Source organism: Gopherus flavomarginatus, chromosome 1 (assembly GCF_025201925.1).
Source record: "Gopherus flavomarginatus isolate rGopFla2 chromosome 1, rGopFla2.mat.asm, whole genome shotgun sequence".
Taxonomy (NCBI): Eukaryota; Metazoa; Chordata; order Testudines; family Testudinidae; genus Gopherus; species Gopherus flavomarginatus.
In genome coordinates, this window is record NC_066617.1 from 165,687,038 (window position 1) to 165,758,806 (window position 71,769).

The 71,769-nt window shown below is 43.4% G+C and overlaps 3 protein-coding genes across 4 annotated transcripts in view; 1 reads left to right on the top strand and 2 right to left on the bottom strand.

Moving 5' to 3' along the window:
* Window positions 1-6,738: 6,738 nt before the first annotated feature.
* On the bottom strand, window positions 6,739-24,542 carry SFT2D2 (SFT2 domain containing 2). The gene is made up of 8 exons (XM_050962326.1): window positions 24,424-24,542; window positions 21,751-21,837; window positions 20,264-20,349; window positions 18,245-18,326; window positions 16,421-16,456; window positions 16,273-16,331; window positions 14,739-14,768; window positions 6,739-13,173 (listed from the first exon to the last, which is right to left on the bottom strand). The coding sequence occupies exons 1-8, from the start codon at window positions 24,484-24,486 to the stop codon at window positions 13,134-13,136; spliced, it is 483 nt and encodes a 160-aa protein (XP_050818283.1). The 5' UTR covers window positions 24,487-24,542; the 3' UTR covers window positions 6,739-13,133.
* A 6,037-nt stretch (window positions 24,543-30,579) lies between these two features.
* Window positions 30,580-43,491, bottom strand: TIPRL (TOR signaling pathway regulator). Its single transcript, XM_050961516.1, has 7 exons — window positions 43,368-43,491; window positions 41,056-41,235; window positions 40,109-40,208; window positions 37,117-37,248; window positions 35,279-35,374; window positions 33,122-33,184; window positions 30,580-31,192 (listed from the first exon to the last, which is right to left on the bottom strand). The coding sequence occupies exons 1-7, from the start codon at window positions 43,466-43,468 to the stop codon at window positions 31,043-31,045; spliced, it is 822 nt and encodes a 273-aa protein (XP_050817473.1). The 5' UTR covers window positions 43,469-43,491; the 3' UTR covers window positions 30,580-31,042.
* Window positions 43,492-50,464: 6,973 nt separating this feature from the next.
* Window positions 50,465-71,769, top strand: part of GPR161 (G protein-coupled receptor 161) — a 29,599-nt gene continuing 8,294 nt past the window's right edge. The window contains exons 1-4 of one of the 2 annotated variants that reach the window (XM_050958845.1): window positions 50,465-50,480; window positions 61,719-62,130; window positions 65,945-66,669; window positions 69,901-70,005. In XM_050958845.1, coding sequence (XP_050814802.1) covers window positions 61,763-62,130; window positions 65,945-66,669; window positions 69,901-70,005 — 1,198 coding nt within the window. In that variant the 5' untranslated portion in view covers window positions 50,465-50,480; window positions 61,719-61,762. Of the gene's footprint in view, window positions 50,481-58,679; window positions 58,907-61,718; window positions 62,131-65,944; window positions 66,670-69,900; window positions 70,006-71,769 lie in introns of those variants that run through there. The other variant, XM_050958837.1, reaches the window with a different exon arrangement.

The window sequence follows — 71,769 nt, forward strand, 5'->3', positions numbered from 1 at the left end:
CTCTGCCTTCTTAGTCCTCTGTAAAAGTTCGCTGAGGACAGTATCATACTTTGCAAGCAATTCAAACAGTCCCAAAAAGTTGCCATTCAAAGGATCGCCGAGCTTTTCATTACTTCCTCGAAATGCCAAGTTTCTTTCGGACGAGAAAATAACGACATCAACCATGCGTTTGACAACATTTCTCCAGAAATCTCTTTCTTTCAGAAAAGCCTGCAATTCGAGTTGGTCAATAGATGTACGGTTTACTATGCCTGACCGAAGGTCAAACCATTTCACCATACAGTCTTGATGACCTTTGCCTGTTTCATGCTGCTGAAGTCTTGTTGACAGTGCTTTCCAAGCAGATGTTCCACGACGTAGCGGTATGTCGCCAGTGCCAAATAATTTACAACAAAAACAAAAAATGGCATCTTTCTGAACTGAGTACATTAACCATGAACGTCTTATTTTCACGCCATTTGCCATGGTTCGATAGAAATGAGTACTTGTAACCTCCGTCTTTCCTCATTAAATGGAAATTCATAACTTTCATTCTGCTGCGGTGGGCCACGTGCAACAATGTCACACACTTGCCTGTCCGATATTATAGACGGCCAATCTCCCTGATCATCAGTCAGTGGTTCAGATTCAGATACTTCTTTCCCGGCAGCAGCTGGAATATCTGTCACAGTTTGTTTGGTAGAACAACTGGCTTCACCTTCGACCTCACTTGAAGCACTTCTGGATACTTCTGGATACGATTCGTCGCTGCTAGCGCTGTCCGTTTCATGTGCCTGTACCTGTACATTGGATTGCAGCACAAAATACGTTGACAACTTTGGAATTTTCTCAACTTCCTTCTCGCCATCTTTTGCTGCCTTTCGTTTACTAGCTCCGCTCTTATACATTCTCTTAGACATCACAAAGCACGCTTCTGCGTTGGAAACTATAAAAAACTAAACAACTAAATTAATAACATTTATCTGCCGACCGCCATTATGAACGCAAATACACATTCTTGAATGGGTCCAACTAAAATTCGAAACTGACCGACAGACAACTGATGTAGCCAATAGCATTACGATGTATCATAATGACTTCACGGTTTTGTTAGTAAAACCGACATGGATTGTGCAATAGCGTCAATAAATGTCACTTACCTAGTTATACCTTACCTTTTTTTTGCCACTTTTAGGGGCCTCCTTTCTTGCGGGGCCCCCTCCGGTCGGAGGGTACGGAGGGCGCTCGCTACACCTCTGCCTCTGTTTGTCAGAGGGTGGAAATGGATGGCAGGAGAGAGATCACTTGATCATTACCTGTTAGGTTCACTCTCTCTGGGACACCTGGCATTGGCCACTGTTGATAGACAGGATACTGGGCTAGATGGATCTTTGGTCTGACCCAGTACAGCCATTCTTATGTTCTTTTACTTAAAAAAAAATAAAATAAAGAAAAAAAGGTAGAACCGTCGTCATTTTGGATTTCCAGACTGCTGGGGAGTCAGAGGCTGAATGTAGGAATTACTGATTCCCTGACCTGTTCCAAACCTCTGCTGAGTCTTATTTCTAGGGGGGAGTAGCTCAGTGGTTAGAGCACTGGCCTGCTAAAACCAGGGTTGTGAGCTCAACTTTGAGGGGGCCATTTAGGGATTGAGGCAAAAAAAAAAATAGTTGGGGATTGGTCCTGCTTTGAGCAGGGGGTTGGACTAGATGATCTCCTGAGGTCCCTTCCAACTCTGGAAATCTATGAAAATGGCCCCATGCCTGGTATTTGCTTCTATATGAAGCTTCCTTGGTAAGGGAACACAGAACACTGATTATTTGTGTTCATCAAACACATAAAACTGGTCAACTCCATCTTTCTCGTGTAGTCATAGGGAAAGGATGGCTGCAGGAGTGACATTCATACACTTTTTGCATTTATTTCCTGTAAATACTTCAGTGCACAAATTTACCACCAGAGATATTTGGCAAAACAATGACTATGCACAAAAAGCTAATATTTAGCTTATAAATTTGAGTCTGCATTGAAAACCCAATTCTAGGAGTTATATTCATCCAACCAGGGAGCAGAAACAATATTGTGTGACTTGCATCCAATCAAAAACTAACCAATGCAGCTCAAATATCAAATATTGGACAGTCCTAGTGAACAGCTAATGCCAAATCCAAAATTTATTTATATAATTATTTGGTGAATAATTTTAAATGAATAGACCCAAGAAAGTCAGGAAAAACAGCAAAGGGGAAAGAGGCTAAATCCATCAAAAAAAACAAAAAGACATTCACTAGGACTTTTTTTTGCTGAGCTCCAACAATAAGCATGCTCGCCTAGGCATTGCTTGGATTATTTCTTTGACTGTCTGATTAAACTCAAACTCAAACCCTTTTTGGCCAACAGCTGCTGAGACATAGAAGGAAAAAATAATTAACAAGACTTGTTCTCCATCTGACATTCGATAGCTAGTTTTTGTCTTCAGGCCCACGCCTGCAAATAAAAGAGAACCCTTCTTGATAAAATGAAATCCACGAGAACGAGAGTCACTCTTTCCATCTCCCCAGTATCCATTGAACCACCTGAATAAGTAAGCCTCTCTGAACATTCAGTCCCAGCAGCCACGGGAAATTGAACACCTCATTTGCCATGACACTAGCAGGAAATCAACACCCACCAAGTATGGAGTTATAATTAAAAAAAGAACAAGACAGCTGCTTTCAGCAGTGTTTTTAATCATGAATCTAGCACCCTAGGAGATTATTGGACTACAAGAGATTTAGGAAAGATTAGTCTTTTCATTATTGTTGGGGAGGGGTTAGTTCCCATGCAATGCCAAACAAATGTGTTTCTAGTATATATGTAGACAACTTGTGCTGTTGGGACTTGATTGTCTGGAATTGCAGTGGAGATCATAGGCAACAGGAAAATGGAACTACTAATTTCTATTTTGAGAGGGAAAAAGAAAATTGAAAACAGAACTGATTTGACTAGACTGATTAAAAATATTTTGTAAGGTAATTATTGTACTTTCCCTCCCTTCTTTAGCTTTGAGGATCCCCAAGCTCTAAAACAATCATGAATTTGTCTCCACAACCTCGCTTCTGTGGTGGATTTATATTATTGCCCCACTTTTACAATGGGAAAGCTGAGGAACAGAGGTTAAAAATTACTTTTTTTAAGGATTTTTTTTAACCCTTAGATTTCAGAGCCTTCTTAGAAGTGAAAGTAGGTGGGATCTTTTACGCTGGGAAAGAAGAGTTGGGATTTTGGCCTGGATACAGTTAAGGCACTAAATCCATACGTGGGGCACCTAAATTGAAGTGGACTGATTTTGCAGAAGGATTGAGTCCCCCAAATCCTATTCAAAGCAAACAGGAGCTGCAGGAGAGCATCATCTTTGAAAAATAATCATTTTTACTTCTTGCCCCTATCCCATATACGGCAGACTCAGAAGCTTTGGAAAATGCCCTCCTCATAAGAGTCAGATCCTGTTCAGGCAGGATGTGGAGAATTAACAGGTGCTGACGGTGGTTTAGAAGCAGTGGAAGAGAATCCACCTCATAATGCCTCCTATAGGAGAGGGACCCACACCCTGGCTAGGCAAGGTGGACAATATTGTATTAGATGCAGTCTGAGGAGATAGGGGGATGCGTGTAGGAGCCCTTGTACATTTAAACCCAAATGCAATCTCAGGTGCACTTCCTGCACCTTTGTTTTACCCTGCACCAAAGACTAAGCCAGAGATGACTATGCAAAATAGGCCCAGCAGCATCCATCATGGTGAACTCACAAAGTTGAGAGGTCAGTTTTCAATAAATGGTGTATAGTAGGTACCTTAAGCTCCAACCTTGCACTAAAAAGCATGAAAGAAAGCCAGAGCTTTTGTCCCCCTACAATCCTGTCATCCGGAGAGGTAGCTAAGACAAAGCCACGGGGACAGTCTTGAAACAGCTGCTCCAGCCTACAACTCTTATGCACTTTATTTCTGCCATGTCATCATTGTCCAATGCTTGCTACCACAAAAATCAAAAGCTCAAGCCCTCAAAGCTACCCCTTCATCCACCTGCCTGAGAGAGCACCTCCAGCAGGCTGCCGAAAGAACTAAAATATCCCCATTCCAAATCTTCCCCTCAATCATACCTACAGCAAGTGCTCCAGTTCTCAGTATATTCACTCCCTCTCTCACATGATAAAGTCTCCCGGGAGTAGAAAGAAAAAAGGAGCAGAACCCTATTTCTTAAGCATCTCCTGTACTTGTTGGATGGACAATCACCATGATACACTAAACCTCGGGCTGCTGCTACACAGACTGGAACAATGAAGAAGGCACACACAGAAATTAAACCCTCTCAGATCCTAACCTCTCCCTGACACTGAATTTCTCACACCACACAGAACTCCCCTTGAGTAAATCAAAATCTTAACAAAAAAAAAACAAGGGGGAGGGCGCAGAGGGAGTTGGGGAAAGAGGCAAATCACTCTTCTGAGTCTCTCATCCTCACCAGGAAATATGCTACCAGCCCACCATCCATAAAAAGGAGACACAGTCTCTGCCCCAGAACTTAAGAAAGGCATAACAAGATTCCAGTGACTGGAAGCTGAAGCTAGATAATTTGCTCATGTCTAGCCTTCAATTTAACAGTGAGGGTAATTAACCATTGAAACAAACTGACCTAGGGATGCGTTTGAGTCTCCATAGCTCAAAGTCTTGACATCAAGACTAGATACATTTTCAGAAAACATGCTCCTGCTCAACCAGACATCATAGGTTTGATGCAGGAATTGCTTGGTGATGTTCTCCAGACTGTGTTATGTAGGAAATCAGACTAGATGATCATATTGGACCCTTCTGTACTTAATCTAGGGACTTGACACACAGTAAATTCTTTAGGCCTGGGTCTTCATGTGTGTTGAGATAACACTTAAAGACAGAGTTGTTTGGGCCCTAGCTGTCTGATTTTCCAACAAGGAAAATTCACTTTCTGGACAAATCAACATTTTCTGCAGAAAAATGTCAATGCTGTTGGAAATCTCTGATTTTCCACTGGAAAAATTGTTCTCAGCTCTGCAGCTCCCCTGCTGCTTGGCAGCCTGCCTAGAGGGATGCTGGGGAGCTCGGATTTGCAGGCTCTTTGGCTCCAGGGCAGTCTTCCAGGCTGATTGTCCCAGACTGGGGACTGCCAGGGCTTCCAACTCCTCAACCTACCTCCCAGGGCTCCTGGCAGCACAAGGACCCTCAGAAACATTTTGAAAATGTTGAAACCAAATAACAGAGTTTGTGTACTGCAGGAAATTTCCATTTTTTGTTCATTTTGGAAAAAAAATATTTTTTGAAATTTCAGAATTTCCCACAGCACGGGAATTCTAGTTCCCAGGGTTCAAGGGCTCACCAAAAAGACTGTGGAATGAATTCCTCCAGGAACTAAGGACCATCACAAACCTCACCACCTTCTGCTGTAAGTGCAAGGTGCATTTCTTTGACATTGCCTTCTCTAACATAGCCACATGTGTATATATTAAAAATCCTAAATGTGGATCAATTGTAGTCACTTGCTTGAGCACATGGTGGTTTGTTGTGAAATATACTCAGGAGACCCAATAATCAATGTCAATGTCAATCAGGTTTATTAAAACAGTACAGGAAAAAGGTTCTATACACCAGTCTCTGAACAGCAATCCTGTGAAATTGTTACATTCACCTTATACAGGTGTGCTCCAAGAAGTTACGTTTCTAAAGCCATCATTTTATACACTACTTGTTTATCAGTAAAAAAGGTACTATATTTGTCTCCTGAAACTGAATTTAATCAATCACTGTTTACCTTGTTTGTTTCTGGCACCATGATGTACCAGTTTATCTTTTGTTCTGAGCCCACGCATTCCAGGTCATTATGCACCCCTATCTTTCTTCTGAGCACATGCATTCCAAGTACTAAGAGGCACGAAGACACCTTCTAGGTTTCTGTGGGTAATGGCTTTCCTGTTGCCGTGAGGAAATAATTGTATGTACTGATACCGACAGTTTTCTTATCTACTCGAGCCCAAGCTCACTTCAAGGTGTTATGGGATACTTAGCATGTGTGTACAGGACTATAACAAAAAGGTACAGGCCAATTTGGCCTCTATAACTTCTGTACTAATGCTTAATAATATATACTTAAATGCTTGGAATATATGTTGCAGATAGTATTATCAGATTAATACACAGGTATGCTAACCAGCGTATATTAGTCAATATAAAACAAAACACTTTACTGCATACAATTCTCCCCCTGGGGAGAGATGAGAGAACACATATGACATATTAGCCATCTTGCTTAATGTACTACTGAAATGCACTCATATTACAGTATGCAGTACAAGAACCTATACAGAATAGAGCCTAGCACATTGTGGGTGCAACCAGACATGTAACTGTTTCTTTTATTCTAAAGAATTGTATACAATTCTTTAAGAGTGTGAGTAACTACAAGCAGACCAAAAAATGAGGGCATATCAGCATTTTCAAAAATGGTCTTTGCTTTTTGATCAAGGGATTTGACCAAGATCAGAGAAAGAAAGTGTCAGAGGATTGGACCAAGTGTTCCTGGCTCCCAGGTCTATATTCACTCTATAGCACCTCACCCGATCTTCCCCTATTTCTCTCTCTCACACACACACACAAGCTGACTTTAAAATAAAAGAAGCCCTTTTGTACTATTCTGTTTTCTAGTTTCACCTGAAAACTCTGCATCATTTAAATTAAAAATTAAAAGCAACAGATCATTTACTGCAGTGTCAACTTTACTGAAAAACAATTATGTTCACACATCTTAGGATCTAGCTTCATTACAGAAATTTTTTGCAATAAGTTAAAAACATTTACTGAACAATTACGAAGTCAGACAAAGCAACCAGGATATATATAAAATGTCCAGAAGCAGCATATAATACAAAACAGTTATTGTAGTGGAGAATTTCACAAAAATGTTTGTTTGTTTTACAAAACTCCCTCAGTTGATAAAGCTATTTTTTAAAAAAATCACATTTACATTTCAAAGCTCGGCACGAGATTTTAAAAATGGAATACCCCCATATTTAGCGGCTTTGCTTCCCTTCACAATCTGGTTAAGATTTACGATGGTCTTAACATGGACATATTTGCCTTTAGGACAAAAACATGAGTTTTTTACTGAATAGTTTTTAGACCCTATAACAAGAATATTACAGATACCAATGGTGTTGATCTTGAAAAGAAGGTATTAACATGATGAAAATAAGGCAACTGAACTGATTGCAAACTATTTTTAGAAATTAAACTAGTTAAAATGACAGATTGCAATCACATACAAGGAAGTGTCATCTCTTAGTACATGAAGATTAGCCAAATGCGTTCCTCCGCTAGAGTTCTACAATACAGTTTATGGCCATGATTTTTAATAGAAAAATGTGGACCATAGTAAACTGCATGCTGGGAACAGTGGGTCATACATCTGCATTAAAGATAAAATAAACGCAATCTGCTCCCAATTTGCACAAATTTGGCACAGAGCTTCAATTCCCTGAATGAAACCTGCCCCAGGATGCAGCGCAGAATTCTGGTAGCTTTGCAGTATTCTCCAGGAATATCTATACCGACATCATGTGAAATTTGAAAAGTAATTTTCACAAGATACTTTCTGTATCTAAGACCTGGTACAGAGTACAAAACACACCTCCTTGGGTTTCAAGATTGCCCATCCAACTTGTCTTTAATATTCAATAATAATAAAATTACTAACAAGACTGGATATTTTGTTTCTTTTTCTAAAATGCTGTTATCACTAAAAAAGCCTCAGGCAGTGTCAGTATTCAAAAGTGCACTTCATTATGTGTCATTAAAGTCAGGTTCCACTCAGAAGAGTGATTAAAAATTGCATATAGCCTTATCTATTTAATGTGCCCCAGACACTCCAGAACTAATGTGCTTTCTTTCCAGGCGAAAAGGTTTTTCTAATTTCTGTTCCTACTGAATCTGACAAGTCAGGCATTTTTTTTTTGAAGTTATTTTCCAGGCTAGAATTGCATTTTAAGGCCTTTTTTGGTTAAAGTAGCATTGCATTAACATGTACGGCAGCTTCAGCAAATGAAAGACAAGCTGGTTTGAGACTTTCAAGCCTGCCTAAGGGAGCTAGAATCCCATTGAGTTTGGTACCTATGTCCCTTAAGCTTCTTTGAAAATCTCAGCCCTCATGGTTGTGTGTTCTGTAAAGTTAGGAAGGAGCTTGGCAAGGGGAAGAAGCTTTGAGATCCAATACATGATTTTTTTTTAAATGAATGAAAGACTATTTTCTATGTGTTCTTGATGTACTACACACTCAGCAGAAAGGTGCAGAATGTGGGGAATTGTATACAGGAATCTGGTGGCTTTAAGACACCTACCTACCTACCCACCCATCAATAAATAACCACCCACCAGAACAGAAAACACAAGGAAGCTTGTTTCACAACAAAAATAACTGCCTTTTCAGTGCAAATGAGTTCACATTGAATGTATTCTACTGTCCAGTTTCATTATTTCCACATTAACTACACTATTATGTTGTTTGATACCATAGTGGATGAGGTGTGTATGCAAGGCAGGTAGAATACAGTGACTACTGTAATATGCAGGCATACAAAGAGGACAGGTGAATTACAGGCACAAATATGGGAATGCGACATATTTCAGTAACAAGGCAAGTGTTCAGTTGCAATCAAACATAGCAGCAATCTGAACAGAGGTGTTAACGAGCAAGTAGAAGTCACAAGCCTTTGTTTCAGTAGAATGAAGTGGTTTTATTAGGCAAAGTCATTTGGAGGTGAACCCACAAACCTGAGTGTTTCTCATATTGGAGACAGTCTGGGTGGAGTCTTTCCTACCCAGTTAGCCCCCCAACCACAAGAGTATGATTCATTCATGGAAAATTTTTGCAATGCCGGAGGATAATATGAACACTATTGTCACTAAAGTAGTTATTATGCCTCCATTCCCTCTGCCCTCCCCTTTCTTTCAAAGTTCTGAGTCCCCCTCCCGTACCTCCCTCCATTAAGGACATTCAACAACCCTACATGAAATACAGTTTACTAAACTTATTGACCCGAGAGCTGTAGGGCTGAAACTGGTTATTTAAAATAAATAGCTTGTGGATCTGAAATTTAAGACACCCAGACAATCTGTGTGCTGGCAACAAATTACTGTACAGCTCCAAACCCTAAATTCCCTATTTATAAAATTAACCATTCTGCCAAAAAATTAGCACGAAGGTTCTAAGTAGCTAATATGCAGATACAAAAGTTCTATCCAGTGTATAAAGCTGAGGTTTGATTCTAGTGCTTCAGATTGGGTTAGAAAGCTGTGTGCTCTGGTGCAACATTCCAGTGCAAGTGCTAGCCCTTTATGAAGACAGTGACAGTCAAGAAATGAGTGATCTGAAGTACAGGAACAAGCAATCCAGAATGGCAGGATTTAATTGCTTACGCTCCTACAATGATGGACTTGGTTAACAGCACTTTTGGGGGGAAAGGAAGCATATGCTACTTACATAGAGCTTTCCAAGAATTCCCACAGAGATGCTAGTGCTAATATAAACTTGGGCTTGAGCAAGGCATTAAGGGATAGATTTTCTAATTGCCTCTTACAGAGGCATTTTGTAAACATTGCAAAGACTCTTACAAAAAACCCGGATAGGATCCTTTAGCAGGATATAGACTGGGAGGTGGCTCAGTCCCCAGTTAACCTATGTGCCTCAGTGTAAGTGACTTGTCCTAGCCAGGAAAAAAAACAAAACAAAAAAAACCTCCCAGCTTTCTGCTTTAACCACTATACCATGCAGCCTTAAGGAGGCATAATAAACCAGAGAGCCATATTAAAAAAATGCAGCTCCCTGGAAATCAGAGCTCAGAAGCAGCTGAAATAACAAAGCCACCAAAGGAAGCCAAACTGCTCAAACCAAAATGTGATGCATTTGTGAGAGACGGACAAGGCTTTGTATGTGTGTAAACAGAGTTAGGCTTTGTTGCAGCCTGAAAGCAATTGAGAATCATCTCCCCAGAGAAAACTCAACTGCTGGACAATGACTGGTGTCCACCTGTCTGCAAATCATGTGAAAAGTGGGATTTCATCACCTCCAAAGGGGGGGAACTTGGCATTCTAACAGAGTTACAAAACGACCAGTCAAGCAGCAGCTTCAAGAACACCAACAGGAGACAATGTGAATGGGGCAACTGTCCCTAGTTTTCCCCAAGCTCTCCACTTGCACATGATTTGTGAGGGGGGACCCTAACTGAACAGAGCCTGGAAGATTACACTTGCCACCCCCGATGGATATTTAATGAGTGTCTGCTGCTGCATCTCTCAGTGTCTACCGGAATCTGCTTCAACCCTGAGAGGCTGCCTGCTCAGCAACACACTGCCCAGTAACTAGAGACTACAGCCAGAGGTTACAGTTATGTATAGATTCTGGATCAAATCAGGAGGCTACTGCGGTTCGAAAAGTCAGCAGTCGCACTTCTACACCCCTCTAGTCCCTAGGATCTAGACTTCAGGTGGTGGAACAGAGGCTTCAGGACCTTAGTAGCATAGAGCTGAAGCCAGAATTGCTTTCATAGTGGAAGTGGAATAGTTTAGTAATATCTTGTGGCCAGGACCCCTGGAGAGCTGGTGTGCATACAGAGGACAGCAGCAAGGTGGTTGTTAGAGGAATGTTCCACAGTCTCCACCCAACAGGACTGCAACACAGAGTAAGACAACAGATCAGGGCATCTGCCCAGGCTGCAGAGCCTCTTCCTGGGGAAGGAGAGAGATGAACGCTATTTGTTAAAACCTAGGTGGCCCAGGGAGGCTACTGCTTTAAGGTATCATGAAATCGGATTTTAAAAACCATGGGGGTACAAACAGGAAAGTGTCTCTTGGGTCCTTCACTGCTCCTTCCTTTCAAGGAATAAGCGTGGAAAAAATAATGGTGTCAGCATATTAATTTCAATGTTAATTCCCCCATTCCCTTTCATTCACAAACACAGATTATTTTATGGAGGAATCTGTTCTCTATAGCTCTCCCACACTTTCAAGCATACCTGGAGCATATTTTTAAGGTCTGTTCTGTTCCTAATGAATTTCTAAGGAAGTAACTTTAGCTACAAGAAGCCCATAGATATCCTGTTAAACTGGATGATGGGCTTTGAAAAGAATCCCGTGACAATGGAATGCACTAAGCTATCTAGAACGACTGAAGGACAAAAAAGGTTTGTTTTTTGTTTTTTAAATAACTCATGGCATCCAGAAAGTTTATTAGAATCTGAAAAGGAAACTGTGCAACTGATGCACTGTTTTGTTGCTGGCCTAGTTTGGTTATGAGCCATGGGTAATGTCCCAGCTATGCTACAAATCGGAACCACGTTTGCCCCTAGGTTACAAGTTGTGACCGGGCTCCCTGATGTGGTAGTCTTTGGGAGGCAGGTAGGGCCTTAAAGAACAAAGGATGAACCTGCAAAAAACACCAAGATTTTGCAAAGGTTCGTCTACAAAGCCTCACTGATTATCATCTTACCAGACTTTGGTCCTAGCCTATAATGGGAAAGATAACCATTTGTACTAGCAAGGTAAGGATGCATTAAAAAGAGAAGCGGTAAAGCAGTATCTCACACAGCATAAGAGTGTGCAAGGGCTGAACTTATACCAAGTTTGCCAATAAGCCACTGTACAACTTGGAGCTGGATGACTCTGTATTGAGCTCACACAAGAACTTGGCTAAGGATTCAGAGAAAGAGGATGCTAAGGTGGTCTTGGAATTTGTGGGCGTCATAAAAATCCCAGCCACTAGGTAGAATTTGTTCAAAGTTGGCAGCTTAATCCTGCATACATTTCCTTAGCAATAGCAAGTACAGCTTACTATCACTCTTCTCAGAATATAGACACTTAAAGATCATACGCTTGTGAATTTCTTCTGGTCCACAGACTGATATTTGAACAGCAGGGGGATTTAACGATCTCTCACCTCTGCAGAGAAGTGAGAAATGTTATGAACCGATGAGAGCAGTAAGTCAGAAGAATAGTGTCTCTTCCTTTTTGAACACTAATTCTGCCACCCTCTGTAGAGGATTTTTCATTTTAAAGTGTGTATAGAAATGCTTTCCTACTTTAAAGAAAGACACATGGACCATTTAGAAAGAATCTCTGATAGAATCTGTGCCCAGAAAACTAACTGAAGCTTAGTTTTTCCTTTGCTTACCTATCAAGCCCTGGGTTCTGTGTTTCTCCCATACTAGAGCTGGGAACAGGATGGGCACCTAACCTGATGTGAGAAATGCAGCTTCCTGCCCTGTGATACTGCTAGCTGCTGCAGGCAAGTTGCAGAAATCAGGTCTATAGACAGTAAAGGGCCCCTTAATTTACCTTGGTTGCACTGAATTCCTAGCACTTTTCCCCGTGGTGATCAATACTCTTTTTGAGTTATTATTTTACAGAGACACTGTCAGTAGTTTAAACCCAAACGTTAGTAGTTGAGTAAAGAAATGAAATTTTTAAAAATATTCAACCAAAACAGTTTTCCCATTTAGACTGAAACCTTCCCTGGTAGGGTTATAAATCCCACCATGCAGCACTGAGCTCTTGCAAGAGAGCCTGGAAGTAAGAATGGATCAGGAGAGTTTCATTGTCCAGTGAAAAAATTAAACAAATCTAAATGGTGAGGCATTAGGGCTTTAAAAGTTATTTCAAAGCTAGGAGGAGGTCAGAAAGTGCAGGCTTGGTGTCTTACTATGCAACAGATCCTCAGCTGGTGTAAATTGACATAATTCCATTGAAGACAATCGAACTGTGCTGTTTTGCACCAGTGTAGGATCTACTCTAATATTTTTAGGCTAACAGTGTCTCTTTAAATGTTATTTTTGTTTCACTCTGCATGACTTCTGTAATTTATCTACAACAAAAAAACTGAATTCTAGATGTCAGTCCAGCTGGGCTAAATGTTACAGAAAGCACCACTTCATTATTCTGCTATTATTGTTTACAAGTAACCACATATGCTGGATTTTAATACAAGCCAACCACTACAAGTTGCAAGGCATATTTTTGAGACACAAGTAGGAAGGTACATACAAAACAGTTAGCGTAATTCCACTGTACTTCCTAGAGTGTCACAAAACAGCACATATACCTGTTATGACAGACAAACAGTAAAGCATTTCTTCACAGCATCCCTGTGGAGAGAGAGAAATACTGACGTGACTGGGCTGCTTCCCCAAAGATTTCATTGCAGTAACACTGCTTGAAGACTTAGACATTTATTCCTGCACAATGTACATTTCCATATGTAAGGCTGCAGCATTCCCCCTGCATAACATATGTGTATGCAACCTGTGTGATGATATGTACATAGTGGAGACAACTTTAAGTTTTGTTTAAATGAGATGCACCTATGTACTTGTCAGGGAGCGGGGAAGGAGGGAAGGATGTCAGAACTGGACACACGTTTGTATGCATACACACTAAAAAAAGTATTAAAATTAATCTTAAATGCATACAAGAAAATCTAAATTAAGGTTCCCACAGGACAGTTAATTTAGCTCCACTGTTCATCTGCAATAATTTGGATTATTGCTTATGTTTTCAAAAGGCAATTCTTAGGATTTCATTGCAGATTATGTACCACATAGCTAAGGACTTGACTACTTGGGAACACTCAGCAAAGTTATGGCAAATCAACTAAAGGTGTGAAGTAAATGCACAGAAATGAAACCATGCTAAACACCCGTGTGGATGCTCTCATTCAGGGGTAAAGTGGCTTTAGTTCACTGAGATGAAGGCCAGGTCTGCACCACAGACCTATATTGGTATAACTGTCGCTCGGGGGTGTGAAAAATCCACCAACCTAATGCTTTCTACACAAGGGGTTAGGTCAACGGGAGAGCTTCTCCTGCCAACATAGCTAGTGCCTCTCAGGAAGGTGGATTAACTATACCGATGGGAGAGCTCTCCCCTGTTGGCTTAGAGTGTCATCATTAAAGTGCTGCAGCTGTGCCGATGCAGCGTTTTACGTGTAGACATGCACTAAGTACTAGGTAGAACAGATTGGTAAGCATAGGAGCTAGGAAATGTTGCAAGAGATCATTCCAGGTGAAGCAGATATTTAACACCTCTGCAGTTGGAGGACAAAGGACATCTCCCTCAAGTGATGGGCCTACATTTCATTGGGCAGCATGGGATGATTTCTGCAGGTGTGAAGGCCATTGAGTTTGTCACAGGGGACCTGGGTGGATTTGGCAACTGACAGGACAAGCTTGTCATCAATATTCTGGAGGGCAGCAGTGTTTGGGGACATGCGGGAGTTTAATAACTTGTGAGATTTATTTGACAGCATATTCATACATTCCATGCACTTTACATGCCTCAGAATGCAGTGTGCCTTTCAGTGCACGCAACATTTGAAAAAAAAGTAGTGGATGAGTTTCAGCAAAAAAGCCAGCAAACATGCTGGGAACTCTGATGTTTCCTGAAGAATTTACTGGGAGAAGGAGAAAAGAGGAAGGAGGGGGATGGTAAGAACTCTTAACCCCCTGCTGCCATGTCCCACCCCAGAAACAGCTGCATTTCAGTCACAGATAAAAAATTCTTAGGTGTTTAGTTTGTAATCAACTCTAAGGTTATTCAGAAAAAATGGCAGCACATAACCATTTTAAAGTCATACAGTTTATGGGGGAGTTAATTGTAAGATAGAGTTTAATAGATATTCACTAATATAAGAAGAGAAAAAAATCAAGCTTACCTTGCAAACGGTATGAAAGAAATGCTGTACCTAAGAGAGGAAGAGAATATTAAAAAAAATTGAGTTACCATCTACTTCAGATTACATTAGAGTCACACATAAAAGTAACAACTCCTCCCCACACCATACTGAAACAGAGATAGAAGTGTCTCAGGGCAGGCCTTCATAACCCGCTGGATTGGCGGGTAGCGATCGATCTATCAGGGGTTGATTTATCGCTCTACACTAGACACGATAAAATTGATCCCCAATCGTGCCCCCCGTCGACTCCAGAGCTCCAGCTCGTGAGAGGCGGAAGCTGAGTCAACTGGGGAGCGGCAGCGGTTGACTCGCTGCCATCCTCACGGCCAGGTAAGTCGACCTAAGATACGTCAACTTCAGCTACACTATTCGCATAGCTGAAGTTGAGTATCTTAGGTTGACTCCCCCTCTCCCGCTAATGCAGACCTGGGCCAAGTGTACATAAAGACAAAAGACGCCTGAAAACAACTTTGTGGAATCCACGAAGAGCCACAGCAAAGCTATGACTCGCTATAAAAGTGTTTATTAACAATAATCCTCCTCTCTCTGAAACCCTACATGCACCAAGCCCTGGGGCAAGTAGGATTGGTCATCTGGCTAGTCATGTACTGAGTGACTTGGATAAGGACACCCAGTCAACCTTCTATTTCTATAGCATCTGTAGCAATGAACCTGGGAAGTTGTACAAAAGTTATAATAATGAAAAGAAAACTGGCCCTAAGCAATCCTGATCTAAACCACACAAAGTAAAGAGAACAGTCAAGAACAATATAATCCAGAAAGGAAGAGCTAGTGTAAAAGGGAAGGCTGAATGGGCAAAGGCAAACTGATCCAAACAAGGGAACCTTGCTGCTGGTTCCAAAGAGAGCAAGATACACTCTGGGAGGCAGTTCCAGTGAGAGATTCTGCAGTAGAAGTGCTCTTCCCCAGCCCATTCCAAGTAGAACTCTAGAGCAGAGAGCAGGGACAAGCCACCTGATGTCAAATGCCTTGTAGGACAGTCACTCATGAAGATCAGGTTATTAGGATTAATTTGGGTAGATGGTTAGTGTTTGGGTGGCAAGAGGAAAGGGAGAACTCCCCTACCATAATTCATACAACTTCACAGTCCTCTGACAGTCTATCAGCTAAAGCTAGTTTTAATCCAGGTTACTGGGTGGCGGACATGGAGGCAACTTTAGCAGGGGTTCATGGGTTCAGCTGCACTCACAGAAATTATCAAATCAATGGTGCCAAACACGAGTGACGCTGCAGCCCTGTGCGCCAGGTTGAAATGCCTGAAACTGCAGCCAGGCCCCGGAGCTGCTATTGTGGTGCAGGCTTGCACTCTCCTACCCATCTCCACCAGGCCAGGATTACGGTTGCAGTGCCAGGGGAAAGGGTGCTGTTGCAGATGGCTGGTGCCCCCTTGACTATAACTCAAAATCCATCTCCTAGAAGAGTTTAGTATAGCATACCCATTGAATTCAGATGGTGTGGGTGTGAGAGAGAGAGAGAGAGGGAGATTACCTACCATGCCAAGGCAAAAAATTGCAAAATGCAGAAGATGAGAGCAAGCCCCTTGTTGTGCCACTGAAAGAAAACAGACAATAATGCAATCAAATAATGAGCACATATATTTGTTAGTGTGCACTGGCTATATACAAGATCCAAATACTCACCCAGAAAGCAGAACATAACGTTAGAATGAGACACAACTAGAAGAGAACAGAAAATTTCAGTTAGAGAGATTACTCCACAGTTAAAATATATTTATTTTTTGCACATATAAAGGAAGACTGAAGGGAAATGCAATATTTTACCTGATCCAATGTAAAAAATGCTATTTAAAATGCCCTATCTATACTATTTCTGAATATGAAATAAAGCAGCAAGCTGATGAACGTCCCAAAAGGAAGATCGCAGCAGCAATCAAGGAACAGCAGAAGGCTTGCACAGCTTGTGGCAATTTCTGTAGGTTCCTACTTTTTCCCAGGCCAGTTTTATTAGTTAGTGTACTCATTCACGTATACTACTTCACTTTCTTATCTAAATAGAAACATAGAACTTTCCAGCTGCAGCTCTGATTTGTCAGTCTCTAAACATGCCATGAATCTGCTTCCTGCTGAAATCACTAAAACAGCAGCCCTGGGGTATTACACAGCTACCCAGTTCATATCTATTGAGATTATGAAAAATGTTCAATTACTTTTTAGCTACTATTATATTTATTTATTTTAAAATGTTACAAGGCCTGAATGTAGGAATGATCCATCCACTTCAGGTATCTGTAATGCCTACAACCTATATCTACTATAAAATAGGAGCTGCACGGTTATGACACTTCTGGAGGGCCTTTTTGCTAGACTCCTTAAATTTACAGCCGAAGACTGACACTTTCACTTACAGGTCTGTAGTGTAGACCCAGCCAATCGGTACAACTACATTGGCTCAGGGGTGTAAAAAATCCACACCCTTGAGTGATGTAGTTATTCTGACTTAACCCTCCGTGTAGATGATGCTCTGTAGATGGGAGAGCTTCTCCAGTCAACAGCGCTACCGCCTCAGGGAGGCGGATTAATACACCATGGGACAGCATCGTCGCTAAAGCGCTGCAGCTGCACCGCTGTACGTGAAAATAAGCCCTCTGTTGAGGCGCTTCAAAGATGAAAGAGCCTACAGACTAGTAACCACTTAGATCAGTGGTTTTCAATCTGTGTCTAAGGGGTCCACAAAAGGTTGTCATTACCATAGAACAGTGGTTTTCAACCTGTGGTCTGCAGACTCTCTCAGGATCCGCCGACTACACCTAAGATTTCCAAAGGGATCCACACCTCCATTTGAAATCTTTTAGGGGTCCACAAATGAAAAAAGGCTGAACACCACTAACTAGATGCATTAGGTTAAGCTGCAAAGATCCCACAAAAATTCAGTTATACATGAAGCTGTAAGTCAACTGAGGATGACTAGAGTCTCCAAGTACCTTGTTATGAAACATCATCTACAGGCATTTTAAGAAAGAGTGAAACCCGCAGCTAGGGTAAGTAGAAATAAGAGATAAAAATAAGAGAGCTGACACGCTAACGTTACATTTCTGTCTGCCTACATCTCCACTTGTTTCATCCCAAACCCTCTTCTAAATAAATCCCAGTGCCCCTCCTGCCTTCACATTTTCTTTCATGTTGCGTGTGTGCGCGTGTGTGTGTGTGAGATTTCTCCAAAACCACTTCAGCAACATCTATCAATCCCCAGTGATGATGATTTACTTCTTCATGCACTTAAACCACTGCCCCCTGTACTGTATTGCCCTGATTTAGGCTACGCTCTTCAGAACAGGGGATCTGTCTTTTTCAGTTTTCTCTATAACTATATATATCTCCAGTGCTACAAAAACGAGAATAAAAGCAGCACAGTGAAACCTAACTAGATCAAGGCAGTATTGATGACTTTGTACTGGAATTTTGCACTGAATGAGACTAGTTAAAACAAGATCCTTTGATACTTACTAGCATAACAATAGTAGCTATCAAACGAGTAGGCTCAAACATCCTTTTCAATTGTCTCATAGGTCCCATAAGGAAAAAAGTGCTGTAACAAGCAAAACAACACAGACACGTAAAACATCTACATACAGCAACAAAATTAGATTGTAAGATGCCCTAATCAAGCATGCTTACTGTGCTGTCATAAATTGATGTTCTGTCATAGAGGGTCACTACTGTACTAGATACCAGTGCCTATGTTATTATGGTGATTGGTGCTATCTGTATAGCAAAGACAGCCAGGCAGTACTATAAAATAAAAATCAGTATCCTACTGACAATGAGGCAGATACATACCAAGAACTGGGCACCAAACAAGCTAAGAATCTTGAGAAGAAGCAATTGCTGACATTTGTAATCTGGATTTGAACAGAGATGGAGTCTAAACATTCCAAAAGGGGTGTAGGGACAAGCTTGGTGGAGGTCAATGGGTCTCATTCCAGGTCTCCATTCTGATTTGACGAAAGTGATCCCTGAGATACCTGGACTGCATTTACGCAGACAAGTCAATGAGTTAACTTCCTACCAATGTGCTAGACACAGTCTTAAAGTGCTATCAGACTTGGCTGACTTTGTAGAACAGTAAGGCTCAGATTAAATTGATCAAATTTTCATTTATTTATTTTAAATCTTAGCTTGTTTGGTCCAGCTAATTTACACATTTTCTCTCTGGTTCTAAGATGACTCCTCTACTCCCACCTGTTGCTGACAACGGGCTGCCATTGCTTCAGTCAAGAGCAGCCCAAGATACAATATAATGGAGGAGATGTGGTGGTGGAAGAGAGAAGAAAGCAATCCCAAGCCAGCCACAGATGATGAGAGAGGAGTAGTCAAGTAGAGTATTTCTGTGAAGATCAGCCAGATGGCATATACCCAGGACAGCCACACAGTCATTGGCATGCTTAATTCTACTGCATGCCAGGGATGATGAGAGTTTCACTAGTCTCCCCTCCCTCCCAGTCATGTGGCAATGAGTTACAGTCAAATTACACACTGCATGAAAAAGTACTTCCTTTTACTGGCTTTGAATTTCCCAACTTTTAATTTTACTTAAGTGTCCTCTGATTCTTATGTTACGAGACAAGGAGAACAGGCTTTCCCGTGCTAACCTGTCTAGAAAATTCATTACTTAGTACTTGTATCACATTCCCTCTTTCTAAGGTAAAGAATTCCAGTCTTTTCAATCTTCAGTCTTAAGTTTTTCCATGCTTTTGATCATTCTCATAGCTCTTCTTAAATGAAAAAGAAATCTCTACATAATAAATATTGCAAAGTCCAGGTTAAAAAAAATTAAGGACCCACATATCCTTGAACATATCAACTCGTGTCCCACCTTAAAAAACCAAGAGTTCTAGCTCAAATTTGTAATATGCTGTTTGAGATGGGGTGACCACCATGGCACACAGCATCACAGATGAGGCTGCACCTTTGATTTATGTAATGGCATTACAGCAGTCTCCATATTATTTGCCACCCCATTCCTTACATATCTAAAAATCTTGTTTGTTTTTTATGTCAGCTGCACATTGTAAATAGCTCAGTGAAGACCTCTTCCCAATGATGGCCAGGGTCTCTTGTGAGGCCAACGAGACTAGCTACATAGATATGCCTCCAGCATGGACTAATAGCTGACGGTTCAGAGGCAAGTGTAGAAAGCCACAATGTCTTCCTGACCTCTGCAGGAAGCATGAGATTTGATTCTTCTTATTTCAGCAAGTATATCCAGACAATATTTGATTCAAAGAGTAAAGACAAAATACCAGTTGAAACCTCTTCATTTCCCAAGAACTGGACTATTTAGATCAGTCATGTTTGTTCCTCTTCTATTATTTCTCAATTTTAGAGATCCGTACATAGAAGTGAACATTCAGCCTCACGTCCCATCATTTCCACCACTCAGACAAGCATGTATACATTCACACACCCTCATTCTGTTCCCTTTTTCTGCCTTTGTATCAGGTAGCTAATTTACAGAAATGTTACCTTCCAAGGGATGCAATATTCCCCAGAGTGTAAAATACTGCAAAGAGAACTAGTCCTTTCCTTGGCACCCATAGCAGGCAAGTACCCTGAAAAGGAAGATAAGAGAACATAAGAATAACCATACTGGGTCAGACCAAAGATCCATTTAGCCCCGTATCCAGTCTTCTGACAGTGGCCAGTGTCAGGTGTCCCAGAGGGAATGAACAGAACAGGTAATCATCAAGTGATCCATCCCGTCGCTCATTTCCAGCTTCTGGCAAACAGAGGCTAGGGACACAATTCCTGCCCATCCTGGCTAATAGCCATTTATGGACCTACCCTCCATGTACTTATCTAGGGTTGTGTTTTTTTAAAACCCTGTTATGGTCTTGGCCTTCACAACATCCTCTGTCAAGGAGTTCCACAGGTTGACTGTGTATTGTGCAAAGAAATACTTCCTTTTGTTTGTTTTAAACCTGCTGCCTAGTAATTTCATTTGGTGACCCCTAGTTCTTGTGTTATGAGAAGTAGTGAACACTTCCTTATCTACCTTCTCTAGACCAGTCATGATTTTATAGACCTGACTGGATGAAGATCGTTTCATGTGGAAACAAAAATAGCCCCAAAACAGTGTTTTTAGTGGCACTGAAGAAGCACGAAAAAGTTTAAACCCAAATGGCAGTTACAAAAGTTGGTTTGTGTTTGTTCACATTCTTTACAGTGATCAGAGCATTACCTTTTCTGATAGAACCCAGCTTCCTTTTATATAAAAAGGGTTTGGGAATTTTTTGCTTTCATCAGAGATGGAACAATCCCCGAAATTGAAATCAATTTCTGCACAAATAGGCAATTTTGCCATATTTGTGCAAATCTTATTCTTTAAGCAAAAGCAGGAATATCCAATACATGGATATAGTACAAAAGGATGTAGTTCCATCTACAAGGCCAGTTTTACCATGTCAGGGACTATGTTCATAACAAAAGTGCGCCTTCTGACTCTGTTATAACAGTTTGATCTGACCTTCATAGACTGATTAAATCACATTACCACACAATCCCTCAATTTACCTATGTAGATGAATCCTTAGTATTGCCTGGCTCAGTTCTCCTGCCTGGCCTGAATCCTATTCCTTCCTGAACCCCAGCACTAGTTTACCAGTTCCATCCTATGTAGCCAATCTCACATCATTCCTCTTGGTACTTGAGAATCACGTTCCATACAAGTTGCATATTGATCCACACATCACTCACTCCTCCAAAAATCAAAGAGGAAGTGAACTGATCACCTTCTTGATTTTTAGTTTATGTTTAGTTTAATGTTATAGCTGCATTTCAAAGTGTTCCCTTCCCATTCCAGATGCCTAATCAAAATCCCAAGCAATTGGCAGAACTAGGGTCAGTTTGTAGTCATTTTGTTATCCCCTTGGGGGTGCTATAAAAAGTAATTGTAGTGCTCGAATCACAAGCCTCCTCCTAGAGCAGAAGTTGACAAACAAAGAAGAACTTACCAGGACAGAACACAGAACTCCTAGGGCAAAACAAGCGATGAAGCCTTTCACTCTTGTGCCCCAGCTTAATGAAGTTGCATCAACTATCTGGAAGCCAAAAACAAATAAAGACACATATCCTTTAACAAAGTGATTCTCAAACTTTTGTACTGATGACCCCTTTCACACAGAAAGCCTCTAAGTGTGACTCCCCTTATAAATTAAAAATGCATTTTTTTATATTTAACCCTATTATAAATGCTGAAGGCGAAACAGCATTTGGGGTGGAGGCTGACAGCTCGCGACCCCCCAAGTAATAACCTCGCAACCCCCTGAGGGGTCACAACCCCCAGTTTGAGAATCTCTGTTTTAACACATCAACTTATGTCCCAACTTAACAAAACACACTTTATAGCTCTATTTCCATTAGCAGCTTAACCACCATGTGAAAAATATTCCACTAGAACACAAAATAAATAAAAAATGAATCTGTATACAACAGCAATATTGCTAACAGAGAGCTCAGTTTTGAAACTACACTGCAAACAGAATTCCCACTGAAGTAAACAAGAGCTGTATGTTATTACCTACAGAACGAGGCCCCTATCAAGTCCTAGACACCTATGATAAGTGAATAGCTTGCCACAATACTATATAGTCTGTTCGTTCTGCTATATTCATACCTACATACCTAACCTTTCCTGCTCTTCCATTAGCAGACACATATCCGCTCAGCGAGCACAGGTTCTTCACCTCCACATCAAGGCCTGGTCCTACACCTAAAAGTTAGGTCAACCGAACTACCTCACTCAGGTGTGCAAAAATATTCACAACCTGAAAAATGTAGTTAAGCCAACCTAAGCGCTGGTGCAGAAGCTGCTAGGTCGACAGAAGATTCTTCCATAGAATTAGCTGTTGCCTTTTGTGGGGGATGGATTTACTACAGTGGTGGAAAAACCTGTCTCATTACCGTAACAAGTGTCTACACTACAACACAGCAGCAGAGAGGTTGCAGCACCATAGCTGTGACATTACAGCACTTGTAATGTAGCCATCCTCTCGGTTACTATTCATCAATTTCCCCTCTACCGCCCTTAATTTCGATATTCACTGGACGGGAAATCAGGCAGATTGCATTCAAAATTTTCAAAGAAAAAGCAGTTTATAAAAAGCACAATTTGTTTTGTTTTCTGTGTTGCATTCATCTAAAAAACGGACCAGAACTATAATGCTGTTATTTCATCCTTCTTGTTAGAGTTAAGTCCTTGCAACATATTTCCTACCCACCCACAAACATCCATTTGGATACACTGAACAGCAAGAAGTTACTGAACTCTAAAATTTATGAATACATGAGGATGTTAGCCCTTTACACACTAGAGTGTATTTACTTTTAGAGACATGGGATGAAGGTGAGGGAAAGAAGTTGGATGCAACTATGAAGTTGTTTTCATGCATTCAGTTCGAAATCATTTAAATATATGATACCAGACTAGTTTCTAGTGAGTTGAGTCAACTTTCCACATATAAAACACTCTTTAAAAATTAAGCCTCTTTATTTTAAAAGTTGCATGGCATCAAATTTGGCTCAAGATTTAAGCTTTGCAGGAAGTAGCTTTTTATAAAATTCAAGAACAAAAATGTTTACAATATTTTTGTAAAAACAAACCCATTTGTTTAAAAGAAACAAATAACCATTCCCTTGCAGTGTTTGAAACCCAAACAATGTAGCACTCAGAACCTGAAAACAAAACCATAAAACCAAGGAGGAACTGATTTACATTGTCTAAGAGGAAAGAAATGCAGAGAGTCAACAAAGAGCACAAACAGTGAGAGATACACTGGGTGGCTAAAATTCTTTCCCTTTAAACACTCTGACAATGTTTAAAGTTATTGATAGTACAGATAACATTTGTTTACAACATGAGCTCTGATCCTGGTTAGCACAATATCTGTGTGGCAGGAACGGGAGTTAGGTTTGAGTCTGAGCTCAGGGTTACACTGCAGTGAAGGCGTACCCTAGGTCAGTGCTCTCAACCTTTCCAGGCTATATATCCCTTTCAGGCGTCTGATTTGTGTACCCCTAAGATTCACCTCACTTCAAAACCACTTATTTACAAAATCAGACCTAAAAATACAAAACTGTCACAGCGCACTGTCACTGAAACCTTGCTTCCCTTCGCATTTTCACCAAGTAATTATAAATCAATTGGAATATAAATCTTGTAATTACATTTCAGGATACAGAGCAGCATAAACAAGTCATCGTATGAAATTTGAGTTTGTACTGACTTCACTGGCACTTTTTCTGTAGCCTGTTGCAAAACGAGACAACTATCCCGAGGAGCTAATGTACCCCCGGAGGTACCGCTATCCCTGGCTGAGAACCACCGGACTAGGCGGCGAGCGACCCTGTAAAGCTCGCATGTGGGATCCGGGCTCGCTTCCCAGCCCCTCGGACAGTAGCCGGAGCGCGCTGCACTGCCGAGCTCCCCGGGGCAGACCGGGCACCGCTCCCCCTCCAGAGCGTTCCCTGGAACTTAGCGTTCCCGGGGGGCCGCGGGGTTCGCCCGCCCGCCCCCAGTCCCTGACACGAGCCTCCCAACCCCGCGGGGGGCCCCCACCCCGCCCGGGCTCGCAGCAGGGACGAGCCGCGGTGGCCCGGCCAGCAGGAGGGACCGGGGGGCTCGTTACCTCGCTCAGGCCGCCCTGCTCCTCCGCGTCCTGCCCGTTCAGAACCCGCTTGAGCTTGTCCATCCTGCCCGGCCCGCCACCAGCTTCCGTGGCCCGACTACCTTACTGCTGGAGCGCCCCGCCCCCGGGACTACCACTCCCAGCGAACCCCGCGGCTCATCCGGCGCAGTGCATGATGGGAGATGTAGTCCCGACCCGCTCGCGCGGTGCGTGCTGGGAGCTGTAGTCTGTATTGGTCTCTTTGCTCAAAAGTGTTGCTAGACGCGGTCAAGGCAGCTAGTAGCGAGGCATTAGCCTTCAGTTGTGGCATGCTGCTCCTTTTTACACACTCACAGTGCCAATCAGAGCAGCCTCCAACACAGCATTGCCAGCTCATGCTTTTATGGCAAATCTCCCAATATTTGGTGCTTTCCCTAAAGCCCCAGCTCCCGGAATTGTGAGAATCTAAACTTTCATTTAAAAAGTTTCTAGACATTAGCATTGTGGAGAAATGCTGGGGAATGGGACTGAAGTCTAATCCAAAGGCTCAAAAAACAGAACACAAATGAAAAAAGCAGCAAACATTTATTATGTTTAATACCGTATTTTTAAAGTCAATCTCACTGGTTTAGGGCACCTGCATCATGATTTTTGAATGCTTGGATTTGGCAACATTTCTTAAGTCGTTCTCCTGCACAAAAGGGTCCGCTGACATTTCTTCAGCCATATTTAAGGTGATCTATTACTACAAAATAATATAAATAGCATGCCAAGTACATATATAAAGGCAAGTTCTATTTTATTATTTTTCTTAAAATGGAGCATATTCACCTTTTTTAGTTTTCTCCCTGATCCACTATTGTTTAAAAACCACCATTGTACATAATGTCTTATTTCTAACCAACTTTAAAAAACTCCAAAAAACAGTGTTCTGTTAGTCATTTCTTCACTACTTTTTTGGGTACATATTTACTTTCCTCTTTCATTCAGCTAATGCTTAAGAAGGTTGTTTATTGAGCTTCCAGAATATCAATTCTTTATATAGCAAGATCATTGAAGACTTGAAACATTGAGACTATACACAACCATAGTTGCCTTTTTGGCCTGTTCCAGCAAAATTTTTAGTACATGCTTTATGCACTATTCACATGCATATAGATGTGCAGAAGTGTTTGCAGGATCAGGCCCTAGTATGCAAAAGATGGTAACACATAGGGCTAGCTCCTGCACCCAGTGAAGTCAATCATAAAATTTCCATTGATTTCAAGAGCACAAGATGAGGCACTTAGTTACTAAGTATGCTGCTGTAAGCTATTAATACAAGAACAGCAATATACATGCTTTCATGACACTGCTCTCTCTGTTTTGCAAATAATGCATTTGGAAACATTTCTTCAATTTGGAACTGTAAATTCCATTAAGAATATTCCACAATGCTAAACTTTGAAAATGTCAAGTTGCACTATTTTAACACATACATGACTTTAAAATGTCAAAGCATTTAATAACTTCAATTACACCAAATAAATTATTTTATGGTCTGTACTAACAGTTTAAGAACCCACCAAAACACCAGTGCAATAAGCAATTTCTTCATAGCTCTGGACAGAAATAAGTAAGATTACACTCTTGGAAGTGCAGATCCAGTTTCTGCACAGTAAGTATAGGTATATTCTGATGAAAACATTTATTTTTCATTTTTTAAACAATTATACCTTATCTTCCAAGACTTTGGACTCATTCTTCAAACAGCTCATTGGATATTCTACCCGTTCTAAAAATGGTTTGTGGCATTGGGAAATTCAACTAGGGCAACAAAACAGGGCATGTATAAGGGACAACATTGTGCCAGACAAACTAGCTTCAAACATTCATGATCTGCACAGACATGAAAGTACATCCATAGACATGTAAAGCAAGAACTGTATCTTCAGTACTGTGTAGCTTTTTCAGAGCCCTCATGGACTTCCTGTTTTTTTTTTAAATTTAATTACCATCCAGTAATTTTCTTCAGATATGAAGCCAGCAGTAGACAGGCAGTGTTTTGTCTTGTTTTGTTTGGATTTTTTTTTTTTTTTTAAGAGTTGTTAACTAATTGCAGTAGGTAACTCAGGCGATTAATGCAAAACAAATTAACTCAATTAAAAAATTAATCACAATTGCAGTTTTAATCACACTGTTAAACAATAATAGAATACCAGTTTACATTTATTATAAATATTTTTGGATATTTTTACATTTTCAAATGTATTGATTTCAGTTACAACACAGAATACAAAGTGTACAGTGCTCACTTTATATTATTTGTGATTAGAAATATTTGCAAAAATGAAAAACTGTATTTGTCTATTCACCTCATACAAATACTTCAGTGCAATCTCTATTCTGAAACTGCAACTTACAAATGTAGATTTTTTGTAACATAACTGCACTCCAAAACAAAACAATGTAAAACTTTAGAGCCAATAAGCCCACTCAGTTCTACTTTTTGTTGAGCCAATCGCTAAGACACACAAGTTTGTTTACATTTATGGGCGATAATGCTGCCCACTTCTTATTTATTTCACCTGAAAGCGAGAACAGATGTTTGTATGAAACTTTTGTGGCCAGCATTGCAAGGTATTTACGTGCTAGATATTCTGAACATGCCTGTTCTCACTTTCAGGTGACACTGTAAATAAGCGGGCAGCATTATCTCCCGTAGATGTAAACAAACTTGTTTGTCCTAGCAATTGGGTGAACAAGGAAGAGGACAGAGTGGACTTATAGGCTCTAAAGATTTACATTATTTTGTTTTCAAGTGCAGTTATGTAAAAAAAAAAATCTACATTTGTAAATTGCACTTTCACCATAAAGAGATTGCACTACAGTATTTCTATGAGATTAATCGAAAAATACTATTTCTTTTATGTTTTACACTACAAATATTTGTAATAAAGTGAGCACTGTGCACTTTGCATTCTGTTGTAATTGAAGTCAATATATTTGAAAATGTAGAAAAACATCCACATTTAAATAAATCATATTCTACTATTGTTTAACACTGCAATTAATCACATTTTTTTAAATCTCACAATTAATTTCTTTAACCGTTTGACAGCCCTAATTTTTTCAAGATTCACTGAGAGATGCAGTACTGTGATTCTTTAGACTGCTTTAGTTTCAGCGTTATCCCTGAACATTTAGCACTAAAATGAGTTTTAAATTTCAACACGTATACACAATTTGCATCAGTTCTTGGAGAGTGGAAAGAGTCAGATGTGCTAAGAATTCCAGCTCAGACTGATTTCTAAGGAAGCCAGGAGTGTTCATCACCTCTGAAAGTTATGCTCTAATACAGTACTTCCCAAACTTTTGAAACCCGAGCCCATGTACTTGCTTTAGAAAAATTAAACCAATCACATCCTGCCTTCAACCCGCCATGGGCTGTTAGAGGTCTAGCTATCTTAGTTTATACATCTTTCTTGCCCCTCCAACTAGGCCTTTGGGTTCCCCTCCCTACATAGCAGCACTTTGGGAAAAGCTCCCCTATTTGTTTTCATATCTAAAGTGGTGTATCATGAAATACAAGTATCTGAAAAAAGGTCTAATATACATTATCCAAGTATACGGTTATTCTTTTTACATTTATTTTTCTAATAAAACTCAGACTTAGACAGAACTATAAAATGTTGCATACATTTTATTTAGTGATAGACAACTACAAATATAGACCATCATATATTAAACTGACCACAAAATTGCCAGAGAAGCACTTCCTCCATCCCTCTGAGGCATACAACCTGTGCACATCACATAAGACTGGCACTGGCTTCTTTCCTCTGGGAAGCTTGTATCTGAGCAGCATCCAATACACCGATTTCACAGCCTTTTGTGTATTTACACAACATAACATTTAGAGTGACAAGAAAAAACACCCCATACAGCATTTTATTTTGCAGGGAAGTATAACTTTCTAATAGGATCCTGTGATTTCTCCAAGGTGCACGTTCCATTTAAATGCATGGTAGTCAAAAAAGATGGATCTCAGATGTGTACATATTCAGAGATAAGTGCGAACTCCACAGCTCTGTTTTAAACAAATCACAAAAACACTAGAAGCAGTAATGGAAGGGCTATAGCACACAATATATACTAAACATGCAATACACCCCTTCTCAATACTAGACATGGACTATGTGGATTTTTCTCCTCCATCCTGCCTCGGTGTGATGGAGCTGAACATAATCATAGTATTTTGAGCCAGGACACAGGCATGTTTCCAATGTTATCAGTATCCCAACTCTCCTCTCCATCACTACCAACCACAACGCCAAAATGTCTGATTTTTTTAAGCCTCTTAAGAGGCATCTAAAATGGTATACGCCTTAAATAAAAGGATGCAGTAAGATTTACTTACCCGCACAATGGCCCTCCCTCTTTGCTTGCTGTTGTTCCCGTCTTTTGCTTTCTTTTCCCCCCTCACTAAATGAGACCTGAATGTGTTTCCCCAAATTAATTTACTGTGCCTGCTTCCATGTCGAATTCCTTCCTTGCCAGATTCACTCTGTCTATCTAGATATGGGGGGCTTGACTAGGAACCAAGTGCGGGGAGAAGCAGCTTGGAGGTAGCTGGGGCCTGGTGCTGGAGAAAGAATAAATTGGGATTTTTGCATGAGGGTTTACCTGCCTCTCAGTGGTCACATATTCAGTCATCCCACCCTCTAGATGTCTCTGGGTAACATCTACCTGGAAATTAGCTAGCTCTTTGAGTAGTTAGTTATATTTTAAACTCAGCCCTCTTCTCTAGTTGAATCAAACTGATAGTAAACCATTTAATATGTTTGTGTTGCATGCTAGTCTTTTCCAAATGTAAGGCTGCAGGTGATTCAGGAATACTTTGCACTGATATAATACTTTACAAATGAATCCTCACAAATCCAGTGAGGTAGGAATGTATTACCCCCATGTTATAGATGGGAAACAGAGGCACACAAAGGTTAGGTGGCTTACCCATAGTTATACAGTGAATCTGTGGCAGAGCCAGGACTACTTCTTAGGAGTTCCTGTCTTTCAGCCCCATACCCACTCCATTAGACCATACTGCCTCACTGCACTAGTGAAGCCAGTCTTCAGAAAGACACCTGCCATCACTATCATGGCAGAAGCTCTCTCTAAAATTCAGTGTCATCTTAAACCAAAACAGCTTTCATTCTTTCAAGTCTCAATGGTTTTCTTAATTTTTTGTAAAACATTTTATCACTATCCATCAACTCTAAATTGCATATTTTGATGCGGAGAAGAATTAGAATATATACATTTCTTAATAAGATTAAAAGTTTTCTTCCCTCATCTGAACTATTGCCACCATCATGGAATATTAAGTCAGTTTGACAAAAAAATAAATCTTAAGTGTTATCACCTGCACTTAATTCTTGCACTTCATTCAATATGGGCATGAAACCAGATTTGTCACTTTAGGTTCTTGGTTCTCATGCTATAATCACATTGATGTGTTTAGGTTTCATGACTACATAGAGTAAATGTTTAAATCCACAAAGGTGTAAATTGTGTTGGAACAGAAGCATGAATATACACACTAATACACTTTTAATCTATTAGGATTTGTAGGATTTAAGAAATAAAACCTAAATTTCAGGCCTAGCATATTTGACAGCATCCCTTTAAAGTTAGGGAAACTTCAGTCTCAAAAAACCAATACCTCAACCCTTTAGGAATTGAAATACCTGGGACTTAGCAGTTTGATTGTCAGGCCACAACCAACTAAAGGGGGTGCTGGCTGCGAAGTGAATGCAGTACAATGCATTTTAATGACTAGATACTACATTAGCAGCACACCTAATCCAAGTATGAGCCAGATTAGTGTTGTCAGACAGCCCAGCCCCACTAGATATCAGGTGAATTGGTACTTGATAAACTTACCATTGTGTGGGCCTCTGTTAACTTCAAGCCATTTCCCTGCTCTGAGTTAATGGCTCCCAAACAAGGTGATATCTTTATAAATGTGTCTGAAATTGTAATGCTTTTTAAAGCTATTTATGAGGGAAGAATAAATATCCTCCAATAAAATGTCTGGGATTAAAATTCAGAGAAATTACCTAACTTGTATATTAGCTTATACCAAGGGGAGCCAAGCAAAATTTCTAATGTACAACAGAAGGTCAATCATCATATACATTACAGGGAACAAAACCTTTTATTGTAGAAGAATTCTACATAGAGTTGTTAAAAACTGCTCAGTTTTGTGGATTACACTAGCTTCTAGGTACCAAGAGCCAAAATTCTTGATCCAGGGTGCTAGTGGGTTGACGGTTTAGGCAATATAGCTGCCAAATGCTCAAAACAGAACAAAAACAGCTATTCATGGGAGAGATTTATTCTCCAAGGCAATTCTCCTGTTTGTTACCAGTCTATCATTAATTCCAAACACAGGTTTGAAATAATAATAATTAAAAAAAGGACAATATATACATTAGTGAAACCTTTCTGAAATGAGCTTTTTGCCCCCTTAAGGCTACAGAAAAATTAGCCAAACAAATGATCTTTAGCCCATAAATAGTGAAACTACCCCAGTGGTAATGGTCAAGTGATCATATGATCTTCAGAAGAGGGCCCATTTCAAGTCCACATAAAGTCACATTTATTTAGATTCCATGCATGTGCTTTCTGATGAGGCTGTAGGCTCAGGATCCAACTTCTCTGGGAATTCTAGCTTCTCACAAACAGTCTCCTTTACAGGTAAATACTGAGCGATCTCATTAGGCTCCGTGAACAGGGAGGGTGGAACATGCTAAGGAGCAAATATTTTAGTTAGAAATAAATCAAGAGACAAAGGAAGATTTTCAAAGCAACGTTTACAGGGAACCAGTCAACTTAAACTCCCATCTGTATGAAATACTCACCGACTACAGTTAAAACACACAAGATCAGACAGCTATTCATTCAATGTACTTTATGCATTTAACTGCACGTTGTGTACACTCAGTTTTCCTTCTCCCTGTGAGTCTTTCAGAACAAAAACATTTAATAGAAAAATATAATTAAGACCACAAAAACTGGCAGGGACAGTCAGGGGCAAGTGCGGGGTACTCAAAACTACATTTCACTTTTTTAAACTGATTGTATCTTTAAATTGAATTTGTGCTCCAAAAAGTGGCTGAAAATGGTACTGTGGAGTCCTATGTTTAATGTCTCCCAATGACTCCAACATCTTCAATGGAATAGCTCAGGTGTAACAGACTAGCACATCAACAATTCTGTTGATGTCAATGCACTTCCTCTTAGCTCTGAAGAGCCCAATACAGCTACAAGTAAAAGTTTTAGACACTGAAGTCAGCAGATAGAATTCTGAATACACACAGGGAATCAATCAATCTGTTCAGTAGACGGAACTACCAAAAACCCCTGCATTTTCAGAGTAGAAATGCATTAATTCTAAGTGTTAAGAAGTGTTGCATTCAAGCATCTTAAATTAAAACCAGACAATTCAACGAAAGGGGCATTTTACAAACTCTCTCTTCTCAATAGGTGCTTCCCGAAACTACACTGCCTTGTTACTTACAGACATTTGAAGAGTTATTTTGAGAACACTGATTTCAAGCCTTATAAAGTAACTTACAACCGGGAAGATTACTCAGAAGTTGCTAGAATGCAGCCCACGTTGCAACCTGTTCAGGCTTTTATCAAAGCACAGTGCTGTTGAATTTTGAAACTGGATCTTAATGTAACATGCTGGGGTTCGTACTACTTTTTAGATCTGGTGTTCCCAATTTACAAGCCAAAAGCTGATTTTTTCCAAACAGGAATAGCTTTGCAAACTCAACTAGAGAAATCCATATGTGCTCTGTCCCTTTATCACGACCAGCAATAAAGATTCTGTAGCTTAGATGATCATTTTGAAGCATGTGGCAGAACAGTATCCAGCTCATTCCGCTAACTATGTGGACTCTACAACACAAACTAAGATTCTGTCATTAAACAGATTTAATTCCGATATGCAGGGATCACATACTGTATGCTGAATAAAAAAAGGGTCATTCTTATAGCATAATCCCCTACTTTTAAGGATATCCAATGTTTTACAAACAAAGCCCCAGAAATCCCCCCAGAAATTAGTGTGGCATTAGCCTCATTTTACAGATGGGGAAAATGAGGCAGAGACACATTAAGTGATTTGTCCCAGGTGGAGTCAAGAATAGAACTCAGTAGTCCCAACTCTTAGTTCCTACCTCTAAGAACTCAGTCTTGCAGCTCTCTCTGAACGCTTATACTATTGTACAGATGCACTTTAGTAGCATAAGACCATAGGCCTTTCAGTTTTAAAGGCCAATTATAGTAGTTGCATCAGCCAGTCTGCATCAGTCTATGCTAGTAAATAGACCTCAAATATTGCTAGCAGGGTAGGCAATCACTAGCTGGCAGAATTAATTGCCACAGGAGATCAAGGGGTCTTAAATTGTGCATGAATAATCCTATTAATAACCTAATATTTATAACTATTCAAACAAAGATGAAGAGTAATCTAGTACCACATGTCACCTTATGCACTGATTATCAACAAGGGCCAAGAATCAATCTTCCTCCAAATAGTCAGGAGGAGTATTGCCTCTCTTCAGGTCCAGGCTAAACAAGCAGAGCTCTGACCGGATATGGTATTTTCTACACTAGACACAAGACACTGAAGCTAGTATACATGGAAAACATGTTTAAAATGCATTACCGTTAAGCTTGAAATTTTGCTTTCTTTAGATGTGTATTCCCGTAACATGTAGGGCTTGTCAGCCTAATAAGAGAGAAAACAGTTACAAAAAATATATTCTCTACTCTTCCATGAACTGAACTTTGTAAATAAACTGAATTTGAATACATCTGGATTTTGTTGGCTAAAGATTTTTCAGTGTAGAGACTAGGTTTTAAGTTTACTGTGGGGAAAAAAAATGAAATTTAGCCATTTCAATCTATCTCCCAGCAGTCATTTATCTGCAAAACAAGAACTATGATTTAATATATCTGTTAATCTCTGCTCAGTTGAAGCCCAATTATTGGCATCATCAATGGCACTGAAGAGAGGAACAAACAATACCTCATGTTCATCCCAGAAGTGCCCTGATCTCGTTTCATGGGATGCTGCGGGTCAAGTGCAATCTTAGGAGTTTCGTGCACCTTGATCTGGCAACAGCATCACAAACATTGCACTCTCCAGAAGTCAGCCATAGAGCAACAAGGCAACAGGATATTTTTCAACAACAGAGACAGGGAAGAAGCAGCAGAATATGGCAGCCTACTTTTAAATACTGAGGAAGGGGTCAAATTTAGATGCCTCAGGTGCCTCACCATCGCAAGTTTCCTTCTCCTCCAAATGCATGGTTACAGGTCTGAGGAGCTGTATGGCTTGAGAAGCAGAAAATTCAGACTTCAAGGCAATATCTCAATTTGCAGCTACAGTACAGTGGATTTTGACTTCCACAGCAGGCTGTCTTTTATTCCAAAATGATCTGTTTGCCATGGAGCCAGTCACTATGTGCATATGACTCAAATGGCTGCACAAAATAATGCTGAATTATGTCTTGTACTGAGCAGTACACATATAACCAGTATCTTTGCAGCAACAGTTAGCCCAGTGGTTCTCAAACTTTTGTACTGGCGACCCCTTTCACAAAGCAAGCCTCTGAGTGTGACCCCCCTTATACATTAAAAACACTTTTTATATTTAACATCGTTATAAATGCTGGAGGCAAAGTGGGGTTTGGGGTGGAGGCTGACAGCTTGTGACCCCCCATGTAATAACCTCACGACCCCCTGAGGAGTCCTGATCCCCAGTTTGAGAATCCATGAGCTAGCCAGTCCCAGTAGTCATATAGCTTTCGACCTGGTTTAACGAAGTAGTAAAGGAAAAAGAGACCTCTAAAGCACATACTATCCAAGCATCTCAAAGTGCTTTACAGACAGTAATAAAGATTCAATATCATTTATTCGGTAAGTTATCCACATTTTAGAGATGGGAAACTAAAGCAGAAAAAAAACCAACTTCCCCAAAATCACAGCATGAGTCAGACAGAGAACTGGGAATTCTGACTCAGTTCTATACGCAAGTCACTAAAATTTAGTCCCTCCTCAAAACTGGAAAAGTATGTAAGATACACAAAAATAAGAGATAAGTAAATGCTGCTGTGAGCCACAACAAACCACCAGGAGATGCCTGGAAGTGAGGAGCAATTAGCATAGAGAACAAAATCATATTATTCACTTTGTATGTTCTACTTCTTTCCCTTACCCTTTGTCTGTCTTGTCTGTTTAGACTGTAAGCTCTTCAGGTCAAGGACTGTCTGCTACTGTATTTGTACCATGCCTAGCACAATGGGGCTCCACTCCTAGTGGGTCCTTGGGCATTACCATAATAAACATGCATAAAATAATAAATTTGAAATTCAGTTCAGCTAGCCTCTACTTTCCCTAACCCAACATCAGGCAGCATTGCTATGACTTCTGCAATTTTTCCAACAGAAGGTAACACTAGAGAGACAAGGTAGGTGAGGTGATATCTTTCATCATATCAACTTCTGTTGGTGAGAGAGACGCATTTAAGCTCACAAAGAGCTCTTCTGCAAGTCTGGGAAACTTACTCATTTTAGCTGTGCCACTCTGAGTTAGTTTCCCAGTCCTGCAGAAGAGCTCTGTGTAAGCTCAAAAGCTTGCCTCTCACCAAGATAAACTGGTCCAATAAAAGATATAACCTCACCCACTTGGTCTCTCTAATGTCCTGGGACAGACACCACTACAACATCACTGCATACAATGACAGTAACACTGTACAAGCCATATTCTGCCACGTGGAACATGAAACATGAAACAGACCTCAGGGATATTAGGTGTTTACCTCATGGTAAAGTCTTGTATCATTCATCCTGATAAGTACACCATCAACTCGCAAGAAAAACCTCAACAACACAAAGAAGCTGGAAGGCATTACTCTCTGAAAAAAAAACAGATGTTTAACTGAACACATTATGACAATATGCAGCTTTTTAGCCCAGAAATTCAGAACCACTAGTGCTAGGAGCACTCGGACTGTTCCAAGCCATGGTCTTGTGAAAAGTGTAAGTTCCACTGGAGCTGCACAACTGAATAGGAGCCAGTGATTTTTAAATGGTGCAGTCAAGGTCTGTGCCTAATGATTTGCTATAGCTGCCTCAAAAGATTGAGAAAATACCAATGTACATAACGAACATCACTCAGATTGTTACATAACATTTATAATGATCCTGCCCTGCCCAGTGCAGCAACAAGGGGAAAGATTGCTCCTTGTAACCTCTGATACCAATATCCTTTTCTTCTACAAGATTATGTTTTCAGAAAGAAATACAAAAAAACCCTTATATTTTAAATATATTGGCCAGTTGGGGCATTAAATGTCTCTAAACAGACGTAACTCCTCAATATTATGATCCAGGCCATCACGTAAGACAGGCCTCACCCCCAACGGTAATTCAACACTGCAGTTGTGAGCGTGCTTCCCAGCAGTAGAGAGACATGCACTAGCTCGGTTTATATTAGCATGCTAAAAATAGCAGTGTGGCTGCAGTGACATGGACAGCAGTTTGAGCTAGCCACACAAGTACAGTCACACCCAGCCCTCTGGGTACGTGCTCTGGTGGCTAGCCCAAGCTACTGCTCATGCTGCCATTGCCATTCTATTGTTATTAGTGGGCAAGTGTGTCTCTCTCTCTACCTGGGCTAGCAAGCACACCACCAACTGCAGTATAGACACACCCCTTGAACCCAGCAGTAGGGACAGATCCTGTTCTATTCATTTAAGGGGCTCCCAGGATTTTGTAACAAAAGAATGAACACTAGGATGTTGATAGTAATTGATACATGCTTCTACAGCATTCACAAAGTGCTTTACAAATTTCAGCCAATTAATCCTCAACTCCCCTTGTGAAGCAGGTGAGAAACTGCAGAAGCAAGCTGTTATTATAGAGGGACAGAGTCAAGGTAAATCCCCTTTAGAAATGTTCCTTACCTGTAATACTAAAACCACCTTGATTATTTACACTGAAGGAATTTTTAAATGTTAACTTATTGCACTATTACCACTCTGGACCCAAACAGCTTGTGAAAGTTCAGGGACCTGTGGGTTGTTCCCGTTGGGAGAAAACACTCATAATGGAGTCTGGTATTTTTGTTTATTTACAAAGAATGTACAAAGTCCTGTTTCTTCAAAAAACAAAACAAAAAAACCCACAGAAACAAGAAAGGAGACGGCTTCTTTGCTCACAAAACCAAACTTTCAGCCAGTACTCTGACCCAAAACCTCTCCTCTCAGCATGTCGCAGAGCCACACTAATGTGGTTCCAGGCTATGTCTGCTCACCACACTCTCTCTGCTTCTGCGTGTGTGTCTCGCCCTCTCCCCGCATCCACAAAACACTTCTCTCTTACTCCAAAAACAGTACTCAGTTTAAAAAATCCCCCTCCACCAACATTGTTAGAACTCCTGTGTGACCTTGGGTGTGCCTTTGTCTTGGAGGCCACAATTGTCTTACATTTAACCTGAAAGAAGGCCTGCTGCTCAATTCAATTTAATGAGTTTTAACCAAACCTATAACAACACATTAAGTCTGCTTTTTACTTTACCTTAACTTCAACTTAGAGATGATTTGGGGGGGGGGGGGTCCAGGGGGAGATGATGTACATAGGAAGTGATTAAACTCACTATTTTTACACTCAGGCTTGAAACGCCATGATCATGAAGCTCATCTTCAAACAGCAGAACTTCTTCAAAAAACATAATCTGTTCCCGGGCTTTCAATTTCTCTGTATCGATGTGATCAGTTGTAGGAACAACCTAGGAAAATTAAGTTTAAGAACAGTTAGCAAAATTTGGCAGTGTTGTTGTAGCAGTGTCGGTTCCAAGATATTAGCGAGACAAGGTGGGTGAGGTAATTACTTTTACTGGACCAATTTCTCTTGGTGAGAGAGACAAGCTTTCAAGCTTACACAGAGCTCTTCTCACCAACAGAAGTTGTTCAAACAAAAGATATTCTCACCCACCTCATCTCGCTAGCATAATTTGGTATAAGATATCTGCAGACTATGTCTTCTGCTGAAAACCTTGTACTCTTCAACTCCCTGGTTTAATACAGCTTTACTTCTGTGTTGCTCAGCCAAAGGTCTCTGAGCTTCTCATAGAAAAAAAATTGCTAAAAGCTAAATATTCCAAGAGGAAACATGGACAAATAAGACAAGAAACCCAAAGTTTAGGATTTCTCATGAGCTGTCATCTTGCAGATTGGGGCTGGCTGAGCATGGGTCTTGCTAAATTTCATTTGAAAAAAAAAGTATCTGCAAACAGTTTTGACTGGAGTTCTAGATTTCAAACAGTCAGGGAAGTACTGAGTGTATTTGTGATGCTGGCCACCAGGTGCCAGCTCTTGCCAAGACTGCAGGCATTAGCGAAGAACTAACAAACTCATAGCTGGAGACCAGACCAGCTCATTTATGTGTTAGTGTTGCTTAAAATAGGTATGAGTCTTATAAGAATGTATTTAGTGTTTAGATTCTATAGATTGTTTGAAGTTGCTGCATGAATTCATCATATTTGTAACGTCTGCATTCCATGCTATCAGGAAGTATGTAAGTTTTGCTTTATAACTTTGAAAATGTTTGCTCTAATCTTGTGAGCTCAGATGGGAAGAGTGATCCCTCCAGCCTGTCCAGAAGAACCATCAAAATCAGATAGGCCATCAAGGAACATTGCAATACAAAGGATTGGTGAATGGCCCTCTCACATCTTGGAAATGCCATATGCAAAGAAGGTCATTCAATGGACTTGCAGGCCAAACGAAGGAAATAAAATAAAGGCCAGGTAGATACTACAGACCTATAATGGTATAACTTTAGCAATCCAAACCCCTGAGCAATGCAGTGATACCGACCCACTGACACAGCTACTGTCTCTCAGGAAGTAACTATGCCAATAGGCAAAGCTCTCCCGTCAATGCAGTAGTGTCTTCACTAACGCGCTGCAGCTGCGTCACTGTAGCACTATACATGAAGACAAGCCCAAAGACACATGAAAACTTTCCATCTCTTCGCTGTTTGAACTCTCACAGGGTCAGGGACACTAAACTGAAGCCAGAGATCACCAGGGGTTACCTCTAGATCTGCCCTGAAACACATTTTGAACCAGGGCTTTGGAGCTGTGCTCCGGCTCCGCTCCAGCTCCAGGCGAAAACCTGCAGCTCCACTGTTCAGGAGCTGCTCCGCGCTCCAGATCCGTGCTCCGCTCCAAAGCCCTGTTTTGAATTGACAGATCACAACTCTGTCACTCTTGGGATTTTTATTGCAACTTATTTGTGCGTGTATGTTTCCTTGCTTTAACCTGTAACTAACTCATTTTTTTTAAACCTTTAGATAGTTTTTACAGGATTGGCTACACGCCTTGTCTTTGGTGTAAGATCTAGGGCAACAATTGATCTGTGGTAAATGATTGGCCTCTTCGGACTGGAAGCAAACTGAATATTTTGTGATTTTTGGTGTAAATGACCATGTATCACTAAGTCCAGCTTAACTGGATGGCAAGATAGACTGAAGAGTCCAAGGGGACTGTCTGTGACTCCATTGTAAGACTGGTATAGTTATCTAGGAGTTCATACTTGTCACTGGCTTGGTGAAATCTATTTATAGAACATATCACCATTTTGGGATATGTGTCCTGTTTTTGTCAGTCTGCCCTGAGGTTGGCAGTCACAATCATAGCCAGGCCAAATAGTGGGACATGTATTAATCGATATTTCTGAATAGTATTTTGGTTATAAATATTGTAAGCTTCCATAATTTATATGGAACACCAATATCTTTTATAGATAGATAATAAAAAATGCTTCTCCTTCTTAACTGCACAGAAAACTTGGGCATCCTTCTCACTTCCCAGGTCCTCTCATTCTAGGAACACATTCAAAGCTATCATTCTTACCCTCTCTGAAAAGGTACCAGCCAAGTGCCATTTGGCCAACAAGAGAAGTTTTATATTTATATAGCACAATTCATTTCAAAGGGACCTAAGAGTTTGAGGGTTTTTAAATAACTATAGTAATGCTAGGGGATTAACTAGAATTCATCTGCCTAGTAGAGGTAGGGGGTTGAGGGATTTTTTTTTTTAAATTGTTAACATCAAGCAGATGCACTGGATATTTCAGGGCTACTTTAAAATGGTTAGTTATGACTGGGGAGAGGTTGTCACAAATGAGGTATGAACACAGTTATTCTGTATGTAAACACAGCACCGCTGATTAACAGCCAAATCTGGGGTACAACATCACAGTCAACCGGCACGCTGCATGCTTAGGGTACTACAGAATTACATAAGACCTTCGGTCCTCATGTATCTGCAGAGTTCAGGACTTCAGTGGCAACCCAATAAGCATTAAGAACCCACACACACAGCAGTATATTCCAAATACAAGGGACTTTGGGGGCATTTTTATATGTAATTCAGAAATGTAAAAAAGAAAACCTCAACATTACATCACTCAAAGTGAACTGTGATTTGCTTAAAAAAATACTGAAGACTCCATAAACCCCAATTATACTTTGAAAGCAGATCTCTTCAAAATTATGCAATCTTATTTTGGAAGGCATGCTTTGTTTTTCAGTAAATCTAAACACAATGTGATGCAATGAGCATTTCATGAAATAAAACTCACTTTTAACTTTACAGTATCTCCTAATAGTGTTCCTTTGTAGTCTGTCGTATAGGTCCAATCATATGGTTTAACGATTTCTTTCGTGTGTTCAGCCTCAGTCCTCAACAAAGGAAGACAAAACACCACACTTTTAATAAGTGTTTAACATTACAATACTACATACAAGAGACATATATCCTGGTCTCAACATTGAAGTCCTTAAACAGCCAAAACTTCCTGGAAATAGTGGTTTTGCCTGTGCAAAGACTCTAGTGTTAGGCCACATCTATATAGTACTGCTTCTCGTTGACAATATCCATGCTTATCTAGTAATTTTGAAGACCATTCCAAGCATCAACTCTCACAGCATAAGTGCTTCGTTCATATGATTTTAGACAGAAGTCTTTAGTTTAATGTTGTCAAGTGTTGTACAGTTTAAGTTTGCCTACTCAGCCCAAGGATTCTGCTAGCAGAATGTATCTGATATTAAACCGATACTCCACTTCATCTTAGGCATTTGGACCGTTTTGATTCTTCTGTGCCTCGCTTCATATACTGCCAGCATCACTGCTAATCTGCTAAATATACAGTAGAATTCTGTATCAAGCCTAAATGCATTACAAAAAGGAACCTCCAGTAGCAACATTTTGTACTTGCACAGCACCTTTCACCTTAAGATGTCAAAGGGCATGATCTCGCAACATTCAAATCACAACAGGAATTTTTCTGTTGACTATAATGGAAGCAGAATCAAACTCAAGTCCTTTACAAGTGTTAAGTAAACCACTATACTCCTGAGAAGCAGGCAAGTATAACTATCCCACTTTTACAGATGGGGAGACTGAAACACAGAAAACTTAAGTGACTGAGCCTTGGCTGCCAGTCTTCTGCATTAGCCACCATATCACACTCCATCCCCCATCACATTAATGCTCACCCTGGTATTGTGGTAATACTGCAGTGCTCACCTGCTCTCTTGCCATTCCTCTGCACAGGCCACTTTAATCATACCTTGATAGTTATTTACACATTTTAAAGCATCTGTTGCATTGAACTCAATTCCAAAGCCATAATCATGCTGAATTCTTAGGATGTTGTCTCCAAACATCATTTCTGGGAGCGAAGGCATGTGCAATTCATCAGCTAGTCTGCATGTAGACAAAGAGGTTAAATCAATAAGGTTGCAATATACATTTGCAGGACTTTGCAACTGTGCCCAAAAGCATAGTTTAATTTGAGTGATCATTGTCCCTTCACACTACAGAACATTCCAATAGTCTCCTCTCTTCCTCAACACTGTCAGAAGATCTCAAACATGGAGAAGTTCAAATTTTCTACAGTAGACCAGCCATAGCTGTCGACTTCTGATTGGCCTAATCAGGGCTTTGGAGCGGCACCTGGAGCACAGAGCAGCTCTGGAGCAGTGGAACTGCAGGTTTTTGCCTGGAGCTAGAGCAGAGCCAGAGCACAGCTCCAAAGCCCTGGATCTAATTAGATCATCAACCCTGAGCAACGTATTTAAGCTGATCTAAGTCCCCGTGTAGAAAGAGCTAGATCAACGGAAGTATTATTCCACCGACACCACTACTGCCTTTCAGTTTAGGTTACTACAGTGGCTGGAGAACCCCTCCTGTCACCTTAGTAAGTGTCTACATTGAAGCACTCAAGCTGACAAGCTACTACTATCTCTGGTGAATCTGCTCTGCAGACAAAAGGATTAGAAAGACAAGAATTCATCTCTCTCTCTCTTCTGTAACTGTGATCATTGAGCAGAGCTATCAGGTGAAAAATGCAGTAAAAGTTATTTTAGTCACTAAAGCAAGCAGCCATAAGTTAAGACAGATCAGGAGCAGATAGAATGAGCCAGGTGCCATTTTTGCAGTAACTTTTCAAAGTACAGGGGTATTGCATTTGTACAGTGCCCTGCACAATGGGGTCCAGCTTTATGACTAGGGCTCCTAGGTACTATGATAAATAGTGTCCAAACTTTATGATTTCATCTGCCTGTATTTACTACACACTTTGCTACAAAATTTAATTAAATAAAATAGTCCATTCAGGACTTCACAAAAAACAAACATTTTTTCAACATGACAGTCTTACACAAAAGAGCTTTTTAAGAAATAAGTTTATGACAAACAAATGAATCACACAAAAATAAATGCAACACAAACTGAAAGTCACGTATTGGCGAGAGACTGAAAAGAGCTGAAGTAAGTCTGACATTTAATTTACCATAGTTTGATATCTGTGGATCTCAAATCCTATCAAAGACGGCTGCTGCTAAACAAGCTCAGAATTTATCGCATCATGGTACAGACCCATTGTGCAGGGCACTGTACAAATGCAATGCACTTCTACTTTGAAAAGTGACTGCAAAAATGTCACCTTGCTCATTCTATCTGCTCTTGATGTGTCTGAAATATTTATATTTACTTTAAAGTTTGTTTGAAACCCAAATGTTAGGTTTGAAGGAAGCAGCTTCCCCCACCGCTTTATAGAAACAGAAACTGTCGCCACGTGTGAACAGGCGAGCGGTTCATTTATAAGAAAACCTGAGTTGAGGAGTCCACAAGAGCCCTGAATACCTTAGGAAGAGGAAAGCAAAAACATCCCTGCCTCTCAAACCAAAAGATGTTCCACAGTATCACACAAGGGATGCAAAAGAAACTCTTGATCCCAGCTGATGGCCATTTGGGACTTACATTTATTGGAGTTCTTTTTTAATAATAATTCTTTCTGCAGTGCCTCTTTAGGAGATTACCTTAGCAGAAACTCAGCTCTTGCTCAGTAATGATAAGCCTACACTGCATTATAAACCCAGGTTTGTAGGACCCATGCTTGGGGATTCAGGCTTTGTGTACATTAGCACTTTTGTCGGTCAGAAGTATAAAAAAAAAAATCCACACTGATGACGGACATAAGTTTTACCAACAAAAGCGCCAGTGTGGACAGCGCTATGCCCTCGGGAGACGCTCTCCCGCCAACATTGCTACCACCGCTGGTTGAGAGTGGTATAATTATACCAACGGGCGAGCTCTCTCCTTGTGTGTGGGCAGCAGGGGGATTTGGGCTCAAACCACAGCCTGAGCCCAGGTTTACAAGGCAGACCTGTCGGAGGCGCTCCCCGGCCCGACCGGAGCCGCTGACTGAGCACAGGCAGGACCTGGCCCCCATCCAGGGACGGCCCGATTGGTGAAACCCGAGCCGGGTCTGTAACCCCTTCCCGCCCCCATCCGGCCTAGAAACGCAGTCACCGGCCACGACCCCGCGACCCCACCTCTCGGCCTGGGCCGATTTCATGATGTGGGTCCGTGCGGCGTTGAGTCTCCAGGGCCCGAAGGCGAAGTCGCGGCTGGTGCTTTGGAACACGGGGTACATGGCGGGGCCGGGGAAGGGGCCGGGCCGGGCCGGGGAAGCGGCGGGAGGAGGAGGAGAAGGAAAAGGTGGCTGCCGGCCTCCCCGCAGCAACAGCACCACCGGAATCGGAACCCACCCCGTGCACTTCCGCTTCCGGGGTCACTCACCTGGATGCGTGCCAGGAAAACTCGCACCGCGGACGGAGCGAGGGAGATGGGAAGATGAAAAAGAGGCGGGGAGAGGGCGGAGTCACGTGACAAAGGCCCAGGGGAGCCGGGAACTAACGTCTCCCAGCGACCTGGGCGCGCGCTGGGAATCTGTGCTGCTGAGTCGGGCCCTGCCCCAGCCGCGCGCGCTAGGGGCGGTGCGAGGCTCTGCGGTGCCAACCAACCCTCAGAGCAGGGAGAGGGGGCGGTCCTGCGGGGCTGGGTCCTGCTCCGGGTGTTGCGACCTGGCCCAAGTGCCCGCAGCTCCGCCCCGGGTTGGCACATCCCTCCCTCCCTGGGGACTGCAGCGCTTCCTGGGGTCCCCGAGGCTGAGGCACCTCGCTACCACCTGCCCTTAGCGCTGTCTGTACCTGCGAGCAGGGGTCAGCTCTCCATCTCCATGGGCATCACATGTGCTTCAACCCTCCAGCCTCCCCCTGGACTGACCAGCCCCTCTTCCTCTGGACACCCAGAATTCATAGATCTGCTGCACCCAAAGAAGCAGCACATCCCAACTTACCAGTTCCACTTCAGATGCCCGCTCTGTTTCACACATGGCACTTCTCTGTTGTGAAAACAAGTGTAGAGTGGTGGTTCTCAAACGTTTGTTCCAGTGACCCCTTTCTCATAGAAAGCCTCTAAGTGTAACCCCTCCTTATACATAAAAAACACATTTTTTATATATTTAATACCATTATAAATACTAGAGGAAAAGGGGGATTTGGGGTGCAGGCTGACAGCTCACTACCCCCCCCCCGTGTAAGAACCTTGTGACCCCCTGAGGGGTCCCAACCCCCAGTTTGAGAACCCTTGGTGTAGAAGTAGCAAGTCAGAGTATCAGAAATTAATGGTTACATGTAAAATAAACTTATAACCAGGGATCCTAGTTTTCTATGGTAAAAAAAACCCCAAATTTTCTGATAAAAAAATCCATGTTTTTATTTGAGGGAAGAAAGAAACAGTTGTGAGAGGAAGAAGGTGCTGAGTAGCTTGTCAGTGAGGACAAAGTCCGAGACAGATGTTGTGGGAGGAGCTGTATAGCCCCCAAAGGCCTGTTGGGCAAGAGCATGTAAGAAGGGCCAGGACTTTTCCCAGCACTGTTGCTGCAGCCAAAGCCTTTAGGAATGAAAAGAGAGCTGGGATGGTGTTGCTTGGTGGGGCCTGTGTGGTGTAAGCTGCCCATAGCTGGTGTCTTGTGCAACACTATGCCCCCTTCCTTGTTGGTATTGTGGTTAGTATCCTTACATATCACGTAGGAGATTGAGGTTTGATTCCCCAATGGGGAGGGTAATGCCTTCTAAAGGGGCGAGGAAAAAAATACTTTACTCAGCCAGCTCATTACTTCCCTCTATGGCAACTTCCATTCACACCCCGCACTGCTGATTTTCACCTCTAGAGAAACAAGAAGCCCACAACACCCGCACCTGCTTGCCCTAGCGAAAGCCTGTACATCACCTTCTGCCACTGGGCCCAGCTTCAAGACCTGCCCATTTCAGAGTCATAGAGGGAAATACTCTGACTAGGGACATGAGGACAATCACCCAGCCTAATGGGGTGGCAGCTGGTCAAGGGGCAAGAAAGAGAAAAAAGCAGACAGGGATTAGGCTGGCCTCCTGTCTTTTTCCTTTTGCTATGATTTTAACTGTGACTGTAATGAGGAGACTTGAGAAATACTTGTGGCTATAGGTGCGGTAGGTGGCTGCCCCAGAAGTGCAGAGCTGAACAATTTCCACGCAGCTGCTGTGTCACCAGCGGCTGGGAACCCTGTGTTCTCCCCTTGGGGTGTCTGGACCGTGATTTTCATGGTTAGGAACTTCAAAGAACTTTTTGCAACAGTGTAAACTGTTAATTGATCAGGTTTCCTAGGAAATGCATGAGGGGTGAGGGCAGGGCTTAAATTCAGCTGGAGCCCACCGGAGCAGAGCTCCGTTAAATATTTTCAAACCCATTGATGGCATCAGGGTCAGCCCCATGGCGTGTGCCAGGGCTCAGAGCTTCAGCCCCGCAAGAAGCGCCAGGGCTCAGGGCTTTCCCCCTACGGGAGGTGCTGTGGCTCAGGGCTTCAGCATTGGCATGCACTGCGGTTCAGGGCTTCAGCCCCGCAGGAGGCACCATGAGGCTAAAGCCTGGAGTTTTGAATGGGGGAGGGGAGCTCTGGGAAATAATTTTTGAGAATTTAAGCCCTGGGTGAGGGAATGTAAATGACCCATCTCTTAAACTCTGTCTGGCATATTACCTATTCATGGTTTCTTCAAAGGCCCAAACTGGATAAATGAGTGCCTCACAAACTCATGAATGTTTTTGTTCTGGGCAAAAGGATGTTATGAACTTGTAAATCCTGTGTGGGAGTCTGAAGGATTGCTCATCTCCCAGAGCCCATGTTGGAGTTGGCGTAATCTTTGTTAAATTTATTAGCATGCATAAAGTTTCTTTTATTGTTTTAATATTTTTTCCATGTTGTCGGAGAAAAACATAGTTCTCAACTCTGTGGTTGGGTGCAGCAAAGTCAGATACTTTATTTTCAAGCAATTGCATAGAGGGAGAGAGTGCACTAGAACACAGGGTTTCCTCCTTCTAGGCAGGTCTCTCAGGTAAACAATTACAGCAAGCATTTATACCTTTGTTACATACAATAATAAGCAACAGCTGCATTTTGTTTTTACATAGGTTATTTTGATATTTTATTTTTCTTACTTATTTAGACTTTAGTCTACATTTCATATTTATTTACACAAGGTTGCAACAACTTTTTACACAGTTCTTTTCCACTTGCCTCACACACTTCTTGCTTCTACAAATGTACTTCTTTAGAAAGAGCTGTGTGGTAACTTAAACCTGTGGCAAGTACACTGTTACCCACCTCCAAAGACAAGGCAAAAGAAGCCTGCTTAAGCAGCCTGTCTTTTGCTGGGAAAATCACAGGAGAATCACAGGATTGTGCAGCCAGGAAATACTCCAGTCAGAAAGGAGAGGGACTGGTGTCTCCACCTAACAGAGGCAATGGCTGGGGAACCAGAAGCCTAGAGGAGGTGCCCATGCTGTTCTACAGCAGGGAATAAAGGTGCAGTTGCTCTGAGCTGTAACAGCTGCAACCACACAGGCCATGTCACAATGCCCAGGGCGGGGAGGCCCAGGTCCATGGGACAGGAGCCATGGCTGCAGGGTCACCGACTTGATTCAAGTTCACAATTATCACGAACACTATGACCTCTGCACTAAAATCATAGCCTTAACTATAATTATACCAGTATAGATTAAGCAATATACATCCTCTAGACTAGAATGGATGAAGTTGTACCAGTACAAAAGTGCTTATACCGGTATAGCTATTCCCATAGGGAGCTTTAACCAAATTTAACCTTTAACCAGTTTGCACACTCTCTTTTTCTCTGTCTCACTCAAACACACACACAACACACACACCACACACACACACAACACACACACACACACACACACACACACACACACACACACACACACACACCACACACACACACACACACACACACACACACACCTACACTGAATGGATCTCAGCAGCAGAGAATCTGTCCCAAGCTGACATTGTTTTGAAGGTTGAGCAAAATATCTATGATAGTGTAGTGAACCTAAAATATGCAGTGCCAACATATTGATTGATAGGATTGGTAAGATTAGATGAAAATGTTAGATCGTCAACTGAATAAAATGAGATGATTAGATGCTGGATCAGAATGTGGCCACTCTAGGCTGCTCTGTAGCATAAATGGGCCAGAATTGTCCTGGAAATTCTCCAGCACAAGGGAAGCATAGAGTTTGCACAGCCTTGTGTGTCCTTCCATACAAACTATAGTGTAGGGGTGAGACAGGTGAAAGCACATCTTGGGGAGAGGAGCAGTGGCCAAATGCAAAGGGCTCTATCTGTTCTAAACTGTAGATCAGCTAATAGTTTCATGAGGCTGTAGTACAGGGGTGGGCAAACTTTTTGACCTGAGGGCCACAGTGGGGTTGCAAAACTGTATGGAGGGCCGGGTAGCAAAGGCTGTGCCTCCTCAAATAGCTTGGCCCCTGCCCCCATCCGCCCCCTCTCACTTCCCGCCTCCTGACTGCCCCCTCAGGACCCCTGACCCATCCAAGCCCCACTGCTCTTTGTCCCCTAACTGCCCCCTCCCAGGACCCCCCACCTCTAACTGCCCCCCAAAACCCCACCCCCTATCCAACCCCCCTTCTCCTAGTTCCCTGACTACCTACCAACCCCTATCCACACCCCCGCCTCCTCATAGGCCACTTGGGACTCCCATGCTTCTCCAACCTTCCCCCCCCCCAGTTTCTCATCCCCTGACACCCTACCAAACCTCTGCCCCTTATCCAACCCCACGGCCCTGGCCCCCTTACCATGCCGCTCAGAGCAGCATGTCTGGCAGCTGCATCACCCAGCCAGAGCCAGACACGCTGCCGCGATGCTCTGCAGAAGCACGAAACCCTAACATCCAGAATGCTGCCTATGCGGGAGCATGGCTGCAGGAGAGGGGAGACAGCGGGGGAGGGGCCAGAGGCTAGCCTCCCCAGCCGGGAGCTCAGGGGCCGGACAGGATGGTCCTGTGGGCCAAATGTGGCCCGCAGGCTGTAGTTTGCCCATCTCTGCTGTAGTATGTGAGAGCAGCCTGCGGGGGTGCTGTAATTCAGTAGTTCTCAAACTTTTTGTACTGGCAACCCCTTTCATACAGCAAGACTCCTTTATGCTCATATAGATACCCCCTTCCCCCACACACACTTAAAGTTACATATACCAATGTCTACAAGAGTCTAAATTAGGGTACTGGAATCTAAGTTACATATCACCTCTGAATTTGGACCTGTGATTATGAAGGGGGACAGGGAGAAAAGAATCGCAGAGAAGGTGAGAGGGTAGACAGAGGGTCAAAGGAATAGGAGGAAAGGGGTTGTGGCAGATGGGGAGGTGGAAAGAAAAGATACCTGTCAGGAAAGAAAGTGAACAGGGGGATGGCTGATTGGAGAAACATGGGAAGAGAATTGGAAACTGATAGAGGACAGAAGGGAAGGTGGGAAAGAGAAGGGAGGGAAGCAAAAGGAATGGAGGAACGAGGGCGTGGAAAACAGGATGTTGAGGAGAAGATCTGGGAAGGGAGATAGAAGAGGAAGGGGATGGAAAGAGATGGATAGAGGTGGTGGAAAAAGAAGGATGTGGACAGGAGGCTGAATGGAAAAAATGTGAAAGGGAAATGGATGGTGGAGATTAGGAGGAGATATGGAAAGGGGGCTAGAAGGAGAAGGTTACGAGGAGGGATGTGAAAGTTGACATAGAGGTTGGGACTCCTCAGGGGGTCATGAGGTTATTACATGGGGGGTCGTGAGCTGTCAGCCTCCACCCCAAACCCCGCTTTGCCTCCAGCATTTGTAATGGTGTTATTAATTAAAAACACTTTTTAATATGTTTAAGGGGGGGTGTCACACTCAGAGGCTTGCTATGTGAAAGGGGTCACCAGTACAAAAGTTTGAGAATCACTGACATAGAGGGACTAGGCTAGGCAGAGGAGGAATGTGGAAGGAGGAAAGGGTGGATGGAGGGAGGAAGAGGAATGTGTGGAAGGGGCATAGAGGGAGGGGAGAAGGGATGTGAACGGAGAGAGGAGGAAAGGGGGATGGAGGAAGGACGTTAGGTGGAGGAATGTGAAGGAGGATGGAAGGAGGAAAGAGGTTAGGAGGAGGGATTGAGGGGGATGGAGAGAGGAGGTTAGGAGGAGGGATGTGAAAGTTGACATAGAGGTTGGGACTCCTCAGGGGGTCATGAGGTTATTACATGGGGGTTCGTGAGCTGTCAGCCTCCACCCCAAACCCCGCTTTGCCTCCAGCATTTGTAATGGTGTTATTAATTAAAAACACTTTTTAATATGTTTAAGGGGGGGGGTCACACTCAGAGGCTTGCTATGTGAAAGGGGTCACCAGTACAAAAGTTTGAGAATCACTGACATAGAGGGACTAGGCTAGGCAGAGGAGGAATGTGGAAGGAGGAAAGGGTGGATGGAGGGAGGAAGAGGAATGTGTGGAAGGGGCATAGAGGGAGGGGAGAAGGGATGTGAACGGAGAGAGGAGGAAAGGGGGATGGAGGAAGGACGTTAGGTGGAGGAATGTGAAGGAGGATGGAAGGAGGAAAGAGGTTAGGAGGAGGGATTGAGGGGGATGGAGAGAGGAGGTTAGGAGGAGGGATGTGAAAGTTGACATAGAGGTTGGGACTCCTCAGGGGGGTCATGAGGTTATTACATGGGGGGTCGTGAGCTGTCAGCCTCCACCCCAAACCCCGCTTTGCCTCCAGCATTTGTAATGGTGTTATTAATTAAAAACACTTTGTTAATATGTTTAAGGGGGGGGGGTCACACTCAGAGGCTTGCTATGTGAAAGGGGTCACCAGTACAAAAGTTTGAGAATCACTGACATAGATGGGACTAGGCTAGGCAGAGGAGGAATGTGGAAGGAGGAAAGGGTGGATGGAGGGAGGGAAGGGAATGTGTGGAAGGGGCATAGAGGGAGGGGAGAAGGGATGTGAACGGAGAGAGGAGGAAAGGGGGATGGAGGAAGGACGTTAGGTGGAGGAATGTGAAGGAGGATGGAAGGAGGAAAGAGGTTAGGAGGAGGGATTGAGGGGGATTGAGAGAGGAGGTTAGGAGGAGGGATGTGTGGAGGGGGGATGGAGGGAGGAGGGTCGGGCAGTTGCTCCGGGCCTCTCTCTTGGCGGCAGCTGTGGGGGGTCCGGGGCGCTGTAACCCGAAACCTCCCGCCCCTGAGTGCAGCGGAGGAAGGAGGAAGCGGCTCGGCCCGGCCCGGCGGTGAGTGTGTCCCACACCAAGGGGGGAGCGCTCCGGTTTGTTCACTGGCGCTTATGGCAGCTGCAGGGGGTGTGTGTTGTGCCTCCTTTGCGGAGCTCTCCCGGCCCCGGGTGGGCTCTCGCTGCCCCCAGCTCCTGCGGCTTCCCCGGCCCCACCCTTTCCCGAGACTTTGCCTCCCGCACCAGCCTTTGTGTGCGGAGGAGGGACAAGCCCATGCCGGGAGGAAGGCTGGATTTTAGGGCAGAGGAGCAGCAGAGCGCTGCATCCCTGATGGCAGAGCCCAGGGGGGGCCCAGCCAGCTGGGGGGGGGGGGCGTCTCCTGCTTCTCGCGAGCCCTGCGAGCTGGCCAGGTCCCGATCGGGGCCGCTGGGCCCGGGACAGGCGCTGCGATTTCCCTTGCCTCCGTGCGGCGCGGGCGAGCTGGGGCAGGAGCGGAGCTCGCTGCAGCAGGCTCGGGCCACGCGGGACCTGAGCTTGTGCCTCACTCGGACGCCAGGGGGCCCGGCTAGAGCAGCAGGCGAAGGAAAGGAGGGAAGTGTTATTCTGATGGGACAATGGGCCTGTGCCAGGAGGCTCGCAGCTCCTCTGCCACTCCGTGCTGGTCTTCCCCGGCTGATCGGCCTGCAGCAGGAGCCGCTCAGCGCTCCCCTGCATCCCAGTTCCCTCGGCTCCCGGGGCCGGGCTCAGACCTACGCTGCAGGGTTAGCTCAGCAGCCGGCCTGCTTTCGCACCTGGGCTTCACTGCTCTGCTTGCAGCATTACACAAGTTCCCAGCTCCCCTTTGCTCCATAGAATCATAGAACTGGAGGGGACCTCACGAGGTCATCTAGTCCAGTCCTCTGCACTCAAGGCAGGACTAAGGGTATGTCTACACTATGAAATTAGGTTGATTTAATAAAAGTTGATTTTTTAGAAATCGATTTGATACAGTTGATTGTGTGTGTCCCCACTAAGCGCATTAAGTCGGGGGAGTGCATCCACAGTACCAAGGCTAGCATCGACTTTCGGAGCATTGCACTGTGGGTAGCTATCCCACAGTTCCCACAGTCTCCGCCCCCCCATTTAACTTCTGGGTTGAGCTCCCAATGCCTGATGGGGCAAACACATTGTCATGGGTGGTTCTGGGTACGTGTCGTAAGGCCCCCCTCCGCTGCCTCTGTGAAAGCAATGGCAAAAAAATCTTTTTTCGCCTTTTTTCCTGGGTTACCTGTGCAGACGACATACCATGGCAAGCATGGAGCCCGCTCAGCTCACTGTCACTGTATGTCTCCTGGGTGCTGCTGTCAGACATGGTACTGCAGTGCTACACAGAAGCATCCCCTTGTCTTGCAGACAGCAGACGGTGCAATACGACTGCTAGCTGTAGTCGTCCCCCCGTGGGTGCTCCTGGCCAACCTCGGTTAGGTTGGTCGGGGATGCCTGGACAGACATGGGTGCTCCTGGCTGGCCTTGATGCGGTCTGTAGGGGATGCCTGGACAAAAATGGGAATGACTCCAAGTCATTCACTTCTTAAGTTTTGTCTAATGGAGATTCAGTCCTGCCTGGAATATCATGCCAGCTGGAGGATCCTGCCTTAGGCTGCTCTCCCAGTCGGCAGCACTGCGCGGTCACACCTACCCTAGACTACCCTTTGCTCCCATGGCTCATGAAGCCTGGACAGTGGTAAGGAGCAGTTCAACTGTAGGCTGAGCAAGTGCATAATGGTAGTAGAATGTGCCTTTGTACATTTAAAAGTGCGCTGGCACAGTTTACTGACTCGGTTAGACCTCAGCAAAACCAATATTCCCATCATTATTACTGCTTGCTGTGTGCGCCGCAATATCTGTGAGAGTAAGGGGGAGATGTCTATGGCAGGGTGGGAGGTTGAGGCAAATCACCTGGCCGCTGATTACGCACAGCCAGACACCAGGGCAGTTAGAAGAGCATAGCAGGGCACGCTGTGCATCAGAGAAGCTTTCAAAACTAGTTTAATGACTGGCCAGGCTACGATGTGAAAGTTCTGTTTGTTTCTCCTTGACAAAAACCCATCCCCTTGGTTCACTCTACTTCCCTGTAAGCCAACCGCCCTCCTCTCCCCCCTTTGATCTCTGCTTGCAGAGACAATAAAGTCAGTGTTGTTTCAAATTCATGCAGTCTTTATTAATTCGTCACCCAAAGGGGGGGATAACTGCCAAGGTAGCCTGGGAGAGGTGGGGGAGGACGGAAGCTCAGGGGTGGGGTAGTTGTAGGGGCACCCTCTAGAATGGCATGCAGCTCATCATAGAAGCGGCATATCTGCGGCTCTGACCCGGAGCAGCCGTTTGCCTCTCTGATTCTTTGGTAGGCTTCACATGGCATTGCTGCAGGTCCCTGTTATAACCTCTGTCCTTCGTGCCCTTGGAGATTTTTTCAAATATTCTGGCTTTTGTCTTTTGGATCGGAGTTCAGATAGCACGGATTTGTCTCCCCGTACAGCAATTAGATGCAGTACTTCCTGTTCGGTCCATGCTGGAGCTCTTTTGTGATTCTGGGACTCTGTGGTCACCTGTGCTGATCAGCTCGCTACGCTGGCCAAACAGGAAATGAAATTGAAAAGTTTATGGGGCTTTTCCTGTCTATCTGGCCAGTGCATCTGAGTTGAGAGTGCTGTCCAGAGCAGTCACAATGGAGCACTCTGTGCTAGTTCCCGGAGGCCAATACCTTCGAATTGTGTCCACACTACCCCAAATTTGACCCATCAGGATCGATTTCAGCGCTAATCCCCTTGTCAGGGAGGAGTACAGAAATCAATTTTAGGAGCCCTTTAAGATTACAAAAATGGCGTTGTCATGTGGACGGGTACAGGGTTAAATCGATCTAATGTTGCAAAATTCGATCTAAACTCATAGTGTAGACCAGGGCTTAGTATTATCTAGACCATCCCTGACAGGTGTTTGTCTAACCTGCCCTTAAAAATCTCTAATGATGGAGACTCCACAACCTCTCTGAGCAATTTATTCCAGTGCTTAACCACTCTGACAGTTAGGAAGTTTTTCCTAATGTCCAACCTAAACCTCCCTTGCTGCAATATAAGCCCATTGCTTCTTGTCCTACCCTCAGAGGTTAAGAAAAACAAATTTTCTCCCTTCTCCTTATAATAATCTTTTATGTACGTGAAAACTGCTATCATATCCCCTCTCAGTCTTCTCTTTTCCAGACTAAACAAACCCAATTTTTTTCAATCTTCCCTCCTAGGTCATGTTTTCTAGAACTTTAATCATTTTTTTTTTGCTATTCTCTGGACACTCTCCAATATGTCCATATCCTTCCTAAAATGTGATGTCCAGAACTGGACACAATACACCAGTTGAGGCCTAATCAGCACGGAGTAGAGCGGAAGAATTACTTCTCGGGTCTTGCTTACAACACTCCTGCTAATACATCCCAGAAAGATGTTTGGTTTTTTTTGCAACAGCGTTACACTGTTGACTTATGTTTAGCTTGTGGTCCACTATGACCCCCCTAGATCCCTTTTCGCAGTACTCCTTCCTAGGCAGTCATTTCCTATTTTGTATGTGTACAACTGATAGTTCATTCCTAAGTGGAATGCTTTGCATTTGTCCTTATTGAATTTCATACTATTTACTTCAGACCATTTCTCCAGTTTGTCCAGATCATTTTGAATTTTAATCCTATCCTCTAAAGCACTTGCGACCCCTCCCAGCTTGGTATTGTCCGCAAACTTTATAAGTGTACTCTATGCCATTATCTAAATCATTGATGAAGATATTGAACAGAACCGGACCCAGAACTGATCCCTGCGGGTACCCACTTGTTATGCCCTTCCAGCATGACTGTGAACCACTGATAACTACTTTCTGGGAATGGTTTTCCAACCAGTTGTGCACCTACCTTAGGGTACGTCTACACTACAGGATTATTCCTATTTTACATAAACCGGTTTTGTAAAACAGATTGTATAAAGTCGAGTGCACGCGGCCACACTAAGCACATTAATTCAGTGGTGTGCGTCCATGTACCGAGGCTAGCGTTGATTTCCGGAGTGTTGCACTGTGGGTAGCTATCCCGTAGCTATCCCATAGTTTCTGCAATCTCCCCCGCCTATTGGAATTCTGGGATGAGATCCTGTCATAAACAGATAGCTAAGGGTTAATGTTCTTTTTCCTATAAAGGGGTAACAACAGTAACCTGAAACACCTGACCAGAGGACCAATCAGGAAACAAGACTTTTTCAAATCTGGGTGGAGGGAAGTTTTGGGTGTGGGTCCTTTGTTCTTGGTCTGTTCCTTTTCTCGTCTCTGAGAGTGATCTTTCTATCTCCTGGCTTTCTAATCTTCTGTTTCCAAGTTGTAAGTACAAGGATAGTAAGACAATAGGTTTATATTGTTTTTCTTTTGTATTTACATGTGTGTAGTTGCTGGAATGTGTTAAATTGTATTCTTTTGGAATAAGGCTGTTTATTCACTTTTTTCTTAAGCAACTGACCCTGTATATTGTCACCTTAATAAAGAGACTATTTTTAATGTCTTTTCTCTCTTTTTTATATAAAGCTTTTTTTTAAGACCTGTTGGAGTTTTTTCTTTAGTGGGGACTCCAGGGAATTGAGTCTGCAGCTCACCAGGGAATTGGTGGGAGGAAGAAGTCAGGGGGAAAATCTCTTTGTGTTAGATTTACTAAGCCTGACTTTGCATACCGTCTGGGTGAGGGGGAAGAGAGATTAGATCTCTAGGTACTTGTGCTTCCAGGACTGGAAGCAGGGAATCTCCTAGGGTCGTCCAGGGAGGGGAGCCTGGGAGGAAGTAACAAGGAAACAAGGGGAGGGGGTTATTTCCCTTTGTTGTAAGACTCAAGGCATCTGAGTCTGGGGGTCCCCCAGGGAAGGTTTTGGGGAGACCACAGTGAGCTAGGCACTGTATAATTCCTAGCTGGTGGCAGCGATACCAGGTCCAAGCTGGTAACTAAGCTCGGAGGTTTTCATGCTAACACCCATATTTTGGACGCTAAGGTCCAGATCTGGGAAGAAATGTTATGACAGATCCCAATGCGTGATGGTGCAAAAACAGTGTCGCGGGTGATTCTGGGTAAATGTCGTCACTCATGCCTTCCTCTGTGAAAGCAACAGCAGACAATCATTTTGCGCCCTTTTTCCCTGGATTGCCCTGGCAGACGCCATAGCATGGCAACCATGGAGCCCGTTTTGCCTTTTGTCACCGTCACCATATGTGTACTGGATGCTGCTGACAGATGCAGTACTGCAGCGCTACACATCAGCATTCATTTGCCTTTGCAAGGTAGCAGAGACAGTTACCAGTTGTTCTGTACCATCTGCCGTGCCATTGTAAATTGGCGATGAGATGATGGTTATCAGTTGTTCTGCACCGTCTGCTGCTGTCATGGGTGCTCCTGGCTGACCTTCGCTGAGGTTGGCCGGGAGTGCAAAGACAAAAATGGGAATGACCCCCCGGGTCATTCCCTCCTTATGTTGTATCTAAAAATAGAGTCAGCCCTGCCTAGAATATGGGGCAAGTGTACTAGAGAACCAGTATATCAGAGAGCACAGCTGCTCCGTGTCAGATCCCACAGAAATGATGAGCTGCATGCCATTCTAGGGGGTGCCCCGCAACAACCCCACCCGTTGCTTCCCTCTTCCCCCAACCCTTCTGGGCTACCGTTGTAGGGTCCCCCCATTTGTGTGATGAAGTAATAAAGAATGCAGGAATAAGAAACACTGACTTTTTAGTGAGATAAAATGAGAGGGAGGCAGCCTCCCGCTGCTATGATAGTCCAGGCAGGACATTAAAGGGTAGGAGGGAGGGGAGCCCAGCATCCCACTGCTGTGATACTCCAGGCAGTACAGAATCTTTTCTTTAGACATGAAAGGGGGAGGGGGGCTGATGGAATTCAGCCCCCAGTTGCTATGATGAGGACGGTTACCAGCCGTTCTGTATCATCTGCCGGGAATGACTGGGAGTCATTCCCATTTTTACCCAGGCGCCCCAAGCCGACCTCACCAAGGTCAGCCAGGAGCACTCACGGGCTGATGATGATGATGGATAGCACTCATATTGTACAGTCTGCCACCGGGAAGGGGATGCTGGTGTTCAGCACTGCAGCACCCCATCTACCAGCAGCATGCAGTAGACATAGGGTGACATTGAAAAAAGGCGAGAAACTTTTTTTTTCTCTTTTCTTTTGGGAGGAGGGAAAGGGTTAAACCAATTTAACGCTGCACCCATCCACACAACGAGGCCCTTTATATCGATATAAAGGGCTCTTTAAACTGGTTTCTGTACTCCTCCTCGACGAGAGGAGTAGCGCTGAAATCAATATTACCATATCGGATTAGGGTTAGTGTGGCCGCAAATCGATGGTATTGGCCTCCGGGCAGTATCCCACAGTGCACCACTGTGACCGCTCTGGAAAGCAATCTGAACTCAGATGCTTTCCAGATGCATCTGAGGAAGTGGGTATTCACCCACGAAAGCTCATGCTCCAAAACGTCTGTTAGTCTATAAGTTGCCACATCTGAGGAAGTGGGTATTCACCCATGAAAGCTCATGCTCCAAAACGTCTGTTAGTTTATAAGGTGCCACAGGATTCTTTGCTGCTTTTACAGATCCAGACTAACACGGCTACCCCTCTGATACTCTATTTTTAGACAAAACATGAAGGGAATGACTCCCCGAGGAGTCATTCCCATTTTTGTCCATGCGCCCCCAGCTGACCTCAGCAAGGCCAGCCAGGAGCACCCATGACAGCAGCACATGGTACAGAACGACTGATAACCATCATCTCATCGCCAATTTACAGTGACATGGCAGATGGTGCAAGAGGGATGGTAACCATCTCTGCTACCTTGCAAAGGCAAATGAATGCTGCTGTGTAGCACTGCAGTACCGCGTCTGTCAGCAGCATCCAGTACACATATGGTGACGGTGACAAAAGGCAAAACGGGCTCCATGGCTGCCATGCTATGGCGTCTGCCAGGGCAATCCAGGGAAAAAGGGTGCGAAATGATTGTCTGCCGTTGCTTTCACGGAGGAAAGATTGAGTGACGACATTTACCCAGAATCACCTGCGACACTGTTTTTGCATTGGGATCTTAACCCAGAATTCCAATGGGCGGGGGAGACTGCAGGAACTATGGGATAGCTACGGGATAGCTACTCACAGTGCAATGCTCCGGAAATTGACGCTAGCCTCGGTACATGGACGCACACCGCCGAATTAATGTGCTTAGTGTGGCTGCGTGCACTCGACTTTATACAATCTGTTTTACAAAACCGGTTTATGTAAAATCGGAATAATCCCGTAGTGTAGACATACCCTGAGTGTTCCAAATGGATTGTTTTAAACTAATTGATGGATCCTACTGTCAAAGTCAGATTCAGGACTCACAATTTATCAGACCACTCTGTTTATTAGCAAAGTGCTCTGCTAATACACCCAGATAATGTGAGCACCATGCGAGACACAAACGATCTTATTTATACAGATAAAAGGGCGAGAACTTCACAAGATAACAAAAGGAAACAGAATCTGATATGTTTACCTGGGCTGGACATGCATATCTTATTTCCTTACTAACTATTACCGATCTCCTGTTAATGTCCCACCATTAGCTTAAGTGGACCCATTGTTTCGTACCTTAATGTATCTCTTCTTGACAACTATGGGTATGGCTACACTTACAGCTGTACAGCGCTGCGAGTTACAGCTGTCTTCGTACAGCTGTGTAGGGAAAACGCTGCAGTGTGGCCACACTGACAGCTACCAAGGCTGCAGTGTGGCCACATTTGCAGCATTTGCAGCGCTGTTGGGAGTGGTGCATTATGGGTAGCTATCCCAGCGTTCAAGTGGCTGCAACGTGCTTTTCAAAAGAGGGAGGTGGGGTGGAGTGTGACTGGGAGAGTCAGAGAGAGTGGATTTTTGGAGCTGACACTGTGTCAGCTCCCTGCCTTGCAAGTTCTAAGGACTGGAAGATACACAGCACCAACCTTCAATCATTTTAAAAGTTTCGACCCCTTCCCCTACCCCTCTCTTATTCACTAAATGCAAATAGCCTTCAGACCAGATAAGCAGCTCCTCCAAAATGGACTCCCCCCTCCCCACCCCTGCCGTGTTGCTTCTCTCCTCAAGCAAACTGTGAACATTCCAAAGGAATCCCCCTGCCTGCCTCTGCTTGAGCAAACAGGAGCTGTGTTTGTTTTTTAGATAAGCAGCTCCGGGAGCCGGAGTTCACAACAAAACAGCAGAGTGGCTGAACAGGCATTCTGGGACACCTCCAAATACCTCGGAGGCCAATTACAGCGCTTTTGGTGAACACACTTGCGGAGCAGCGCTGCATCACCAGCGCTGCAATCCTTATACCCCAGGCAGAGCAGGAGTACAGCCAGCGCTGCAGCAAGGGAGATGCAGCGCTGTATGTGCCTTGCAAGTGTGTTCGGTGAGTAAGTTGCAGCACTGTAAACCCACCACCAGCGCTGCAAATCTCCAGTGTAGCCAAGCCCTATATTTCAACATTCCTTATTTCTGCTTAAAGAAACATACAGCATTTCTGTAATCCAGCCTTATTTTTACAATATAATTCATTCTACATTCACACTACCATGATGTTTAAAACGCTTTTACAAATTAAAATTATTCTGCATGTTTAATTTGTTAGTTAGATATTCTTGTTGCATTTAAAAGGATGGTTATTTTATTTCACTGGGGTAATTTAGAACCAAACAATATAGAGTGTATATTTTTTAAAATCAGTTTAAGGTTTTGTGGCATTTAAAACTAGTGAAAATGGATTTTTGTTAGGTTTTAAATATCCTCTTAAAGTGCTAGCAATTCAACCATTGCAGTATTGTGCTAGTGCTTGAGCACCTGAAAGTGAAATGACAATAATAATTGTTGTATGCAGTGTAGTTATAGCTGTGTTGGTCGCAGGATATTAGAGAAACAAGGCGTGTTGTGTGTCTCAAAAGCTTGTCTCTCACCATCAGAAGTTGGTCCAATAAAAGATGTTACCTCAGCCACCTTGTCTTTGTAATAAACAAAAAAGAAAGGATAAAATCCTTGTTTGTGGCAGATGACTGCTCTGCGCAGCTGAAGAGGGAATGTGCAAAGGTGACTTTAATCTACCATTGGACTTCTCAGATCCTGGAGTTGTTCTTCATCATTCCAGCACTCTGACGTAAATTAGCATTGCCTGGAGGCTGTTCTGATTTGTGCCGGCTGCCAAAAGCACAAAGGGATCCTTACAACAGCTAGGATTGCAAAGGCCATGGCTACATTGGCACTTTACAACGCTGCAACTTTCGCGCTCAGGGGTGTGAAAAAACACCCCCCTGAGCACTGCAAGATACAGCGCTGTAAAGCCTCAGTGTAATCAGTGCTGCAGCGCTGGGAGCACAGCTCCCAGTGCTGCAAGCTACACCCGTAGAGGATGTGGAGTACGTGTAGCGCTGGGAGAGCTCTCTCCCAGCGCTGGCACTGCGACCACACTCACACTTCAAAGTGCTGCCACAGCAGTGCTGCCATGGCAGCGCTTTGAAGTTTCAAGTGTAGCCATACCCTGAGATGCCAGGACACTCCTGCTCAAACCACATCCATGTCTCTGTGCCACCCAAGGATCCTCCTACATAGGAGAGATCCTTCCTGAGTAGCCAGGGAAGCTGGCTTTTGGCTGCTTTATACCAATAGAGTTGTAGCCGAAAGCAGCCAGGATCTTATGCAAAATGTTCATGGTGTGTGCCAAATGAAATGCAAACAGTAAACAATCAGCTTCTCAGGTGGTGAAAAGTAAATGAGATTTTAAAAATTCTTTTAATGTCAGTAAATTAAGGTTTCTTAGGAACACATGGAAGAAAATTTGGAAAAATGTGATTTTTAGGTTGGCAGTGCCCCTTTAAACTCTAACTACCTCAGAGATGTAGGACACTTTCTGGATATTTGTGCCCAACTGGGAAGGGTGGATGGCCAGAGTCCCAACCAAACCCAGCCCATGCGAGTCACCAGTCCCCAAGAAATGCTTACACCAAGTTTGCATGAATTTGAAACCAATCCTTTTTTGACATTCCCTTTTTATTTTTTCAATTCTTGGTCCGGATTTTGGGATTCTGTATGTGTGTGGCTTCACTGACAGAGCAGTGAGAGGGCTGCAAATTAGGTTCATCCAATTCTCTTTCCAGGGCTGTGGAAAGAGAAAAATCTTCTCTAGTAGTGGAAGCACCAGTGCTCATGCCAGGGGGAAGGTGATTAAGCAGGAGTGTTACTTTTGAGGCCAGAGGGTGCTATCAGCAGCCTCATGAGGCAGCCGGCTGTGGAAATGCCACTAATCAGGCACCCAGAGGAGTTGGTGCAGGCCCTCTGGAATGAAGGATTAGTAGTCAGGAATACCTCTGCCAGAGACGATAAGGGGAGGTCACAGTGGCTCTCAGGGGAACCAGGAGCAATATTTTTGGCGCCTGAGGGGGAGATGGTGTTGGTCAGCTGGGAGAAGTGATAAAGCCTTAGGTCAAGGTCTCTCAAACGTTTTCATACCGTAGATGAGATCTTAACAAAGGAATTGCCTCTTGGACACATTTCCCATTGACAGTCACACAGAGGACCACCTCCCCCGGCTCACTGGCAATACAAGAACATTCCTGTGGCAACCACAGTCATTGCAAAAGTGATATTAGGAGAATGTTTTACTCTATTATTATTAGATTGTTTTTTTAAAATGTGATTTAGCAGCAGCAAATGAGGAGGAGCCTGTGCCATGTGACTAGGCAACTCTCTGTGAGACACCAGCAAGTGCTCCACAGACCAGAGTAAAATACCACAAACTGTCACCTGCATAAAGAGAGATCAACAAAGACCATTTATTACTCCATTATTGTTTCTTTTCATAAGAGCTTTTTGGCATAGATGACTGGGAGTTAGAACCCATGGGTAGGACTGGTCAAAAGTTTGAAATAATGCCCCCCTTCCACTCCTGGAAAATATTAAATGAAATGTTTGCAGAATTTCTCCCCTGTTTTCCAGTCAGCCCTATTCTTGGGTTCTGTGCTTGGCTCTGCCATTGACTTGTGTGTGACCTTGGGAAAGTCAGGTCCCTGCTCTGGGCCTCAGTTTCCCAATCTAAAAATGGTTATGTGCCTCCTATGGGTGTTGTGAAGCTTGATTAATGTTGGTAAAGGGCCTTGAGATAAAAGATGTTGTAGATATGGAAAATATGATATTGTTTGGGTGAATGTTTTCATGTGTTTTTCTTCTTGTTCCAGCTGACCAGCATGTACTGTCTGCTCTGTCAACGTGCGCTCTGACAATGAGCATCAACTCCTCCCTCAGCAATGGGAAGGGCCTGAGAAACATCACAGCGCAGGAAGACAGGGCAGTCAGAGTCACTGAGTCGATTGCTATTATCATCATTGCTATTTTCATCTGCTTGGGCAATTTGGTGATTGTTGTCACCCTCTATCGGAAGTCTTACCTCCTTACGCTGAGTAACAAGTTTGTGTTCAGTCTGACACTGTCCAACTTCCTTCTGTCTGTCCTGGTGCTTCCTTTTGTCGTCACCAGCTCCATCAGGCGGGAATGGATCTTTGGAGTAGTTTGGTGCAACTTTTCTGCCTTGCTCTATATGCTGATCAGCTCGGCCAGCATGTTAACTCTTGGTCTCATTGCTATAGATCGGTAAGCTCCTCTTTTTGTTATGAATAGCAATGATTAATTCCAAACTGGGCACAAACAAACAATATGTGTTTTAATACAGCTAAGTGTAAATATATACATCTAGGAACAAAGAATCTAGGCCATACTTATAGGATGGGGTACTTGATCCTGGGAAGCAGTGACTCTGAAAAAGATTGGGAGTTGTGATGGAAAATCAGCTGAACGTGAGCTCCCAGGGCAACGCTGTAGCCAGAAGGGCTAATATAATCCTTCAGTGCACACACGGGAATCTCAAATAGGAGTAGAGTGGTTATTTTACCTCTGTATTTGGCACTGGTGTGACCGCTGTGGAATACTGTGTCCAGTTCTGGTGCCCACAATTCAAAATGATGTTGATAAATTGGAGAGGGTTCAGGGAAGAGCACAAGAATAACTAAAGGATTAGAAAACATGCTCAAAGAGCTCAATCTGTTTAGTTTAACAAAGAGAAGGTTAAGGGATGATTTGATTACAGTTTATAAGGATCTACCTGGGGAACATGTATTTAATAACTGGCTCTTCAATCTAGCAGAGAAAAGTATAACATGATCCAATGGCTGAAAGTTGAAGCTAGACAAATTCAGGCTGGAAATAAAGTGTAAAATTCGAACAGTGAGAGTAATTAACCATTGGAACAAGTTACCAAGGTTGTGGTGGATTCTCCATCACTGACTATTTTAAAATCAAGACTAGCTGTTTTTTCTAGAATATCTGCTCTAGGAATTCATTTGGGGGAAGTTCTAGAGAAGATCAGAGTAGATGAACACAGTGGTCCCTTCTGGCCTTGGAATCTATAAATCTATCAATCTAAAAAGTTTTGGTAAGATAATGTGACAGTTCCAACGGTAAAGCAATGAAAAGTCAGAGTTAGGGTTGCATGAACACAATTACATACTATTTTCAAACAATACAATATAACATGGGTTCTCAAGCTGGGAGTCATGATCTCCCTCCTTTTCTTTTGGGCTAGATGGATGGTGGGGGGTTCCAGCATAGGCGCTGACTCCGTGGGTGCTCGGGGGCTGGAAAAAAAATTAGTGGGTGCTTAGCACCCACCAGGGAGATCAGCTGTTGGCAACTACCAATCAGCTATTTAGCATGCGCAGCAGCCCTCATCAGCTCTTTGGCTGGTTGCCGCCAATCAGCTGTTTGGCATGAAGTCCCCGCTATCAGCTCTTTCCCCTGCCACTGCTGAAGCTCCCAGCGGGCTCCCACCACCCACTGCAGGCAGATGTGTGAGTCCTTTTAATTTTCAGGGCAGAGGGATCTGGACTAGGGGAGACAAGCAGCCAGGGCACGGAAGCTTCTGGGCTAGCTGCAGAGGGGTAGGCAGCCTCTCAGCAGGGGGCTGAGGGGAGACAGGCGGGCAACTTCTCGGCTGGCCCCAGGAGGCTACTGGGGGGAGTAAGGGCTGGGGGGGTTCTTGAGGACTGAGCCAGCCATTCTCAGCCCACCCTGGTGTCTCCCTCAGGTCCTGTACCCCCTCCCCCCAGCCAGGAGAAACCAGCTGCGGACCCCCTTAGTGCTGGGCAGGGGGACAAACAAAAGGACATGGCTCCTTTAAGAAAAGTTTACCCTTGTGTCTGATGAGTGAACTTGGGCTGGGGCCAGCAGCTCACCCCCTCCTTCTCCTCCCCCACCTGTCCAGCCAGTGGCCAAAGGTGAGAGGGGCTTCACTGCAGCCCCAGCCCCAGGTGCAAATGAGCAGCCTCCTCCAGCCCGAACCCTGCCTGTGCCCGGACCTCTCCTGCGTGGGCTCTGGGAGCTCCCAATCCCTATGGTTCTGACCCAGGTCCTGGGGCTCCGCATCCCTTCCCCTGTGTGTGGAGGGACAGGAGGGGGCAACACACCACTCATACTTCTAGCCGCATCCTCCCTGTGGGCTCTTCTCCATGGCCAGCTCTCATGCCTGGCAAAGTAACAGTTGCCCAGCTCAAAACTGTCCCTCCCCGCCACTGCCCAGATCAAGCCTGCCTGAGGGGCTCTTCCTCCCAGAGATAAACTTCCTCCCTCGTCCCCGCCCCCCCAGATCAGCATCCCCTCCTCCCCATGTCAGGAAGGATTGATTTCCTTCCCCTGGATCTACACACACCCCCTGCAGCTCCCAGGGAATTCCTTCTCTTGCATCCACACCCCACACCCCCCCATCGGCTTCAAGTCAGGAGAAGCTGCCTTGCTTCACGCTGGGACACCTGAGCTCATCTTGCTTCAGTCTGCTGGGCTGCTGCAGCCCGGTGGAGGAAGCAACCCTCCCAACCTCACCTTTGGCCATGGTCCCACCAGTGGTTCCCCTCCCACAAAAGTTGCAGAGTTTGTGAGGGAGTCAGTGAGCAAGCTTCAAAGTGGGGGTGGGCTGCAGCCCTAGGGACTGGGAGGAGCTGGAGTGACACAGCAGCCACACAGCAGGATGAATGAATGGGCCATTTCTATGCTGGGCTGTTGAATTAAATTTCTCTCTGTCTTAGGGCAGGCAGTTTCTGGGCTGGCCATGGAGGGGGGCCAGGGGGAGACAGAGCTGCTTCGAGTGCGTGGGTGGGAGTGGGCGCTAAACAGAGCCACCCGGAGGTGGGGAGCAGAGAGAGAGAGATGGGAAAAGGGACACAGGTGGAGAGCAAGAACTGGGAAACATCAAGAAGGGGAGATACCAATGATAAACGCACTTTCAATAACTAGAATGAAAGTGTATAAATACGCAGAAAATAGCCTCCCCTCAAAACTGGCAGAGCATCCCTCCAGCACAGGCAACTCGCCTTTAAGGCAGGAGGGGGCAGAAAGGAGTGAGCAGCAGGTGGGAGGCATTTAGGGGAGAGAGTCGGCAAGAAGAAGGCATTCGAGGGGTCTGAGGGATGGGGCAGAAAGAGGTGGGGTAGGGGCAGGGCCTTGGAGAAGGGGGCGGAGCCAGGATGGGGCACCCACTGACAAAACCAAAAGTCAGCACTTATGGGTTCCAGACTTTTTTCTATTGTAACGTGGGGTATGGTATGGAAAAGGTTGGAAACCACTGCAGTTATAGTGATTAATAATACCTAGCTCTTGGATAGCACTTTTCACCAGAAGATCTTGAAGCACAGGAGGGAGTCAAAAGAGGTTAGTATCATTATCCCCATTTTGTAGATTGGGAAACTGATACACAGAGAGGTGAAGTGACATGCCCAAGGATACCAAGTAGGCCAGTGGCAGAGCTAAACCTTGATCCCCTGAGTCTCTGTCTAGTGCTCTATCCAGCAGGCAACACTGCCTCCCAATATAATACATTTTCCCTGCAATTACATTTAAAATCGTGAAATAGAAAGGTAGATATAATTAAATTAATATTTCAAGATGCTGCACATGCCTCTAAGATTGTTAAAAATCAATTGATGCTATAATAACATAGCATTTAAGTAGCTGTATTTAATCATGTATAATTGTAAACATAATTACAATAATGCATTCACACCAGGATTAATTCTCTCTGAAGCATCTGGCATTGGCCACTGTTGGAAGACGCTAGGTGGACCATTGGTCTGACCCAGTATGGCCACTCTCATGTTTTTATGATCAGTAGGCAGAATTAAGGCTGCTTATGCAGCTTGATCTTGGGCACTTCTTGACTTTTGAGCTCTTGACCGCAAGTAATTTTTTGAAATATGATTTTTTTTAAGTGTTCCTCTAACCCCATTTGAGGTTTGGGGAGTGGAAGTGAGGAAGTCGTTCCCTGGACTCCTATGGGAGTTGGATCTTAATCAGTCAACCTAGTTCTTTGTTTCCTGTAGTTTTCTCTGATACTACTAGTGTCTCCTTTTGTGTTTCCCAGGTACTATGCTGTCTTGTATCCAATGGTGTATCCAATGAAGATCACAGGAAACAGAGCAGTTGTAGCCCTTGTTTATGTGTGGCTACACTCCCTCATTGGCTGCCTTCCTCCTCTCTTTGGCTGGTCTTCCTTGGAGTTCGATCAATTCAAATGGATGTGTGTGGCTGCGTGGCATAAGGAGGCAGGCTACACAGCCTTTTGGCAGATCTGGTGCGCTTTGCTGCCCTTCCTGGTTATGATGATTTGCTACGGATTCATATTTCGCGTGGCTAGGATTAAAGCGCGCAAGATTCACTGCGGTAGCGTGGTCATTGTAGAGGAGGACGCTCAGAGGAATGGGAGAAAGAACTCTAGCACCTCCACCTCCTCTTCGGGCAGTCGAAGGAATGCTTTCCAAGGGGTTGTCTACTCAGCCAATCAGTGCAAAGCTTTCATAACCATCTTGGTTGTCATTGGTGCTTTTGTGATCACATGGGGGCCCTACATGGTAGTAATTACGTCAGAAGCACTTTGGGGGAAAAATAGCATTTCTCCTGCTCTGGAGACATTAGCAACATGGTTATCTTTTTCAAGTGCCATTTGCCATCCACTGATTTATGGACTCTGGAATAAAACAGTGCGCAAAGAACTATTAGGAATGTGTTTTGGGGACCGGTATTACCGGGAGTCATTTGTTCAGCGTCATAGGACAGCCAGATTATTCAGCATTTCCAATAGGATCACAGGTAACAAACACAGATAAAAAAATATTCTTCCCTTGAGGCTGATACTTGGTATCTGCATTCATGTGGCATCTTCCAAGGGCTGTACAAATACTCACTAATGATGTGCTTGTGAGAGCTCTCAAGGGACCATTTTTCAAATTATATCTCCCATCTGCAGGAAAGTTGTGATGAGTTCCCTGCCTTTGATGGAAATTCACCTCCCTTTCTTGATGCAGCTAAATTGTCTCTGACAGAGAGGATTTAACCCTGGGGCCAATAAAAATAATTTCCTTTCTCCCCTGCTATGATTTCCCCTCCCCCAAAAATGTCAAATTATCCAAATCTGAGCATTCTTATATATACACTATATATACTAAGTGGGTCTGATTCTCCACTCCATTGCCTGGTTTTATGGTGGTGTAACTCTGGGCTGGTCTACAGTGGGGGGCGGGGGTATCGATCTAAGATACGCAACTTCAGCTATGTGAATAGCGTAGCTGAAGTCGAAGTATCTTAGATTGATTTACCTGGGGTCCTCACGGCGCGGGATCAACGTCCGCGGCTCCCCGTGTCGACTCTGCTACTGTCGTTCGCTCTGGTGGAGTTCCAGAGTCGACGGAAGCGTGTTCGGGGATCGATATATCGCATCTAGATGAGATGCAATATATCGATCCCTGAAAAATCGATCGCTACCCGCCGATACGGCAGGTAGTCTGGATATACCCTCTGTTGACTTCAGTGGAGTTACACTGGTATAAAACCAGTGTCATAGAATGGAGAATCAGGCCCAGTATATTTTTCAGGAGCAAAGTATAAATGTTTCCAGCTTAATATAAAAATATTTGCCAAGTGGTATTGCCTTTTTCTTAGCTAAAATTTTCATTTTAGCTGGAGCTGTAACAATAGCTATAGTTAACATTGCTTCAAACTTACCATTCTAAGACCATGTATTCAGTTGATTATAACATCCCAAACTTTTACCTATTGGGCTAAACTTTTCTAGGCCTGGTCTAGGCCTGAGGTCAAAATATTTTGAAAAGTTAAAATGATTCTGTCTGTTTTTGAGAATGAGAGAGGGGGAAAAACACCACCTGCTGTATGAAAGGGCAATGCAGGCGCAGTATGAAATTGACCAACCATGCAGGGGAAACTGACTAGACACAAACTGCTGACAAATGCGAGTGAACAAACAGAAACATATAAAGAAAATATTTTTTCTTTTAATATCATTTGGTTGCCATAATCTTAGGTGTTCCTTGTAACAATATAAGGTAAAACATGTACAGACAGAAGTGGAAGTTTTAAATTAATGGTAGTCCCTTAAAAAATCTACTTCCACCAGGCTCCAAGCAGTAAGTTTATAATTTAAAAAACCCACAAAAATTGTGATCTCCATATCTAGATTTACCAGTCCATCACATCCTTTTTCTGGTCTGTCTTTTAGATTGTAAATTATATTGGACAGGGGCTGTTTTTATTTTTGTATAGCGAACAACACCAAGTCAGGTGTTGGTGGTAAATAATAATATACTCCATTCCTCACCAAAGTAATTTTGTATCAAAATCTCAGAGAAAATCTTTCAGATTCCTAGGACCACTCTCTAGCCAATGAAGTGGGCTGTAGCCCACGAAAGCTCATGGTCAAATAAATTTGTTAGTCTCTAAGGTGCCACAGGACTCTTTGCTGCTTTTACAAGTACTCCTGTTCTTTTTTCTCTAATTGCCAATGCTTCATAGTGTTAAAAGTATTTTATGTTCTGGGGAGTCTGCTAGACCAATCTGTCTTAGCTGGCAAGCAGTCATGTTTGCTTGGTATAGCAGGGTAGGCAAATGTGCTCTTGATACACAAATTTTATTACTCTTTGCAAGTGTAAAATTTGTATTCAGCTTAGAAAAAGGCAGAACATTCCCTCTCCTGATGATGGACCTGATCCAAAGCCCATCAAAATCAATGGGAATCTTTCCATTAATTTCAATGGGCTTTGGACCCGACCTAATAAGAGTTTATGGATGTTAGGCACCAGCCTTTAAATTCTCTAGCTAGGGCAAGTCCATCATCTCCCTCTCATTGGCAATAACCCTCCACTCCTTAGAACTAAGTGTTCTGATATATGTCAACTAGGTACAGGGGTTGAAAAATCCATGTCTCTCACCAGTGGCAGTTTTTTCTAGTGACTTCAAAAAATGTGAGTGTTTGTTTGTTTGTTTCAATTAAGTTCCTAGTCCTTCTGGTTGTGAAGAAAACCATGTAAATGTAATGAAACCATTCCAGTGCAATAGTGTCTTCTTGAGTCTGCAGACAGGCACCACCAGTGCCTCTACTGCCACTCAGAGTTTTGCCATGTTGTAGCAATGTGAAATTAGCAAGATTCTGATGATTTTCATGATTGCTAATTCAGCACTCTTTGAAATCTCCACTTTCATGGTACTGCTTGGGAGAACTAAATGTAGAGGAAGGCTCTGGAATTATTAGTGGGGAAAGAGAATGCAAAACATGGAAGGAAGGTGAGGGCATTAGAAACCTCCATCCCCATTGCAGAAGCCAGATAGCTCTCACAGATGGGCCCTGGAAGGATTGGAAGCATAGCTGGGGAAGAAAAGACAGAAAGCTTCTTTCTCCTTCCAGCTGCAAGAGTAGGCTGGGCAGCTTCCAGTTTGTCAGACCCCTGATAGCCAGAGGCTGATAGAAAATGTGAAGTCCCCGAGCAGGATCCTAAGACTGTGCCTTTGTAAGAATCCCAGTGTTTTCCCCCTTTTTAGCATCTGAGGGTTGCAAAGAAGATGAAAACTAGCTCATTAGCCAACTCTCACTAGTTATTATCCCATCAGTACACTTGTCTTTTATAGCTACGTCTGGCTATTAGATTTAATCCTTTGGCTAGAGGTTGTCTGATAAGTTTTTCCAGCCCTGAGTGCATATATTTCTAAATATAATTAACTCTCCTGGTACACTGCACATACTTGCAAATTGCTGGGGAGAGGTAGACAGCAGGCTTGCCATGTGGAAAGAATCCAGGAGCATGTGGCAGCTAGTGACATCATATTTCAAGATGGGAAATCCAGGTGGTTTGGCAGCTGGGTATGAAGGGTGGTTTTTGTTGTCTTGTCACAGGAAAAATAGGGAAAAGGGAAAGTTGGGAAAGCTGGAAGGTGGAATCGGGCACTCAGACGTGGTGGTTATTTGAAGATGCTATCATTACAATAGATCTATCATACAGAGCACAACTCAGTGATGATTAAACTGTTTTGCAGATCTGGGACTATCTCCCCATCTCACAGCTCTCATGGCAGGTGGGCGGCCTTTAGGACAGAGCAGCAGCACAGGGGACACTGGTTTCAGCTGCTCTCAGGATTCAGGTAACTCTGTTGTTTTCCTTTCTCAGACAGAAAGATTTTACTTGCGGCTTACTTGCAGAATTCTGTGAACAGTCTGTATTTATGTGCAGATATCTTTTGGAATCTTTTGGACATTGAGCGTCTCCTATGGCAGTGGTTTTCAACCTGTGGTCAGCAGACCCCTGGGGGTCCACAGACTATGTCAAAGATTTCCAAAGGTGTCCGCAATGCCATTTGACATTTTTTAGGGGTTTGCAAATGAAAAAACGTTGAAAACCATTGTCCTATGGTACCCTGAGCAGAACTGCCTTAGCTTCTGCTCTGTATTTTTGATCTTCCAGTGTCTACTATGAAAATACTGTTCAGCCTAGGATAATAATTTATTTCCCTAGTGCATATTTCCTAGGAACACGATAATCTTTTTGTCCCATTCCTTTATTCTCCTTCCCTCTTCAGTGATCTTCCTGGCCCCACAAGGAGCTAAGAAGCAAACTGCGGGAGAAATAGATCTCTTCACTTCCTGCTTATAGGAGATTTCATTAGGTCACTCCATGCTAGAATCTCTTGTATAGAATGGACGCTTCCCATCTTTGTCACGGATCTCTTGAGCAGTAGCCTAGAAAACGGTATGGTGATCTGCCAGTAATTTTCCAGCACTGGTGATAGGAGGGCTGTGGTTTTAACTACCAACAGAGGGAAGTTTTCCAAAACCTCCACCTGCAATTTATTTTAAAGAGCATTTCTGCTCTACAGACACCAGAGAGCACTCTTCTGACAGTTGCAGCCCTGCATTGCTCTCTGACTGGGAGAGTGGGAGAAGGAGGCTGGCAAGGTGGGATTTTTCATGAAGGCAGCACTACGCTAATTCTATAGGTGAATTGTTGACTTACGTGCAGCTATAGGTGATAAAGAGTAATGGAAAACTCTTCTCTTTATAGCATCCTGTGTTGTCATCCTTGAAGAAAGGCATTCAGAGGCTTACACAGCTGATTAAATCAAATATATAAGTTGTTAGGAGCCCCAGGGTTTAGAGAGTTTGAATTGAGAAATATCCCACTTCACTGAACATCCTGAATGACAAAAGACCGGCTTTTCAGCTAGTACAAGCCAAAGGAATTGTATACAGAGAAAAGATCAAGGGATGCCCATTACAGATCAAGTATTTAATGAGGCAGATAATATAGGATCGCCCATATCCAGCCAAAACACTATCTTAGCATCACTTAAAGACAGGGATCCACTTCTGGGCAAGAATTAAGGCCAATTTCCTTCCTCAATGTAGTTTTTAAAATATATGCTAAAATATTGTCTCAAGGACTAGAGTGTCCTCTTCCTAATTCTACCCATCCATTGCAGGCTGCCTGAGTTTCCAAGGAGTAGGGCTTTCATCTTGTACCATTGACGTCAATACCCCAGATGATCCACAGAACATTAAAAGTATCCCACTCATTTAATATGGTCTATGAGGAAGGTAGATTACTCTCTCATTACTAAGTATTTGGAGAAGGCATTTGACAGTATGGAATGGAAATATTTATATATCACAGTTCAATTCTGGACCATCCTTCGTTTAAAAAAAAATAGGTTTGCTAGATAAATCATTGGTAAAGGTCAGGTGTATAATATGCGACAGTGGTTTGTCTCATGGAACTCATCATGGATGTGTGTTGTCACCTTTGCTATAAATTGGTCCTGGACTCTCTGGCTGTTGCTATAAGAATAAATCCAGGAATCAAATGAACTCACGTGGGTGGAGAGGGCACAAAGCCATGGTCTGCAGAGGAT

Excerpts from the sequence above, each read along its gene's own strand:
- TIPRL (XM_050961516.1), bottom strand. The coding sequence starts at position 43,468 with ATGTACCCCGTGTTCCAAAGCACCAGCCGCGACTTCGCCTTCGGGCCC. Across the intron at positions 33,185-35,278 it reads ATACAAGACTTTACCATGAG|GCTGACAAGCCCTACATGTT; the intron begins GTAAACACCTAA and ends CTCTCTTATTAG. Across the intron at positions 31,193-33,121 it reads GCAAAATTTCAAGCTTAACG|CATGTTCCACCCTCCCTGTT; the intron begins GTAATGCATTTT and ends TTTGCTCCTTAG.
- SFT2D2 (XM_050962326.1), bottom strand. The coding sequence starts at position 24,486 with ATGGACAAGCTCAAGCGGGTTCTGAACGGGCAGGACGCGGAGGAGCAG. Across the intron at positions 20,350-21,750 it reads GAGTTCTGTGTTCTGTCCTG|GGTACTTGCCTGCTATGGGT; the intron begins GTAAGTTCTTCT and ends CTTCCTTTTCAG. Across the intron at positions 16,457-18,244 it reads TAGCTACTATTGTTATGCTA|TTGTGTCTCATTCTAACGTT; the intron begins GTAAGTATCAAA and ends GTTCTCTTCTAG.